The 60,948-nt window shown below is 40.5% G+C and overlaps 4 protein-coding genes across 4 annotated transcripts; 2 read left to right on the plus strand and 2 right to left on the minus strand.

Annotated features, from left to right (window-relative positions):
* The first annotated feature begins 7,698 nt into the window (after positions 1-7,698).
* On the plus strand, positions 7,699-16,980 carry pif1 (PIF1 5'-to-3' DNA helicase homolog (S. cerevisiae)). The gene is made up of 13 exons (XM_040022145.1): positions 7,699-7,780; positions 8,008-8,569; positions 8,736-8,859; positions 9,026-9,151; positions 9,958-10,111; positions 10,718-10,832; positions 11,992-12,098; positions 12,305-12,444; positions 13,026-13,132; positions 13,247-13,334; positions 13,478-13,623; positions 16,208-16,399; positions 16,731-16,980. The coding sequence occupies exons 2-13, from the start codon at positions 8,018-8,020 to the stop codon at positions 16,776-16,778; spliced, it is 1,899 nt and encodes a 632-aa protein (XP_039878079.1). The 5' UTR covers positions 7,699-7,780; positions 8,008-8,017; the 3' UTR covers positions 16,779-16,980.
* A 476-nt stretch (positions 16,981-17,456) lies between these two features.
* LOC120727701 (cytochrome b-c1 complex subunit 6, mitochondrial-like) lies at positions 17,457-39,373 on the minus strand. Its single transcript, XM_040022148.1, has 6 exons — positions 39,362-39,373; positions 22,172-22,177; positions 20,099-20,231; positions 19,666-19,722; positions 17,905-18,066; positions 17,457-17,829 (listed from the first exon to the last, which is right to left on the minus strand). The coding sequence occupies exons 3-6, from the start codon at positions 20,144-20,146 to the stop codon at positions 17,797-17,799; spliced, it is 300 nt and encodes a 99-aa protein (XP_039878082.1). The 5' UTR covers positions 20,147-20,231; positions 22,172-22,177; positions 39,362-39,373; the 3' UTR covers positions 17,457-17,796.
* On the plus strand, positions 20,351-25,903 carry nsun4 (NOP2/Sun RNA methyltransferase 4). The gene is made up of 8 exons (XM_040022146.1): positions 20,351-20,523; positions 21,647-21,866; positions 22,123-22,270; positions 22,358-22,512; positions 22,639-22,799; positions 22,921-23,045; positions 23,201-23,333; positions 23,469-25,903. The coding sequence occupies exons 1-8, from the start codon at positions 20,431-20,433 to the stop codon at positions 23,610-23,612; spliced, it is 1,179 nt and encodes a 392-aa protein (XP_039878080.1). The 5' UTR covers positions 20,351-20,430; the 3' UTR covers positions 23,613-25,903.
* Positions 29,149-36,867, minus strand: dmbx1a (diencephalon/mesencephalon homeobox 1a). Its single transcript, XM_040022147.1, has 5 exons — positions 36,578-36,867; positions 33,216-33,385; positions 32,486-32,664; positions 31,506-31,908; positions 29,149-31,392 (listed from the first exon to the last, which is right to left on the minus strand). The coding sequence occupies exons 2-5, from the start codon at positions 33,367-33,369 to the stop codon at positions 30,953-30,955; spliced, it is 1,176 nt and encodes a 391-aa protein (XP_039878081.1). The 5' UTR covers positions 33,370-33,385; positions 36,578-36,867; the 3' UTR covers positions 29,149-30,952.
* Positions 39,374-60,948: the final 21,575 nt, after the last annotated feature.

A 60,948-nucleotide genomic window follows, 5' to 3' on the forward strand; every position in this document is an offset into this window, starting at 1 on the left:
ATAGCTGTGATGTGACCCTTGAGTTGAAGCCTCGTCCAACTGCAAACTCAAAGGGTATCAACATGTCACTCACAAGGTAGGCCATCCCTGAAGCATACCCTTCTTTATCATCCTTTTTGACTGTAATGAGGACCACTCCCCAGAAACGAAAAGAAGTTTATGCATACACCATTTATGCTGCATATCAACTAACTTTCCAACAAGGAAATTAGAAGAAGCGTGACTCTTATATAATAAGTGAGATGTTAGGATGAAAGGCCAGCTGGCTCAAGCACAGATATCATGACAGACTTTTTAGAAAAGTGGTGCAACAAGACTTTACTTTCTGATTTCAACACTGACTGACAGCAGTAGGATATTTTAATATTTCTGCTTCAGTTGCTTTTCATGTGGTGGGATTTCTCTGTTTATCTCTTTCACACAAAAAATTATTTTTGAATTGTTTTCCGATTTTTGGTGCCCTAGTGTTCGTGAGAAATATTAATTCCATTACTGGCATAACTCACAATGGTCTCCAGACTTCTCTCCAAAAAGAAACTCCATTTATCATATTTACATTTAACAATAATTTGTTATCACTTTAGTTTAGTTTGTACCAACCCCCCTTTTGCCAAATTCAAATAAATGCAGCATAAAACCTGCTACTTTTCTTTTCTTAAATAAACCAGAGGAAATCGGTACCTGTCACTCTCACCGCGACCACGTCTATACAACCCAAGTTATCAAGGCACCCATTATTATTATACCAGATTCAGTGTCACAGTCTGCATTTATATACTCACGTATACCAGGCTGCATAATAACCTGTCCTTTCCAGCTCTGAAATAATGAACCACTATGAGAAGACCTTATCCTCCGATAGGCATTAATGGGATGTAGGACTTTATTGCTCTCATTACACTTCTCCCGGGAGAAATTGCACAGTCCTATGCAGCGACATTAAATACCATAACCAACTGTGGGTTTGGATTCATCTTTAATTTAAGGAAACATCTGCACCATTTAAACACCAAACAGGCTACACACCAAACGTTCATTCCTTTGTATTATTGTAGCGTCGTGACCTTACAATATAAAGCACGTCAAGGAACCTCCATTGTTAAATAAAACAGCGCTACATAAATACAACTCAATTGAACTGAATCTTCTCCATTAGCTTTATGCACTTTCAAAAAGCAGTAAACTGTGTGTACAAAAGATACAGAGATAATCTGTTTTCCTTTCAGTATACTCTCCTCGGACACTTTCTCAGGTACAGCATGACAGGGATGACCACTAAAATCCCTTCTGTGAGACCCTCATTTGCCTTCAGAACTGCCTTAAAATTCAACAAGATGCTGGAAACATTCCTCAGATATTTACAAAGCAAATTTGATTGAGATTAGGAGACTGTGAAGGCCATTTGAGTGCAGTGAACTTATGGCCATGTTCAAGAAACCAGTTTGAGATGATCTGAGCTTTGTGACATGGTGCGTTATCCTGCTGTAAGCAGCCATCGGGTACACCACGGTCACAAAGGCAGGGACATGATCAGCGGCAATACTCAGGAAGGCTGTGGTAAATAAAACGATGTTCAGTTGGTGCTAAGGGACCCAACGTGTGCCAAGAAAGTATTGCCCGTGTCATTACTCCACCACCACCAGCCTGAAGCGCTGATACAAGGCAGGATGGATCAATGCTTTTATGTTGTTTATACCAAATTCTGACCCCACACCACCTGAAAGTTGTAGAAAAAACTGAGACTCATCAAACCAGACTATATTTATCTAGTCTTCTATTTTGGTGAGTCTGTGTGAAATTATAGTTTCCTGTTCTTCAGCTGACAGGAGTGGGACCTATTGTGGTCCTCTGCCTCTGCAGCCTGTCTGCTTCGAGGTTTGATATGCACATTCAGAGATGCTCGTCTGCGTAACTTAGTTGTAACAAGTGGTTATTTGGTGGTCATTCTCCTTTAAACTCTGACATTTTAGCGCAGACCATTTTCTGTAAACCCAAGAGATAGCTGTGCGGTAAAATCCCAGCAGATGAGCAATCTCCAAAATCCAAAGACCAGCCTGTCACAGCACTGGATCTGTGACCCAGTGTTTTGTGGTTGTGGATTAATTGATATTCCTTGATTATTGTTATTCATGGTTTTGATTCTCATTATTGTTTTCTGTTTATGTTATATTCTCAGTTCTAGTCCTTAGGTTTTGTTACCTTACCTTTCCAGTGTTCCACGTTTCATGTTAAGTTACTCTTGTCTCTGTGCGTAATGTTCACTGTCTCTACGTTCGTGTGTTTCCTGTTTCACTTTGATATTTCTGAGTCCTTTGTTAAAGTTTTCAGTTTTGCTTCCCTTTGGTCTCGTCTTGTCTGATCAGTTACAGCTGTGTTCCCCACCTGTTGGCTGTTTCCTCATTATCCTCTGTGTATATATAGTGTGTGCTCTCCTTTGCCCCCCGTCAGATTGTCTGTTCATTGTTGCCTCCTTGGTGTTTATGTCTCAAGCGCCTCACTCCTCCTGCTGCTCAGGGGTTTTTTGGGTAATGTTTTCTACATTCCTCATGTTGTTTTGTTAGTTTAAGTCCCTACCATGATCCGCTTTTGTTTGCATTTTGTCTTTCACTATAAATAAAACTCACTCACAGCTACTCACTACCTGCACTTGGGTCTGCTCTCTCTTCGCTCCACACGGTCCGCCATGTCAGACTGACACAGCCAGTCTGGCACCAACAACCATATCACAGTCACCTAAGTTACCTTTCTTCCCCCATTCTGATGCTCAGTGTAAACTTCAGAAGGCGATCTAGACCACGCCTAAATACAATGAGTTGCTTTCATGTGATTGGCTGATTATATATTTGTGTTAATGATGAAGGTGTACCTAATAAAGCACTAAACAAACTTGCCTAAATGTTTTTAGTAATTGGTTATTTTCTCTCACTGGAGCCTTTTGACATTCTCTGTCTGTGGAAGTGAAAACAAACAGATAACGTGGAGAGCTTCGCTCACTGTGTGTCACAGTTGGTGTACAGGTTGTTTTTAATATTCTGTCTCTTAACAAAAGAGCCACATAAAAAATACATACAACAATGGTGAGAAACTACACATTATTTATATGTGATTAGTGTGGGATTGTGAAAAGGCGCAATCAAGTGTCATCAGGCATATGTTTGGGTGGATGGGCTCTTTATTTTAACAGCGTACAAGTAAGGTTTATTTCTGCCTGCTCTCTACTACTGTGGTGAAATGCCACAAAGGCAAAAAGGAAGAAGGGAAGAAACCTAGAAAGAAATAGCCTAAATATTATGTAAAAATTATGTCAAGTGTAATGCAGGCATCCACAAGTCAGTGCAAAATCTCTCATTTATCTATACTTATTTGCAGGACGATCACTCTGCAAAGTCCTAGGCCGGCTGGGCGTGGCTGGGGCAGCCAAGAAGAGGGCCATCCAGGCTGTGAGTGAAGCGGCAGAGAAAGCCACAAGGTGGCTGTGGATCAAGAGGGCTGATCCGTGGGTAGCTACTGGTACGCAAGTCGGGGCCTGATCACCCCCGGCTGGGTCGCCTGGGTGAGGGTGTATGATGTTGTGAGACCCGAAACACCTGATGACCCTAGGATACATCACTGAAGATGCGTACCAGTGCATCCAGGAGATGTGTCTTTATAGTATCAATCACTTTTATTTGGTTTATAATCTGATACAAACACATTTCCCACAGGTCGCCACCAGTAAATTAATTATGGGATTGTGGGAGATGTAAGCCACCTACAGTTACCATTTGCCCACCTAATGGCGAAAGTTAAAGGTCAGATGAAAATTGCATATAATGTCCTGGGGTTCCATCGCTTTATATAAAAGCAGACCGATCCCAGACCGTCACCTTTAATGAAAATGTGTTCTAATGCATCAACTGCTGAGGGAAAATGGGTCGAAATGCATTTAAATGATCGCATGTGCACTTAAGCTTTTAAACAGCCTCTTCTGAAATGCATATTTCCATCTCCTCATAATGCTGGGAAACCAGTATTAATGCTGCCGGCTTTCTGTTTGTCTAGAATACAAAGTCTTAAAACTTGTTTTTTCAACAGGGCCATGTGATGTGTTATGGTCACCATAGTATCTGCAGAAACATCAGAAGCCAGTGTTTACTATAAATGTACCACCGGTGCAGATGGTGGAGCCCATTGTCCGAAGGGAATGCAACACCTTTGATTACATTTTAAATGTTAAGCAGCTGAACTGTAAGAGAGCGCAGCCTGATGTACAACGTGCTGTTTTTCATAACAGGAACACTCTCACCCAAAAGAATGAGCTCTACAGTAAAACACGTTCAGAGCTTTAAATGTGGTTTGCTTTTGCTTGCAGAGCATCTAAAATTCCTCTGACGTTATACAGCTTAAGGTTGAAACTCTGGCTGACTATCATTTTGCCTGCAGCAAGGTCAGCACAGTTGCAATTTCAATGGACATAATCCCAGCAGTGCTAAAATCAAAAGAACGTGTTCTGGTCGGGACCAGAAGCTTTACTTTTTTTTCTCCACTCTGGAACAACATTAAATTTGGATTTTTATTATTACGGCACAAAAAGTTTGAAACAAAATGGGTGAAATGGAATTGACGGACAGATTAAATGTTAAGGGCAAATAGTGACCCCAGAAAAAAGGCTGCATTATTAGTTTTTTGTGAAATGAGTATTTATATATTAAAAAAACAACATTAAAGATGTTCCAGACAGGGATTCAATGTAAGATGAATATATGGTACCTGTCTGCAGAGTAATTAAATAATACATTAATCATATATTTAAATACATGTCAAGGTTGAGTGTCTGACTTCTTAAAGCGATCAGACGCCCTGATATTGCCTTAAAAGCACACAGTGTTCCCTGACAGAAAGATCAGGGCATTCTGTTTGAAATTCATTGAGTCTGAACTGAGTTATCAGAGTTTTATGGGAGTGTGCAGACACACTGCATCTTTAAATCAAGTCTTGAATATCATCATTCGGCTAAGCCCTTCTCGTCCTTCTTTGCACTGTAATTTCATTCTCTAATTGTGTTTGAGCTCTTTTAATAAACTTGCATTGGTCTTCAGGGTTTTGAGTTTGAGTCCATTTATTCATGCAAATATGACACTGAGATACTTCATAAAATCTTTGATATGTTAACTAACATTGAAGACATGACAATGAAAGTTAGATGTCACATAAAGCAATGTGAAAAAAAAAAAGATAATTTGCAACATAATCACATCATGATGATCACAGCTAAGTGTAAGTGAATTGTTTAGTAAGGTATTTTTTATTCACTAAAGTAAGCCTTTAAAAGTCAGAAGCAAAGGAAAAATGGGAAAAATGTGCAGTGATTTATTGAAAGACGTGCAAACACACATGGAAACACAGTAGTAGCGGCAAAGAATGGGTTTTACGATTCTTCAACACAGCCTGAACTTGCTTGGGCAGCTTTATTGTAATTTCTCTGAGTAGTCTTCAGGAATAGTTCTGCAGGGTTCTCAAAGGACATTCAAAGCTCATCTTTGGATGTTGGCTGCCTTCGTTCCATTTACCGTCAAGATGATCCCACACTGCTTCATTAACATTGAGGTCCTGGCTCTGGGGAGGCAGGTCATTTTATGAATCACAAGTGGACTGCATCCTGCTATCCCGCTTTGACTTTTCATTTTCACTCACATTTCTTAAAAGGCCGTTTCCAAAGGAAGCGACTCAGATGCACAGAGAACGAGACTGGCAGCAAAAAGATTGAAGAGTAAAACTGAGATTTAAACACACAAAGGGAATATCTTCATTCTCTGCCAAGGACTCATTACTCCACATTTATTCTATATGCACAGCTGTATATAGTTTTTTTTTTTTTTTTATCTTTCATATAAGTTAATAATCCTCACTGTGTTAACATTCCACATGCATGCAAACTGGTGCTCTTACTATAGTAAAGTGAGAAAGTGATATTACTATAACTAGTGTGATATGATTAAATATGTGATTAATACATGAGAAAAGAAATCTGCCTCCACAATAGTCACAATGTGAACAATAACCATATGACTGTCCCCGCCACTAACACATGACCCTACGCTGTGTCACTGCATCATTCCATGTTTGGCACTGATCACCACCTGCACTCATGTATATATCTTTCTACGTAGCACTCTTAATTCTTATTCTCATGTATATATCTCATGTATATCTCATGCACATATCTTTCTATGTAGCACTTTTAAATTCTTATTCCTACTTTTATTTTTTCATGTCTATTTAAGTGCTATTTATGACACTATGTTTGCACTGAAGCACCGCAGCAATTTCCTAATGTTGTAAACCTGCTCAACATTTGGCAATAAACCCCTTTCTGATTCTGATTCTGATTCTGAATGTCAAGAGAAATACGATTAATGACTACCGGTAAAAGAAATCAAAAGAAGAGAAGGACATTTCTTTTTCCAGATTCAAGTACTGGTTTGTTTCATTTATTTTCCTTTTTTTAGAATTACTTTACCAAAAAAAAAGAAGTCTGATTATTAAAAGAATTTAATGTAATGAGTTACCAACTGGCTTTGTAGAAACAGTGTTGCCTCTACACATTACAGACAACTGAGTTAAAAAAAACAACAACACAGTTTTAAATTGTTTCTTTAAACACTTTGTTGCTTGTGCAGTGTGTTGAGGAGAACTGAGGAAACAAATCACCATCAGTATGGACAGAGGAGGTCAGGAGAGTGTCTACATCCATCTTTAAAAGAAACTGGAGGCTTTGTCATCGTTTGGGGCTGCATTTCAGCCAGCAGTGTTAATGATCTTGTCAAAATCAATGGAATAGTAAACGCAAAAAGTATGGCCATATTTTAATCCACTGTGTAATATCATCTGGAAAGTGTGTGATTAGCAAGAGTTACATTTTTCAGCACGACCGTGATCCCAAACACACTGCCAACGATTCATCGATGAAAAGAAAAACACACCTTTGACACTATCCGTCATGGCTCGGCATCCCCAGACCTCAAGATTACTGAAGCAATACAGGATTAACAGAGCAGAACAAAAGGCAGCCAATGTCCACATACTGTATTTCCACGTGTCTTTCACTCAGTCATTAATCTCTGCACCTAGTTCCCATTTCCTAGTAACATATAAAATATAAAAATATTTAAAAAACGACGTGTGATTCAGGACTTTTGCACAGTACTTTGTCTTTGTGGTTTCTTGCTAACTGTAGCGTGTCTTATCACAAAAATATTTACGAATTTATACACTGAAGATGATATTCAATCAGAATACATTAATAAGTCCTAAGGGTATTATGTGACAAACACTCCATGACTTACTTTGTCAAAGTGAAGGACAAAGAAATAAGTAAGAAAAAAGTTGAAGAGAAAAAGCAGGAACAACTGGTTGACGCATGCGCACTTAAAGGTATATAAGGTAGACTACAAATGCTTCCGAATGACTCAAAAACAATCAGTTAAATGTATTTTCTGTTGAATTTGAAGTGAGAATAGCTGTTTTGTTGAGATCTCACCGGACTGATTTGCCTGCCTTCATAGTAATTTCCGGATAGCCATGTGTATTTCACTCAAAAGTCAACGTCACGACAACGGGCTCACTGATTGGTCGCAGGAAGCAAGGGGGCGTCATTTGTCATCTCCCATTGGTTGCAATGTTAAATCTCCTCTCTCTGATTGGCCGGGAGCATCGCTTTGCTATTGGCTGATCTCACGCACCGACAATTTGAAAATCGGTGTTTTGCGTTCAGAAGTGCAGGAGCAGCCGACACACAAAGGTTAGCACAAATGTATTTAAAAACAGCGGTAAGGGGTTGATTTAAACCCGGATCGCATATTCAGCTTTGTTGTTTGTCTAGGTTGAGTAGTACAAGCACGGCTGATTTTGAATTCAGGCTTTCTTAAACCATAGTAGCGTTTCCTCTTTGTAAGATTCATGCACTCTGGCAGCTACAGTGTTATTAGTTTTACTGTTAATTCATGTTAAGTATGTTTTTGTGCTCAGAGTCGCTGTGATGTTATCGGGAGAGGACGGCGCACAGCTTCAGTGCACTGCGACGGTGGAGCAGCTCAACAGCTCCGGACAGGCCACCCGGAGGAAGGTCATCCGCAAAGCCTCAGTAATTCTGGGCCGGAATGAGTACCAGGAGATCATCCTGCGAGTCCACGACGGCAAAGTGCCCCAAAGCTACCATCTGAAAGAGTTCAAACTTTTCACCAAGTTTGCCAGAGATGGGAAGTGCACCGTGAAACTGGTCCCTGAAAACATCCAGGTCCTCATGTCAAACTGTCCAACTGACCAGCTTAGCCTCTTTCTCAAAACCCTGAGCATCAAACACCAGGCCTGGCAGAGCAGCAAGCCTCTGAGCAACCGAGAGAAGCTCAAGGCCGGCCTGCCCCGCAGCTTCGAGGCCATCAGCCCCCTGCAGCAAAAAGACATCCAGAAAGTCAATGAGCTGAGAAGTAAAGTGGCTCCTAACGGACTGACGGACCGCAGTAATAGGATGACAGCTGCAGGTACAGGACAGCAGGTCAAACGCTCCAGGAGTGACTGTAACTTCAGCCCAGTGAGTTGTACACACAGCACTCTCTCCCATTTACATTCAGGTTGCCTCACAGCAAACTGCAGGGCTGTTTCCCACAGGAGGCACTGGTGTCCTGAACACATTCTCTCTGTTCACACTGTGGGTTACACTTAAACAACGATGACAGCAGATATTGTCATTGTTCCAGGTAAAAGCCAACCCGAGTAAGAAGCCAATCCTCTCCTTACCATCACGCAAGCTTAACAAAGAGCAGGCTGCTGTTCTCAGTGCAGTGCTGAGTGGCAAGAATGTCTTTTTCACCGGAAGTGCAGGTAAAAAGTGCACAAAGATAAAGCTTCACAGTGATGACACTGAGAAACTGCTTGTTTTGCCTGACTGTTCTGCTAAATTACAGGCTGCATCTTGCTTATAAAATCCGTCTTGTGACATTTTCATCAACACAGCTTGGTGTAAATATTGCTCAGGTTGTGTTTTCAGGTACAGGGAAGTCCTTCTTGCTCAAGAGAATCATGGGATCTCTTCCACCAAAGAGCACTTTTGCCACAGCCAGCACGGGAGTGGCTGCGTGTCACATCGGAGGAACAACGTTACACAACTTTGCTGGTCAGTCAATTATCTGAAGTGTGTTGATATAATCTATTAATAATAATTAATATAATCACTGGGACTATCTGGAGCTCAATTTATTTCCCACAGCATCAACAAGATGACACAAATAATTGGTCAATTTACAGGTATCATTTTTTTAAAGCTTGTTCTTAAACTGAAATAGGAAAATTGGTTATAAGCACAAACATAATTATTCTGCTGATCCTTTTCTTGGAGTCAACTGTTAGAGCAGCTCCTTTTCTAATCAGAAGGTCTGAAGATCCTTGGCTCCCCAGCCTGCATGTATTAAATTGTGAATACATCAAGATGCTGAACCCTGATTTGCTTCCATTGGAGTGTGAGGTTAAGTGCTTAGCCTTAAGCAAACAAAAAGTACACTCAGATTAATGTTCGTGTGGCAAGAACACACTTTGAATGCTCAAATTGGATAGAAAATGTAGAAAAACTTTATATAAGTACAGACTGCTTAAAATTACAGGTTTTAGTGGATATAGCTGATAAATATGGATAATAGTTTTAGCTGTCCTTATAATTGGCCCCTTCTTTGTTTCTTTACTCAATTAATTAAAACCACATCCTTGGACTCATTTCAATGTCTGCTTGATGCCCCGTTTCACTTTATGAATCTTTAAATCTTTGAGGCGGGCTCCTCGGATATCTTTTCACTTTTTAACAGACCTTTTTAATTAAATCTTAATATACAGTAGGATGTGAGCTGAGTATTTGCAAGGGTGTTAATCATTTTTGTTCTTCCTGGCTATCTTCTTTCTTTCCATTCTCTGAATCGTTGCTCTTTCCAGGTATTGGCTCAGGCTCTGCCCCAGTGGAGCAGTGCATCGAGCTGGCTCAGAGGCCCGGGGTGCTCCAGCACTGGACTAGCTGTCGACACCTTATCATTGATGAGATTTCCATGGTGGAGGCTCAGTTCTTTGACAAGCTCGAGGCAGTAGCTAGGTGAGGATGGTGATTCAAAGATGGGCACCTGGACTGAGATCGAAAATGACTTTGTAATGTTAATTTATTCCAAAGTGTAAATGTACATACTAGCATAGTCCATAGCAAGTGTTTGCTTAAAGTTTGGTTTTGTTAGAGCTGAAGTCAAGAAGATCTTTTATTTTGTTAAATATTATTTTACTTCTTTATTTTGATGGCAGTAACAAGTCAGTTTAAATTAGATCTGCAATATTGTAAAAATTGCCTTAAAACAACGCACACATGTGGACCAAGAATTAAATACACTAAGAAAATCTCTGAAAAGAGAAATTTAAAGCAGTTCTATCTAAACAAACCACAAGGCTTGTGAAACAATGTTCTTTGGACAGATGAGCCTAAAGTGGAGATGTTTGCTCATAACACACAGCACCACACAAACACAGCATGTCAGCACAAACACATCATAAAAACTGCTGGTGTGCTGATTTGAGCTTGGTTTGGAGCCACAGGACGTGGACACTCTGGTGTCACTGATTCTACCACAAACTCCTCTCTGAGTCGAAGTATTCTAGAGTCAAATTTGTCCGACAGACAAATGCTTGGCTAAAACTCTTTGAAATCTTGCAGGTCGGTGAGGAGGTCTACCGAGCCATTTGGAGGGATCCAGCTGATCGTTTGTGGTGACTTTCTTCAGCTGCCTCCAGTTTCTAAGGGAAAAGAAAAAGCCAGCTTCTGTTTTCAGGTCAGATCATAGTGGAGCCTCTTAGAAGTTGAGGTAACGCTTTATAATACAGCTTGTAACTAAGGGTCTAACTCCCCCCTTTATTTTATTTTAAATGACAATGTAAAAATATTTACCTATAAATAAAACAAAGACGTAGGTACATTAGAATACGGCGGTAACAAGTCAGGAAAAAGCATTATTAATTATGATGCAAGTAAATTTAAGTGTGCGTAAATAATTGGACGTAATGTGAAAGTACTTTTGAAGTGTTGCATAACTTTGGGTGTTTTATAGAAAAGGAAACCCATATTACTCTGTTATTCATTTTAAGTACTGCATAAGTCATTTTAAATAGTGCCTAACTTCCAGGTATTTTACAGGATAAGAGACGGTCTTTTCCTGTACACTCGTTTTGAAAGTTTTGTTTGAACAGTGACTGAACGGAAAAAAACTGAGTTCACATACGCTTGCAAATTTTGATGGTATTTACTTTTTTTTCTTGTAAGTCGCTAATGGAAAATGGCCCATATTGCATTTAATTTGCTAAAATAAAAGGACATTTCAATAATAGAACATCCATTATGCACATCCACATATGTGATGTAAAAAGGTGAGACTGATCCACTCCATGCTACGCCCGTGTCCTGAAAAGTACAGCGTATTTGTGATGCAGTATAAGGAAATATTGTTGTTGTTTTTTTTTCTGCAAAATTATCATAAAATTGCCATAACTTAAATTTTCTTAGAGTACAGGTTGCTGTAAAAGTCTAACCCCCTTACGCGCTTATTCTAGTATTTGTATGTAAATAAACTTGCTTTGTAATTTCAAATAAAATAGTGAAAATCCATTTAATTACAGAGTGATTAGGCCCTTAGTTCCAGGCCTATTATTTAAAGTAAAAGAAGTTTGGAAAGAAACTGGCTTACTTTGAAAGGCAATTTTTAAAAGATGACAATATCATATTTAATGCATTTATTTGTGTAAACTAGATGTTAAAGCTGTGATTTCTATGCATTGTTAAGAATTTACTTTTCTGGTGCTGAGAGACTGCACTGAGTCGTTGCATTTTTCAACACGTCTATTCTGTTCACGAGCCAGATTCTGTTCTGCGTATTTCCTCGAGAGCATTAATGCATTTTTGGGGAAGATGAACTTTTCCACTTTCTGACCCTTCAGGCCAGGAGTTGGCGTAAGGTGATCCAGATCAATATGGAGTTAACGGAAGTGCGGAGGCAAACAGACCAGAGCTTCATCTCCCTCCTGCAGGCAGTGAGGGTGGGGAGGTAACCCTGTTTCATTATCACATTTTGTTTTGTTCAACTAATGCAATCTCACCTGAAATTGTATTATACCATGTTGTTTCCACTTATGTACATATGTTATAAATGTCCTTGAGGCTGTTAAGGTTTTTGAATTGGTCTGATTGGGCAGGAAAAGTTTTAAAGGAAGGTTGTGGTTTGTTTGTTTTTTGTCAATTAACACAATTCAGGGTGACGGAGGAAGTCACAGCCAAGCTGATCAAAAGTGCCAACCATCAGATTGAAAGGGACGGTATCCTAGCGACCAGGCTGTGCACACACAAAGATGACGTGGATCTCACCAACGAGAACAAACTCCAGCAATTACCAGGTCTGAATTCTTCTGATTGCCCCGCCCACAAAAAAAAGAAACTTGTGTTACTTTGTTTGGCTTGGATCCAATTGAAAATGGACAACACATATGGCAACCTTGTTATAATCCATTTCCTCTCAAGAGTGTGGTCTGTCCTGCCTGGCAATTTGAGAAATGTTTTATTTATTTATTTTCCAAACTGTTTCATTAACTGGCATAGACATTTCTGATCGTCTGAACAAAAAACCATAACTTTGTGAAAAGCTCAAACTCTGCTGTTTCTATACATGCAAGTTGTGTTTATATGTTTCTGCCTCCCCAAAATGCCCAGTTTCACCCAAGATAAACCCCAAACAGGTGCTTTCAGTCTCAACAAGGTGCTGATTTTTGTCATTTCCTGTAGTGGTGTACCAGTATTTTCATGGACACAACTATTCAGGAAACTTTGGAGTGTATTTGGCCGACAGTAGCAACAGATTTTTATATGTATGTTTAAGGTCTTCCCTTTCATTTCCCCCATCACATTTACTGTCTGTTACCACATTCCTTTAAGCAGTACCACTAGTTTTCAGTTGAATTAATCTCTCACTGCTCCTTAGGGTCAGCGCGTCTGTTTGAGGCACTAGACAGCGACCCAGTGCTGGTCAAGACTATAGATGCTCACAGTCCTGTCGGCAGGCTGATCCAACTCAAAGTGGGAGCTCAGGTGTGTGTGTGTGTGTGTGCACGTACGTGTGTGTGTGTGTGTTCCCAGAGAAACCATTTTATTTTACACAAACCCTTTTTAACACCTGCTTTACTACTTGCTTGTATTTTTAAGGTCATGCTGACAAAGAACTTGGATGTTGCTCGAGGTCTGGTGAATGGAGCACGAGGTGTCGTGGTTGATTTTGAGTCTGGAAAACATGGTCCGTACCTAATTGTGAAAATATATTTGTTAAAAATCCTACGGAAGCAATGGCAAGAGAGGATTGCATATTAATTTGACTTTTTTAGGAAACACACTTGTCTACATCCTTGGCATCTTGTCCAATGCTGTTTGTTTCCGCAGGACTCCCACGTGTGCGTTTCCTGTGCGGCGTCACAGAGGTGCTGAAGCCAGAGCGCTGGGTGTTTAAGTCCGGTGGTGGGATCCACCTGAGCCGACAGCAGCTGCCACTCAAATTGGCCTGGGCCATCTCCATCCACAAGAGCCAGGTCAGTAAACATTCGGTGCTCACTTCCCGATGATGACCTTATATTTTCTTTGTAGAGCACGTTGTTTGGTGTTGTCATGGGACACCAGTGTTTTATGTGGGTTTGTCTTTGATAAACTGTTTACATGATTATTTAAAAAGTTCAATTTAAAAAATTAAAAATTAGTTCAAAACTGTGAAGCACGGTGGTGCACTGTTGCCTCACAGCAACAAAACAAACAACAAAAAAATGCCATGATTAGGTCTAATTCCAGCATCATATTATTCACTTTGCCTCCTGGTTAACATGAGAGTGAGAGGAAGACAGAAGGCCATTTCAGAGGTGCAGATGGTGCCCATTTTTGTATTTTTCTTTTTAAAAAGAAAGTTTGAGTATGTTTATATTTGGATTGTCTTGCATGCCAAATTATGTTCAACGGTCCACCGCCTTGCAACAGCTATAAAATGGATTGTATTGAAATGTTGTACAAGGGATTCAAGCAGAGCCTGTTAGTTGCCTTAAACTCTTTGGACATGTTTGCACTTGTTACTGGAAACATATTTCTCTCCTTTTGAAACTATAAAAATATTATTTTAAACTTGATCTAGTCACATGGTTTGCAGATGGTGAACATTATACCTGCTAAACATCTTTTTCTCTCTGTCACCAACTTTGAAAAGCTGCACTTTGTCAGTGTTCAGTGTAATAAATTAAAAATGTGGGATAAAAAATTAGAAAAAGGAATATATGGAATATAATGAATATTTAATTTACTCTATGTTCCACTACATGGAAATATTTGCCATCCAATATCTTTATTGCTTTTATCTTTATTAGTTTGGACCAGTTACAAAAATGGAACAGTGGTGGCTATGCAGTAAAAACTACATAACCTAATCACTACAATTGCTGACTTTATTTTAAAAAAAATAAAATAAAATAAAATTATTCACATTGTGATAAATTTAAAAATCAGTTAATCGCAGATTCCTGTTTGTCACTATGAGCGAAGTACAAAGTTCTTCTGTTTAACATGTTCTGAATGTTCAGCTTGGTTTCAAAGGCTTTTTATTGTCTATAGCTGACATTAGCAAACATATTGTAAAAGTAACAAGTTGTTTTGGCTTGTTGGACACACCACTAATTTAGTTTTCTTTTCACATCTTAAAATATACCAGAATAATATCTTTATAAATGTAAGATTTTTTTTATTATTTTTTTATTTATTTATTTTTAATTATCTCTTCATTTTCTGAGATTTTAACACAAATTTACTTGACTGGCTCTCTGTTAAAGAGTTGGCCAGACCAGGGTCTGTCCTCCTCTCTTGTTTTCTCCCTTCCTCACTGTTCTAATGCCACCTAGAAAGCACAAAAACAACAATATCACATAGAAAGTCCCACTGGCCATTTTAAATCTTATAATGAACGTATAACAGGCAGAGAAAACTAAGTGCAACAATTCAATTTGAAGGAAAATTGCTATAGAGGCCCAATCTAACCACAAGCTGTAACTCAACAATTGCCAATCTTCCGCTCTGCTGCACCAACACACTCAATATCCTAACCTCCATCTGAGAATCTAGCTAAAGGTAAAAGGGTCATCTCTGGATAATTGGGTTAATTGGTAATGACCAATGAGTGCAAAGGGTGATCTACAGCAGACATGTCAGGGCACAAGGATATAAAAAATTAGATTCCATACAATGTCCTCATAGTGTGACCTGAATAAATTATAATTTCAGGTTGGAGGTGTATACGCTGGTCGGGTGAATCTGAAAGTTGATGCTCCTGGCCTGTCACAAATCTTATACTGTAGACTAAACAATTACCCTTTGTTTGTTTCCCTCCAGCTAACAAAAAGCTGGGATCTTGTAAAATTTAAAAATGCAATGATTTTATTCACAACAAAACAAAAATACACATCAGATGTTTAAACTGAGACATTTTACCATGTCCTGAAAAATATTAGCTTGTGATGAATTTGATGGGGGCGGCAAATGTCTCAAAAAATGGGGGCGACAAAGGCTGGAAAAGTGGTACTAAAAAGAAACCGCTGGATGAACATCAGGTCAGAGACATTATTGGGTTTAAAAAAAACATAATAATAATAATAATAATAATAATAATACTTTTCTCTCTCCAAAGTCCAGCAGCTGGTTTTCTCAGTGTTTAGATGTTTATGGACTGTTGCTAAAAGAAGAGTGGACGCTACACCGTGGCAAACACGGCCCTGTCCCAACTTTTTTGTTTTAAGAGCTGTTGCTGCCATTAGATTCAAAATGAGCGAATGTTTTCTTTAAATGGTACATTGTGTTTTTATTTGCATTTTAAGCAGCAACATAACAATTTTCTAATTGGGGTTTGTAGTTGAATCCTAGAATCGAGTAGTAGTAGTAGTAGTAATAATAATAATAATAATGGATTGGATTTATATAGCGCTTTTCAAGGCACCCAAAGCGCTTTACAATACCACTATTCATTCACTCTCACATTCACACACTGGTGGTAGTCAGCTTTTTGGGTTTTTCAAACACTGGACTTCCATCAGTTTTTATGTAACAATGATGGTTATCATGTTATGGTTTTATGCTTTTGTTTTGAAGGGAATGACGCTGGACTGTGTGGAAATATCTTTGGCTCGTGTGTTTGAGAGTGGCCAGGCTTACGTGGCCCTGTCTCGGGCTCGGAGCCTCGAGGGTCTAAGGGTCATGGACTTTGACCCCCGCGTGGTCCGGGCAGACCCAGAAGTCCTCCTCTTCTACAGAAAACTGAGGAAGGAAAGGTTGCTCATGCAGGTGAGGGCAAATATTACCTCAGCCTGTAGAAAATGTTTATTCGTATCTCACATTTTCATTTTTTTTTTTCAGTTTCTCATTTTCATTTATATATATATAGTAAAAGTAGCTGCCTGGCACTGGTTTAATGTTAAGCTCTGCAGTTTCACTTCAATGTTATGTTTATGTTAAGCAGAACAAAATGAGACCAAATCTCTCAGGTAATATTTTGGAAAGCTCCTTTTTCCCTAGAGTTGGTGAGATGGATCAAACTACACTGGAGTGCTGTGGATGAAAAACTTCATTCACCAGCTGTACTTATGATCTTCTTTGTCCTCATTTTTCTCTGCAGGCCTACATGGATGATTTTGTTAGCAACAATAAAGAAAATGCATGGTGAGGCTGGCTCTACATCCACTCTAATGATGTGCACTATGTGCATGAGCTATTGAGCTATTTCACCATTTAACCTTATTTTCTTGAGACTTCAATCTCTACTTGGAGTCACACTGCCACCATCTGCTCATCACTATACTTTTTTTTTTTTTTCAGAGGTTATTTTTTTAAATTATTTTTTTACATGTATTCAAATAAAATTTTAGCCAAATTATTTGTGTGAAGTTTTTTTTTTTTTTTTTTTATCAGTCATTAATATTTAAGGGAGGAAAAACACTCAAACAATGACGCTCCTTGGCTTTAGAGGTCTCCAGGAGAAAATAAAATCTATAGCTGCCTTTAGTCACCGAGTGGCAGCATCCACTCCTAACATTCTCCCACCCGTTTGGGATGATGTAAGGGAATTAACCGTGTCTGTGTTAAAGCTGTGGGGAGAGGGAAAAAATGCTCTGATCTAATTAACTTTTACCTCAACTGCTTTTCAAAAATTGCAAACGTGGAACAAGTGTTCCAGTGCATGCGCCATTAAATAGAAATGGCGTCAACCAGAGACCAATTTTGTGTCATCGTAAACATCAGTGAGACCATTTAGCGTTGGTGGCTGGATAAAACTAATTAAACCATCAGTCATGGAGCCCTCCCGAGAACGCGGATGCTCTGAAAAGAAGCAGCTCAGACTAAGTGGAATCCAAAGACAACCTTTATTTTCTGGTCAGCAGAGTGAAGTCATGACCAAACCTGAGCCGGTTTCCATTACTGTAGCAGCATATTTGCTCCAACATTCCACCTCATCACATTTTCATTACAGCCAATCCCTTCTTGACACAAATTTTTAGAGTGTATGCTCCAATATGTTATTAGTGACTCTTGATGTCGATACTGCTATCAGCTATATTAGTATGCACTGCATACAAACGGGTGTCAGGAACGTAGTCAAAGGGAATTCAGGAGAACAACAACAGGCTTCATTTGTAGATTATTTTACATTATCAGAAATTATATTGGGTCTACTGGACGGGTTGTCATTTCACATTGTGGAACAGCTTGTGTGCAACCTGTAGAGACAGAAAGTGGCACAATGAGCATCTTCACTAGGAGAATAATCTTTCCTTTGTCTAGCACACACTTACACAATGGTCCCGCGCATGCAGGAAGTCAAAGAGTTCTTCTGTACACTCCTCATCAGTGTTGGACCTTGAACTGACCCGGGTTTCACAGAGCTCCAGACGCTCCTTGTAGTGCACACAGTGTTCAGTCTCCTCACACTTGGCTCTTATTGCTTCTAGAGGGTCCTAAAAAGAAAGGAAGCCATGCTATTCATCAGGAAAATGATGGCAAAAACTCTGGTAAGAAAACCACAACTCTCAAACCATGAAGGTGATTTTATAATGAAGTTAGAGGTTTAATAAGCCAGGCTTTCTGTGTGCTCAAATAAAATGGGGCGTTTTATTCAATTCAATTCTACTTATATAGCGCCAAATCACAACAACAGTTGCTTCAAGGCGCTTCATATTGTAAGGTAGACCTACAATAAACACATACAGAGAAAAACCCAACAATCATATGACCCCCTATGAGCAAGCACTTTAGCAACAGTGGAAATGAAAAATTCCCTTTTAACAGGAAGAAACCTCAGGCAGAACCAGGGTCAGGAAGAGGCGGCCATCTGCTGCGACCGGTTGGGGTGAGAGAAGGAAGACAGGACAAAAGACATGCTGTGGAAGCATCATATTACTCAAAATGATCCCCATGAGTGTTCCCCTACATCAGAAGCATGATTAAAATCTATAAAAATTCAATGGAAAGCTGTTTATTATTTCTGTAGAAAAATGTTAATCAAGTGATTTACTCTACCGAGCAATAAAACAAACCTTTTAAGCTAATTATTTTAACACTTGGGTGCTCTCAGTGCTGCCGTTTATCTCTAACATCATGGCTGCGCTCAGAAATTTTAAACTGGATCCATTTAAACATTGAAGGTTACTGTCCCACAGCCTAATGTGGAAACTGCATTATTATTTTAGCAGATCAAAGTGAAATTAATTTGAATGATTGAACAGGTATTCTGCTGTCCGTTCTGTTTTCTAGAAGGTGCAATACTAGCAGTACAAAAGAGACTTAATAGCAGATTAAAACAAAATATAAAACATTTATACATGTTTTGCATCACCAAATGAATACACGCACATGAGTCAGTGAAAATACTTCCAACTGATTTTAACTCACAACTCTGAAGATCACCTCCAGACTAGGTTATATGTTTTCAGCGTAAGTTACCAGGTACACAGAGAGCTGATTTCCTAAAATATAAAACTCTGATGTTAAGCTTGAGATCCCTCACTAAGCCACTAAACTTACCTTGTTGTGCACCACTATGCTCATTCCTAGCTCTTCCAGTAAATATTTTAAGACCTATACTATATCTAGTGATGTAAAAATCTGGTATTTTGATACATTTCTTTTCCTTTCAAACACAGAAAACAAACTGATTTCTCCAATATCCATTACTGGCATTTTGTTTTCTTTAATCAACTTATTTACACTGTTCAGATCAGCTGGTTATTGGGTTTGTTGTGCATCAAACAAGTTTTGCAAGCAGGGAAGCTGCAGAGTGCCCTCTGGCGGACAAAATATTCATCAACACTTATACCATAGAAGAAGGGTGTTTCTTTTGTTTGTCTTTTTTAAATATATAATTCGTTATATAGAAATGCTGATACCAATACACAGACACATAGGTAATATCGGCTGATAATACTGGCCCGCCGATAAATCAGTCAGACTTTAACCCATCCGGTATGAGGGTTTTTTCAACCTTTCGTCCTACATAAAAAGCTGTTTGTGACCAGAATACATGTTTTTATAATAAGTATTAATAAATAAACAATTACCACCAACTCTTCCTCCTCTTCTTCCTCCTCCTCCTCCTCAGCAGGGGCATCTTCCTCCTATTCAAAGACATTTATATCAATGTTTTAAAATCCAGTTACAACCCAGCACAGCTTACAGATTTATAGGGCTTTTTTAAGTTTTGTGTACATTTTTATTAATTACGTTAAAGAATGTCCAGATATTGTAATCACCTAATAAAACTGTGCCGTATGAAACGCACTGAATCAGTCACAGTTAAAATAAGCAGTCTCTCAGGGTAACACCGTCAGCTGCCAGCCTCGTTTAATGGCGATAATTATATTAAAGGGTCTTAAAAGGAGCTGACAGTAAACTCGCAGGGTACACCGCTAAACTGAGCAGCAGATTTGGGTAACTTCGTCAAACACACACACAGACCAGTCTATAAAGACGCAATACGATATTTTTCGGTACCTCATCGTCGGGGTCCCCGTGTGTGAGCATTTTTTTCTCGAAAACCATGGTTATGTCTGACAATTTTACAAAATAAAACTCAGAAAGCTGAAACTCCTCGGTTTAACTACTTCTGTTCGAGGACGCGAGGTCGGTCACACGCCGGAAACTACTAGAAGGATCACCGGATAACGTTTCCTATTGGTTGACTGAAATTATTGATGTCCATGTGAACCAATAACAGATCTCCATTTTGTATAAGGCCCTACCCGATTCAAATATTCAATGAGTGCGGAACCATTGTTTAACTGTCAGCGCAAAGTCGGACGAAAAAAAAGCTGGGGCACGGCAAGATGGCGCTGCTCTGGGACACCAGCCTGCTGTTAAGAAAAGTTAAAGATTTAAGATGTTTGACACCCAGACGACACCGAGTGAAAGAGAAATGGGTACGTGCTCAACGTTAATAATGCCAGACAGTATTTGCATTTAGATCTCGTGTGGCTGCTAAACACAGTGGAAAAGAAAAAAAAAAGGTAAACTCTGTAACATATTGTATTATTTAAATAGTTTCGTCTGTTACTGTTACTGTCTTGGAGCAACTGTAGCCCACATCATTTCCTTAGGGATTATTGAAGCTTATTCAAGCTTATTGTCATTTCTTTAAGTAATCTTCAGAAATAGTTATTCGGGCTTCTTGAAGGACATTCAGAGCTCATCTTTGGATGTTTGCTCCCTTTTGTTTTGTTATCTGTCAAGATGACCCCACACTGTTTCAGTAACGTCGAAATCCGGGCTCTGGGGAGGCCCAATCCATGACTGATAGTGTTTCACTTTGTGTTTTTGTATCCAGATTTACTTTTATTATCCTGTTGCCAGTCAGACACTTCCTAGATGTGTTTCAAAGTGGATTGAAATTTGACCATACATTTCTGTGTTTATAGTTTCATCCATTTTGACGAGATCCCCAACACCCAACATGACTTTCAGATACTGTTCATATTGTAGATAGTTTGGGGGGTTTTAGCCCCTTTTTTTCTCGATTTGCCTGGTTTCTTTGGTCAAATCAGTCCAAAAATGATGTTTTTTGTCTATCAAACTGTTTTATCTTTGGCATTTTTTTACATTCATTTTACATTTAATTAAAGAAATTGGAAGAGATGATGTGTTTTGTGACAGCCTGGTAGTAACAAAGTGCTACCAGGCTTAAATTTAAGTTTTAAATTTAAATTTAAGTTTTAATTTAAGTTTTAAATTTAAAGATACAATTTAAAACTGGTTCTTTGTTAAGTTGTTAAGACACAACCCTGGTTCATCATCATTTGTTCTGAAATGATTCATAGGTCAGTGTTGTGTGGCTTTACAAAAAGAAAACTTGCCTCTGAAAATGGTCAGGTACATATATTTGTACACAGATGTACATTATAGGTCTACTCTAATTTTACATGTATTAAAGCCAGCTTTCCACTCTCCTGGGCATTTACATTTTATATTGAAATTAGCACAGAGAGAGCATGGATAAAAATGAATTAACATTTATATCAAATGTCCTCCTCCTTTGCTCTCTGACAGGCTGCTACACGTCCCAAGCTCCCACCCACCAGATTGGCCGTGCATCACTTTGACGCCACCTATAGCACTCAGCTGGGGCAGCTGTGGCCCTCAGTGCGACTCGCCATGCTGTCAGAGAGAAAATATGGAGCCCTGCTCAATAATTTCTCCCATAACGCTGCTCTGACAGAGCTCAAAGCTCAGGGATGCGTAGATTTCATCAGTGAAAGAGAGAAAGACAGTAAGTGCGCTAGCCTCAGTCACAGTTATGGTTATTGCTTATTACTGATGCAGGAAATGCTGTGCTGTGGCAATCTCTGATGCTCTGAAGAGTTCAGAAAATTTTATGAAGCTAGCGCTGGAGTGTGAATGATTTGATTTAAATTCATTCAATAGACTATTTACTAAAACATTTCACTGGGAAAAGTCAATATCTTAGTAATTAACACTATTAAAAACTCACTTATATCATCAATTGACTGGCATATAATTTGCAGTTCCTTCTTGCTTGGAGGAAAAATCAGAGGAACCTAGTGATGTTTCCATGAAGAGCTCTGACGTTGATGGTGAGCAGCTATCTCTAAGCCCAAACATCAAGTGTTTAGTGTTTCCGAGAGGCGACGTGACACGATTCAAGCCTGCAAGGTGAGCAATATTTCCTATCCTGCTACTAACAACAGCATCTTCTAGCAGCGTGCAGTCTGATCCTCAGTTCTCTTTTCTCCTCTTCAGGCCAGACAAGAACGGCCTGTTGGGTTACTACCTGATGGACGCAGCATCTCTGCTGCCCTGTCTTGCACTGGATGTTCAAGAAGGTCACAGCGTGCTTGACCTCTGTGCTGCTCCAGGAGGCAAGACCCTGGCTTTGCTTCAGACCCAGGCCATCAGTAAGTCAAAGTACTTTTACCCTTTTCCAGTTTGTTTTTTGAATAGCCGGGCCAAAAGTCTTTATCACCTATTCTCTATTTGCTGTTCTGCTGTTAACCGTCCACCTGTTTGTGTTTACCTCAAAGGGTTTTTGTGCATAAATGACAGCTCAGTGTCTCGAACACTACGACTGAGGAAGGTCCTCCACAGCTATGTTCCTAAGCATTTTTTGACAAATGAGAACCTGCGCATCACCTCTTTCGATGGCACCAAATGGGGGGAAATTGAAAGCAACACTTTTGACAGAGTAAGCCAGTGCCACATTGTCACAGTCATCCTTTTCACATGTTTTGCTCTTTGTCGTTATGTTTTTATTCAAAAACTCTCAGTTTTGTTCAGCCTTTCCTTTTTTTCCCCTCTAAATTCAGGTCCTTGTTGACGTTCCCTGCACCACAGACAGACATTCACTCATGGAGGACGACAACAACATATTCAGTAAGAGTCGGACTGGGGAGAGACGCAGGCTCCCGCAGCTACAGCTGGAGCTGCTGCTGTAAGTTTGGAGGAAATGTGAACAAAATGGGCTTTGAGGCTGTTAAAGTTTGCATGGTTTCATATAAATATGCGCACAATTAAGCAAAATAAGAGCTGGTAGTGAGAACTTTTATTTAGATGTTATGTAAATCAAACCCTCTCTGTTTCCTGCAGAGCGGGAATCCAGGCCGCTTGTCCTGGTGGGGAGATCCTCTACTCCACCTGCACGCTCTCACAGAACCAGAACCTCAGTGTGGTTGAACAGGCTATCTACCAAGCTCGAGAGAAAGATGGCATCCATCTACAGGTTAGTGAGAGACTTTTTTGTATCAATAAGAAACACGTCAAAGTTGTGGGAGATATAAAACGCACAGAAACTGAAATCAGACCTCAAATAACTGCCCATTTTTCTTTTATTTCCTCATATCTCGATCACATTCAGGTTGTGGATCTGAAGCCCCTGATGCGCATGTTCGGGAACACCTTTCACTTCGCTCCGGACCTCCACCTGGGCGAGATGGTCATCCCGCACCTAGCAGCTAACTTTGGACCCATTTATATGTGCAAGCTAAAGAGGCTGACGTAGGACGTGGACTCTTGCACAAGTTCGCCTGAGACTTTCAAATACTGAGCAACTCTGCTGCCAGATTTGGAGTCAGCTGGATTTGCAAACTGCTTCTGGTGGACCCGGGCTTTCATCATAACTGTTTTCCAGAGCTTTTTGAAGCCTTCTAAGCCAACCATGACTCTCAGAGACGTTTCTCCTTTTTCCTCTGTTTTCTCAGTCCTATATGATTACTAAGCCTTAACACTGGGTCACCTTTGCAGGCTACACAGCACATGTAAATAATATCAGTTTTAGATTGTGCAGGTAAAGCATGAGACAAACAGGAAAGAGATTTTTCCTCAGTGCAGAATTGGATCAGTCAATTCACCAGACACGAGGACAGGTGACTCTGAGCGCACAATATCCCATCCAAATCCTAACACTTTTTTTTTTTTTGCAGCTTTCTAGTAGGGTCCTTATGCTTTAAAACTAGCTGCACGAGCTGATGAATGACCTCTTTTTAGTTTCAAAGGGATGTGAGGAGTACTTCCTAAAGTCTGGCCCGCACTGACCCGTCCCTTCAGTGTCCTCATCATTCATGCTGGTCATCATGATTGATGCACTAAACTGCTGTTAAACGAATAATTAAACTGAACTTATTGACGATGTGGATGTTTAGGTTTTTATCAGTAAACCATTCAAATTAATGTAACTTAAAGTTACATTATCACTAGAAATCACCCGAGGGCACACTGTGCACCAGAGTGTTCTTTGCACAGATCTTTTCTACTGTGACATATTAAAGAGATGTGACACACAACCAGGATATGCATATGGCCGTGTGAGAAGAAGTCAAATAGTCATTCAATAAGTTGTTAGTCAGCACTGTACATTTGTACGTTCTTATCACATTTTGAGTGTGATTAAATGTTAATATTTAAGTGGTGCTCGTCTGATAGTGATCGTAAGTTACAGGCGATAGCTACAAGAAAACAATGGACAGAGGATTAAGATTACAATTAGGAAGGATGTGTCATTTTCTTTAAAGGTCTCCTCCACTCATATGTAGCTATTTATGAGTTGCTGTTTAATTTTTGCCCTCTAGGTGTCAACAGTAGATCAAGATTACAAGTGTCCTGTATCTTCCTTGTCCACTAGAGGACACTGAGCGTTTATATGTGGAAATGCTACTGTAATTCCACTATGTGTGTTTGTCTTGCTGTACTTTGTCAGCTGCACAGGGATGATGTTTGTGGTTTGGGGGAAAAAAACACAAATTTCCATCAGAATTACCTGCTCTCTTTAGCTCGGCAATGAAAATGGGCTTGTCTTGTTCTTTGCTTATTCATCAGGTTTGATGGCTTTGCCTAATAATGCGATATATGGCTGTGTGAGAGGAGGGCGTAATGAAAAGGCAGGTAATGACTTCTTTGACCATTTGGCTTCTCACATCTGAATCTGCACAGCTTTCATTACTATAGCTGGATTGAGTCCGTTTTTGCATCGGCATCACTCAGAGGTGAAATGTTTCCTCTTATCACAGCCTAATGTGAGCGCAGAGGTGCCTCTTTTTCTTTTTTTTCCATCACACCGCCGATGACCCTTTATGTTGTCCTGGCCCAGGCAATGTAGCATGAAAAAAGGTGTGTGTCTCTGTGTGTGCGTGTTTCTTAACGAGTCCACCATCCACATCCCACTGTCATTAAGCTGCTCCGGAGCTGACTCCCATCCCCGTGCCGGGATGGACGTCAGCCATGCGGCTCCCAGATGAACATTAAAGAGGCAGCAGAGAGCTAAAATGGGACGACTCGCCCTGTTTTGCCCCTCCGCTTTTTTTTTTATTCCACAGATGAGTGCAGATAATTTTCTGTGCGATTGTGAGTGATTACTGTATTACTGCGGTAAAAGGGGGATGTATCGGGGAATGCAGGGGGAATTAATGACACATAAAAACTATTTTTGTATTGACTGCGTTCGTCCCCAGGGCCTCGAATGCCTCCTCGCATATCTTGTGATTACCTAAACGTATTGTAAATATGTGTTTCCTATGGGCTCCTACATAAATTTACATGTTTTAACACTCAGGAGACGGCAGACTGTTAGAGATGAGTTACTCTCTATTCTGCCTGTCTATAGACTCGACTGGCTGCCTGCTTTATTATTGAATTAGCCAATGAAGCGCTGTGCGTTTGTGTCCCTATGTGTAAGCCTGTGTTAGGGAGACATGCTGTGTATTAGAAAGATGAATATTATGGATTTAACTACACACCCACATGCTTCCGCTGTGTTTTCTAGTACAATTTTTGTTAATAAACCTGCAAAAACACTAATGGTTTGATGTTTTCACCTTGTGCCTCGCGAGCTCGGAATGAATGTTAAAACTGAGCATCTACAGCAGGTTGTTTTAATAGTTAAATCGGTGTTTGTGCCGTCAGTGGTTCAAAGTGAACTTTAAGGTGTCTGTTTGGTAAAGACACACATGGAGGAATGTTGCAGGTTGTAGTAGTTAAGCTGCTCTTCCTGCTGTGGAGATTCCAGCCCAGAGGTGAAGTTCAGACTCGTGTCCCAGCTAGCAGCGGGGCAGAAGATCTCAGCAGTGGGGGTCTTTGTTGCAGATACATTAATGTAGACTTGAGCCCAGCAGGATGTGCTCTCTGCTGTTCTCAACCACAGAGTGCACAGAAATGCTATAGAGTGTGTGTGTGTGCGCGTTTTTTGTTTTCATTTTCAGAGTGCAGCTGTTCGTCTCTTTACTGTTCAGCTCCACAGCTCACTCATATTTACAGGCATCCAGTCGTCTATTTACATTTTATCAAAAGATCATTTTCACGTTGTGTTTTCTGATGCTTGTGTGGAAATGTTAGAAACTTGAGAGAGGTGGAGACGGACTGAGAGCAGTTGGCCTGCCTTTTTCTTTAATTTTCAGACTTTTCCACTTTGAATAATTTATAATTACTCAACGGTTACACTGGAACAGTAGATCTACGGCCACAGCAGGGAAGCAAACCTCACCAATAGACACAAGGTTTTATACACACTGAATGTACTTGTTTTATTTGTTTTCAATGTGGTAAATAAAGATACTTTTTAAAATAAATAATAAAAAGAATTTGTGATGGATTTTCTACACACGTACAGGGGTCTGTTTTCAGTGACTATAACTACTGTGTTATCTGTTGAGTTTATCATGCAAAGGTTTTATCCATATCACGAGCCACTAATCTGTGGCTTAAATATTTCACATGGACCTTACAGTTTGATCCAACAGGCCCATACCAACACCGTACCATTTAACGGTTTTCATAAAATGAGGTTCATATACTAGACGTGTTTTCACTGTGTAATCTAAGCATCCGTCGACAGACTCGATGCTCCGTGAAGTGGCTGGGAGAGCTCCCGTTTGGTTTAGTGACGCCCACATTGGAAATGCACCCCAAGGTTTAGACTGCAGCCAGATTAAGAAGAGAGAGAATTGGGGTTTTCTTCTCTTTAAGAAGATTACCCGGGAAGGGGCGAGATGGCAGTCAGAGTGTTTAAGAGAAAAAGGACAAGAAGAAAATGGAAGATGAAGTGGAACTAAAGGAGGGTGGCCCTGGATACACAGTTTAGCCACCTGTTGTCGGCCTCTTGATATCACTCTCTTCTTTGTTTCTCTGTCCACGTAACCCGTTTCCCTCTGTTTATGTCTGTGAAAGGTGTTAGGGAAAGTGGCAACGATTGTTTCCACTTTTCGGCAGAAAATATGAGTTAAATGACGAAGCCTTTTTTTTTTTTTTCCTGGGCAGCTGTGAGTCTGATTGTACTTGTGCTTCCCTCTCCCTTAAGTTCGTGCTGGTGGTTTCCAGGAGAGCTTTGATGTGTATCTGGGCAATGCACTATTAGAGGGATTTCCCCGGGTCTGACAGCTCAGAGAATATGCTGCGAAATGGCAATGCCACTGGGCTAAAAGAATGCTGGAAACAGGATTAGGATCATATTCTGGCAGACCCTGTCACCTACTCAATGGGCCGAGATTTCCAACACTGGCAGTTTTCATTCTCGCCATGGTTTAAACCTTTGAGAGAACCATGGAGAGGAGGGAGAAAAAGCACTGATTGAATGGTACACTGTGATTTTTGTGTGGGGGTCTTGCTCCGAGGGGCTCTGTGTGTGTGTGTGTGTGTGTGTGTGTGTGTGTGTGTGTGTGTGTGTGTGTGTGTGTGTGTGTGAAACAGAAGCATATTTTCATGCTTTTTACAAACTAAAAGTTTGCAAGACTGGATGGATTTTTTTACAGATACACACACAGGACACACATCGCCATCACTTGCTTTAAGGAAAGTAAATGAGCATCTCTAACTGCCTACAAATAAGTGGCTATGGCCTCAGTGAAGCCCTGAGTGTTAGAGATGGAAGCGCCTGATCCAGCATCAAGGGCTCAACACACTTGACCCTGAAGCAGTACAATCAAGCAATCCCTGTTCAGCCCCCAGGGTGTGTGTGTGTTGGGGGAGGAATGGGTGTTAAGGGGGGGGAAAGTGAACATTTGGAACAAGACTATTGTTATGTTCTCTGGTCCAAAGCCCCATGGGAGGAAATCCTGCCATGTACCTGGACAGATTCCTCCTCTGGATAACAAGGACATTCACTTTGGATGCAGACATATCAGTCACACATCAGCGTGCCCTTGGCCGAGGACACGCGCGTGTATGTGGTGTAATAAAACACAACAAGGTTTAGGGTGAGGTGTTACACCCACATTAACGCTGCTAATCTGGTGAGATCATTATCCCCGTCTGTCCAAATTTTGGGAAGCGGTCGTTCATAACTGCAGCCGAGGTGCATTAGTTATTTACACACACGTATACACACACACACTGAGAGGGACATATGTATATATACATATTCAAGGCCAATTCATTTAAGAGCAGAACAATGTCACATACAATACATGTAAAGTTTACTGTGAGAGGAGCAAGGGCGTGCTTTAGAGGATGTGGCAGAGATGCCCAGTTGCCCTGAGTGTGTGTGTGTGTGTGTGTGTGTGTGTGTGTGTGTGTGTGTGTGTGTGTGTGTGTGTGTGTGTGTGCGTGTGTGTGTGTGTGTGTGAGAGAGAGAGAGTACGGTTGGGTGGGGGTCTGCATTTTGACAAACCATGCTGTTAAAGATATAATAGCAGCATAATCACCGCCCCAGGCTGTCATTCTTCAGGATAATGGCCTGCTTATTCACTGGGGATGCCGTATGTCCCCACGCTGCTTTTTATTTCTCAGATATTTCAGATTACGTGTTTCTTTCGTTGCTCCTGTACCCTTTGTCTTGTTACAAATTCTCATGTATTTGTGTTTGTATTTTTAGTGTTCTTTAAATTTGACCTTCCCTCCGCTCTTTCATCGTCCCCGTGCCTTTTCTTTGCTTTGCTCGTTCTCTCTTCTCATCATCCATGTCTTCAGACTAAACTGATATATTAAATATGTACTTGCTTATATTAATTGCAGGACTTTAAGGTCCTTCACTCAGTCAGTAGGTTTTATGTTTTGCTTATCTGAAAAATGGTGTAACAATATTACAAATATAAAGCTTGATCATATGCTCGTCATATCTTTAACTTCGTGCTGTTTAATGACTTTTTTTCAAGGTTTGTCCGTGAACACCGTTTAAATCTTCAGCAAAAATCAAGAAGTCTTCATTGTAAAGATCTTCAGGCAATGTTTTTATTTGAAGTTATTTTACAACAACACAAGTTCAAGTCTACATTATTGAGAGGAGCAAAGAAAACAACACTGCTGATGGTCCGGTCGCTCTCCTCCACCTTTACATATCTATTTAGCACCAGACCAAGTAGTTTGACAGAAACAGTCGGGGAACAGCATTAGAAACAACAACAGAACTCAAATAGAGTTGAGACAGCAGAACACAGAGGACTCAGGTCGATTATTCACTGAGATGTCTTCTCCTTCTTTTGCTTTTACACCTGGATTGATTGAAAAACACGGAGGGTGGTAGTTCTCCAGAAAATTTAAATGTGCTCAGGTTCTTCTTTTAAATTAATTCTCGAAGAAGGGAAAAAAACTTAAAATTTTAAATATCAGTTCAATCCAGGAGTGTTAAACAGACAACCAAGACAGGAGGGGGTGGACAGGGCTGTCGGTGAGCTCAGTAAATACAATCTTACAATCTGACAAGGAATTTTATCTGAGACAGAGTCCATTATTATTAATTATACAACATAATAGGAACTTTACAATTACTTTACCAGTAAACATTAATAGATAGACTTTTTTTGTATTTTACATATTAAAATAATGTGCTTTTTTTTTAATTTGAAGACATTATCTTCCAAAACACATTAACGGAAAACATCAGAGACGTGTGTGATTCTCATCAAGTGCTGACGGTGTGGCTTTCAATGAAAAGCTGCATGTTTCCTCGAGAGACTATTAAGGCGGGAATAATACAAGTCAAGACGATATTTAACCGAGTCCTAATATGTTTACCATCGTTCTGTATTCACAGAAGATGAACAAGTCATTGCAAAGTCGTGCGTCTGCCTCAGTCAACAGTTTTGGCATATGGACTCTTTGAATCTAAAAATGCTGCATTAAGCGTTACGCGTGTTTGTAATTGCGCTCGCCCCGGCTCCCTCAGCCCAGGGCAAAATGTAATTAAAACCTCTGAGAATTTAGTCACTGAAATCATTTGCTCATTATCAAGCCAGCCTCTGTACAAAGTGGCATATTAGTGGCTATTAAACTGGTGAATTAGTCACTTATAATTATGGTGTTGAGGACAACATGACTCGGGTTTATTTTTATTTATGTGCTGTTGTGTTTTACGTGGTATGTACATAACCACACGGCTTCACTGAAATGTCTCTTTGCTGCACGAGTGATTCCTTCCAAAGTGCCTCATTTATTCACATTGTTCTTGTAAACATTATTTGCATTGTTATTTTTCTTGTTTTGCTTTGTTTAAGTGAGCGCATCCAGCCGTTCACACCATTTTTCATGATTCTTTTTCATTTATTTACGAAGGTCCAGCATTGCATGACTGTTGGAAGTATTTTCATTTTATGGAGTGTTGCATCTTACAGCAGTGCTGTCCATTATCTTGGGGGTTTTCTTTTTCCAACGATACGCTGAGCTGCAACAGAAGCTATGAGAAGTCGGGCAGGTGGTCGACATGTGGTGCGTTTTGAAGAGATGTTAAATGGAGATCTGTAGGTCCAAAGCATTCTGGCGTGTTTTATTTACGAACATCTCTGTATGTTCTGTGCCCATCTGCTAGAGGAGTCCTTGTATGCTTCCTAAAGAGCTATCACAGCCACACGGACACGCAGTAGGGTATGGTAACGTGCAGGCTCTGGCCTAGTTTACGCCATCTTTCACCCCTTCTGATTCTCAGTTAGACATTGTGTCCAGTCCCAGCGAGGCGGCGTGCTGCTTGGCCCTCAGACGCAGGTTCTCAATGCTGGTGGTCTTGCTGTTGTGGCTGGTGAGGCCGCCTGCAGTTGATGCCTGCAGCAGCGGGCTGTTCCACACCTGCTGTGCGTGATGGGACAGGGACTGATAGTAGGACTGGCAGGGCAGAGAGCCCAGTGGCGCAGGGGGCATGTTAACATTCATTCCCAGGTAGGGAAGTGAAGACGGGGCAGCGAGGTCAAAAGCGGGGTAGTGCACCAGGTTGTTGGTGGCGGCCATGTGTTGGCGGAACTGCTCCTGCAGACGAAACAGACTGAGGGGGGACGAAGAGTAAGAGTGGCTCTGAGAGAGAGGACCGGTGCTGGCCAGGCTGCTGCTGGAGGACGAAGGTGTCACTGACGGAGAGACCAGGGGGGAATCTGTACAGGGACAAGGAGGGTTAAGAAAGTTTTATATATATGCTTTAGTAGTCAGCTGATTTAATGCATTAAGTTTGCCAAGGATAAAAAGGACTTGCACTTAGTATTCTTACCTGGTTTAGGGCTGAGTCTTTTACAAGCTGGAGAGTCGTCCCCAGGTGTCACCGCCCTTTCACACTTCATTTCCTCTTTCTGGGATTTGCTCTCGTCCTCCTTATCGGTGGCATTATCCTCTGTTGCCGACTCGCTGCCTGAATGTTCTGCTGACGTGACGTTCAGCTCCATGTCCAGCGGAACAGGACGAACCACAGGACCCTCTGTCTCCGGGGAGGAGGAGGAGGAGGAGGAGGAGGATGAAGGTGGAAGCTGGGTATCAGAAAGGATAGTGGTGGAGGGAGGCATGTCCTCCTTCTCGCTTCCTCCTTCCCCGGACACCTCCTTCTGCTTCTGAAGCTGCTCCTTCTGGAGGCTGCGCTGCTTCTTACGAAACTTTGCTCTGCGGTTTTTGAACCAAACCTGGAGGATAAAGATTATTATAGACCGTTAATAGGAAACTGGGGTAGAGACTTTAGTGCATTGCGATAAGTGATCCTCTATGTTCCAGAAGTTTTTTGTTTTTATTAATTTGTTGTGTTCTTTATTTTGATCTTGTTGGGGGGTGGGGGGGTTAAATCGAAAAATAAAAGATAATATGCTCAAGTGCCCAAGCTTTAAATTCACAATCAAGCTTCAAAAATTGTATACTTATTAGCTGGCAGTTTTTTACAACTTTTTTTAGGTTGTTTTTTTTTAGGTTGTTCAGATGAACAATCTTTTGTGGATGATAATGCAAAACTTCACAATCTACAAAAGCCATAACACTGCTTATAAATATCGTTTAGATACTGTTTTTATCACTGCTAATCACGTTTTTATTGAAGTGTTTCAAGCTGTGATTTTGTGAAATGAAGACAGAAGTTTTGTTTGTTTTACTTAAAACTGTCTCCCATCTTTTATAAAATCTCTATCTCTAACGTCATAAAGCCAACACTAATATAAAATAATATATTTTTATATTATATTTTTATTCTTCTTCTTCTTCGGACGTGCCTACCTGCACGCGGGCCTCGGGCAAATTGGTGCACATGGCAAGTCGCTCCCTCATCACCACATCCGGGTAATGGGTCTTCTGGAAAGTCTTCTCCAGCGCTTCCAGCTGCTGCGCAGTGAAGGCCGTGCGGCTCCGGCGCTGTTTGCGGTGCTGAGAGCCGTAGCGAGCCTCCAGGATGATGTCTTGAAATGTGCAGCCGTTGGAAGAGAAAACACACGGCAAGTTTTATTTCACTGAACAGGGTGGGTTTGTGTGGCACTTTCATACTTGGGGCAGCTTATTTGTTAATTTAATTAATTTACTTATTGCTTTAAAAAAAAAAAAAGCTTGAGGGCTTAGACACGTTTTAATATTATCCACTCTCTTCTTTTGCTTTTCCAAAAAAGAAAAAAACAGATTTTTGTGATGGCTAATTATAAAAAATAAAAGTCTAATACGTCACTAAATGTCTTTGTGGCCTACCACAGCACATATTTCACTTGTTTATTTAGTCTGATCCCAGCTATATCCCTTCACGGTGTAAGATGATTAATCGTGAAAGCGAATATTGACACCTAATTAAAAATATTCTAGAAACAACACGCCAACATGAGAACAATCACAGACACGAATTTTGGCTCTATGTATACTCTTTTTTTTCTTTTTTCTTTTTACAAAAAACAAACAAACAAATTCAAGCTCGTTTCTATAAACACTGTCTCCTGCTTGTGTGTGTGAGCGTGCACTCAATTACCAGCTAGTCTCTCAGCCAACGTAAGCGCGTGCACGGACGGCCGGTAGTCGGGCGCGTGCTGCGCCTGTTGTGCGGCCTGCTGGTGCAGGTTGTACATGGCGCTGAGGGAGTTCATGGCGTGCAGAGAGTAGCCGTTCACCCCGTAGTGCTGCATGGTGAGAGGTCGCTACCTGCGGAAGGGAAGAGAAGGATGGGCATCTGGCGTTAGGGGAGGGCGCGTGACTGCTGATTGGCAGGCAACATTGTTGAACACGTGATCTAAAACCTTTTTTTATTAGAAGAACAAATGGTTTGGAGACATCCAGTTCAGATGAACTGTGACACACACACACAGCGTATTTATTAGTAAGTGACAGTAGGCCCACGCACTCAGGGGCCAATAGATTTTAATGTTCTCACTCAGACTAAAGTGTTATCCATTAACATCCAATTACCGCTCTATTCAATCCATTAATTATACAAAAGACTTTTAATTGGGGTAATTATCACTCTTCGCCATAATGAACCGTGACGGATGCCTTATTCATGAATTTATTCCCGGCGTTTGTGTGTTCAAGAGAACCTAAATCCCCACTGAAAACGTTGCTTTGACAGATCAACGCGCTCATGAAATGTGTTAGGACATGATACAAGCTGATTGTTAAGAGTGTCGGTGGTAAAAGGTGCAGCCAGATAGCAGGATTATAATTAGTAGTAGTAGTAGTAGTATTAAGTCATGAATAATCCGGTCAAGTGATGTTAATTTTCAAGGCTATATTTTTCTTTTTTGTCCCCATATTTAACAGCAAAGGTATAGTCATTTGCTGGTAGTCTTCTGCTATTAATAATAAGTCTTACAGGCCTGAACACTTGCAGCTTTAAAGGCAGGAAACTCATCGAAGGGAAATCGTCCACCAGGCAGCAATTTCCAAAAACTCTATTTTGTAGTTCTCCTTCACGACCGAGATTTTCATAGATGAGACCGCTTGAGGACACGATTAGATATGTATTAGCACCAAGGAGTCTGACAGAAGGGGCTATCTCCGAGGCCCAAACAGTTATTATAACTATAACAGAGGGACCACAGGGAGAAGATATAAATCTTCCTGCTGGATGACAGCTTTGTAAGTGGCTGTAAGTTCTTGCGCTTAAACGGAGAACTCAAATAATATCATCAATTAAAACTTTAAGGGCGTGATTTAATTTCTTAACTACTTTGTTTAACTAGATGAATTTGACTTGTTCGTGTAACAAATCAGAATATGCAGTAATACTAAGGGGCCAGTAACTCAGTACATGTTAGTGTGAAGAGTTTAAATTGTTCAATGCTGTGATGGATAACAGTAATTTATGACTTTGTTGTTAATTTGATTGCGACTATGATAAACATGTGATTCATTTAATTTCAGTTAGGTAACTTCTGTTTCTCCTCATTATTATTATTATTGATAATAACATGTAAACAATTTAGGATGTTGAGCCAGTTTTAGCACACACGGGTTGCCGTCGTTGTAAAAGGCGTTTCTTTCTGTTCCTCTCTTGGCTTTTTAGTGCTGTGTGCGTGCGTGCGTGCGTGCGTGCGTGCTCTGGCGTGTGCGCGCGACGCCCGCAGTGCCCGTTCCCAGCCTATTAAGTGGCTCCGGCGGCTGATGAATGTGATCAGAGGGCAGTGGGGAATAGTTTAATTCGCGGGGACAGAAGGTGCTTCGCTAAACATTTACTTTACTCCCCCAAGTATTTGAGTTGAATGGGTACCCCCTCCCTCCCCTTCACACACACACACACACACCTCCCCTTCCCTTCTCTGGCGGCCTCTTATCCCATCGCCCCGGGGCAACGTTTTGGCTGAGATGTATGGCTGCTCCGCGGGTAAAAATATGCATGTTGATCCCCATTTGGCTCCCCGTCTAATGGAAGTGCAAATAGGTTTCGACTGCGAGGCCCTCCATTTATCATCACCGCTGACATGGACGGACGTACAGTGGGACCCAGCGCTTAGCTCTGCGGCGGAGCTCCCTCGTGTGCGCGTGCGTGCATTCGAGCGCGTTCAGGCAGACTTCGGTTCTCCTCAGCTACCTTTTTCTGCATTGCATCTTCTGAAATTAAATGAAATTAAGCCTCTAGTCGCAAAAGATTTAAGAAAAATAAATAAATAAAAAATGAATCACCATCCAGCGGAGTGAGAGCAGAAAGTACATGTTTGTATTTGTTTTAACCTGCATGCCTGCAGAGATAGAATAAAACCCATCTGTCATTGGTTTTAATCCACCAAAGCTGCAAATAAGCGTAGCGTGAGCTCGTCTGCATGCTTTCACTGTTTTCCCGTGTTTAGTGGGCAGGTAAACTTCTACTTTATACCCGACTTCCCGTTGTTTCCAGCTTTAAAATACTAGTTGTAGCCTGTATCTCCTGTCCCCATCAGATTCTGCACAATAGCCCGTCGCTGTGAGCCGTGTCCGCGGTGTTATTGTCATTCATAAGTCTCTCGTTGCTCCAGGCGCTGGGCCCTCCTGGCTGCCCTGCTCAGTGCTTCAATAATGAAACCGTCATTATGTAAATTGGCATGTACAGTGCAACTCTTTGATCCGACTAAATTAGGAAAAATGTTATTTGCTAACAGCCCTCCGGGGACCGAGTCGACCTGACAATCTGCTCTTTGCTGTGTCACTAGTGTAAAACTGTCAGAGGGCGAGGAACATCTGTAATTTTTCCCGGAGCTGCTGTTATGAATGATATTTGTTACGTTCAGACCAGATTTAAATTTAGGTGTTTCACTGTCTATATATATTTAATTGTCAGCATTTAATTAACATTTTAAGCCATTTTAATCACATTGAAATGAAACTTTTGTTATTTTGTTTTTTTAAGAAACTGTTTTTGAAAAATTACAGTGGAGTTCATAAAAGTAAAAGAAGACAATAAGTGAGACGCCGTCAAAAAATCAGGAGGCCTTTAATTTTGAGGTTATATTAATTTTGCGCACAAATAAATATGTACGCATATTTTTTTCTACGTTATCCTGTTAATTGTTTTCTTATGTGAATAGTATGGGGTGTATTTTCGTTCGCGTTCAGACGATTACAAAAAATAAATAACTAAAACAAAATAAAAAAAAATCACCCAAAGCACTGCTTTCATTTTCATCAAGTGCAAAAATAAACATGCAATTTGCAAATAGCTAATAGCACAACAGCATCTAATAACCTGCAGTTCGTTTCATACAAACTTTACAAACATTATAAACTTCATATGACTCGCTGCTGCTCTGTAGGAGTCTGCCGTTTTTCTTCATATATATATACACAGCTAAACAGACAGACACGACTAGACAAATAAGAGAAAGTTAAAGACTTTTTCTGTTTTGAGGTTTGTTTGTTTTTTACCTCCTGCGCCGGTAGTTTTCTTTGTTGTCACCTCCTCCACAAACAGAAAGAACCCAAGCTCCTTCGTTTCCTCTTCCTCTTCTTTTCGGATCTTTTAGCGGCTCTGTCGGGTGTGTTTTTGCCCTCTTTACCGTCCTTTTTGTCCGCCAGTGAGATGACAAGTCAGCTCAATGGAAAAAGTCCTCCCCGCGTGCTGCTTCGCTCAAAGCCCGTCCGCTCGCGCTCCTCTTGCTCTCTTGCTCTCTCGCTCTCTCTCTCTCTCTCTGCGTCTCGCGCACAAGTGGGAAGCCGCCATCTGCTGGAGCGCGAGATCCCCGAGCTGGGATTTTAAGTAGAGCCTCGCTGGGGTCGTACGAGCTTTCTATTGGCTCTCGGTGCTGCCAGTTAAGGGAGCGACACAGCTGAGGGTCTAGTGGCGTGTCGGTGCACTGACGTCTGGAGTTATTTTTCAAATATGATCAATTTAAGCACATTACGCCCGCTGAAATCCAACCGTGACCGTGGACACATTTTTTCCCCTCTTATTCTGGAGTTGATAAACAAACCTGAAACATGACAAGTGAAGGTTTATATTGGATACTTTACGGGAATGTAGGCTATGTTGTTTTACTATCGTGATGGAGTGAATTACATTACTCTGCGAATATATGAGGTGTAATTTAACACAGTAATTATTTTTTATTTTTTATTTTTATTTTATTAAGCTTAAACCTTGAATCGGTGAGTAAAGCTATTCTCCCACGACAATTGATAAGGCATACAGAAAACACAACTATGGAGAAAAAAAGAAATATATTTAGTATTTTTTTTTCCTCAAATCTGTCTTCAGACAGATTGTCTGCACTTCGTTCACGAATCCGATTGTCTTTCGTTAGTTTTAGAGAGCACAAGCATCCGACCCATAGTTTGTTTGCTTTTCGGCTTTTTCTCCATGCCGTGGAGGAGAGAGAGACTTTAGAGAGATGGCTAATAGATGCCAGGGTGCTGCCTTTAGCCTCTCTCCCGGCCTGGAAGGATTTGGGATGGGATAGGAAAGACAAGACGCCATCTCAGCCTCCAAGAACCCCTGTCTTAAAATGACTGCGGGTAAGAGGATTAGGGCAATAATGCCCTTCTCTTCTTGAAGGGTTTTCAGAGAAGATTTCTTCTCCCGGAGCAAAACCGTTTAGGTAGCGAATTAAGGGCAGCGCAAAGTATCCTTTTAATGTAAAGCTTGCATATTTTGTTGGGAGATTCTTTGGGAAAGTGCTTGGCCTATAACGCTTTTATTTCTTCCTTTTTAAAAAAAAAATCTCTGATCATGTTTTTCACTCTAACAAATCTGAACGGTAGACAAAAGATTTCACGGAATAAAGAATATTAATGTTAACGCGTGCTGGCACGTAGAAAACACATCTGCCTCTGAGCGCGTCACTCACAGGAGCAACCAGCGGTGTGCGCGCCTGTATCAGAAAAAGTTTGCGTGGGTCATCTGAAAGTTAAACGTGTGTGTGTGTGTGTGTGTGTGTGTGTGTGTGAGAGAGAGAGAGAGAGAGAGAGAAGGCGAGAGAGAGAGAGAGATTAAGGTAAAGGTGAGGGTCCACACGTATTTTTATTTATTTATTTGAAAGCAAAAATGGCGTTAGATGTGTATAAACAAAGCCTAACAATAAAGAAATAGTGGTATGTTTCAGAAGTTATAAAATTAATAATTGTAAGGCTGTCAAATAATAAAATTATGTTATTATTATTATTATTATTATTATTATTATTGTTTTTATTATTATTATTATGTCATCTTTCTTTTTCAGTCTTTTTTTATAACAACCTAAAACCTTTTTTGTGTTCTTCAAAGTCTTTTTTTTTTCTTTCCCCTTGCCTGAAAAAAATAATAAATAAAAAATAAATACTCGTGTGCCTCTCTGGTTGTGTCTCCTTGGTAGGCTCCTATCACTCCGGTTTTCTCCGAGGTCTGAGAAAGAAAGAGGATTAACTTGTGAACCAATGGAAATAAGAACTTAAACGGGAGGTAAATCTGGCCACTGTCTCTTTGTGAGGACCGTCTCTAAAGCAATTAAAGCGAGAAAGAGTTTCTTCTCAGCGCCTCTCCACCTAAAGCTCCTTAGAGCGGCTAGAGCTGTCCAGCGCATCTGAGGGGCTTAAACGCCATAAAACAGCTCCCCTTACCCCTGCATCCAGCCATGCACCGCTGAAAGCGAGGTGGGCGAACAATGACCTCCACACGATGAGCAACGCCAAATTTGAAAATGTTCATTTTATATGGAGAAAAAAAACGAAAGAAAACTCAGGAGGGCTCAGGATGAGTTATTGATTTTCTTTTCGGGTTTTACCCTCCACCTTTATCACATAATATTTAGCCTATTTGCATAACTAACAAATCGAGCTTTTTATTTGACAAAGAACAAAACTATCTTTAATGCGCTCACTTCTGCCAGCTAATTAATACTCTTAATGATGTTTCTGCAACTTCATGAATACATTAGGTGTGCAATCCAGCAAGCCTCAGCCTCTCCTGCACCATTCAAGGGTATTTCAGCATCTGTTCATCCCAGAGCAATTAATCATTTTGATGTGTAGTTTAAAACCGACTTCTTGCGGGAGACCTTTTTTTGACAAGAATAACAAAGCAATTTGCCAGGAGGAGCCACCTCTTACACACAATATTATAGGAGCACTTCCACAGTAAGAGCTGCTTTCCATATATATATAAATATATATCTTTTAAAAAAAATTGATATATGAATTTAAAGAGACAGCAACAATTTTGCGGTTTATTGTCAGCACCACACCTCTGAATCCTCCTGAAATCCCTTTTATTTGTGACAAGATCTCAGGATCTCCTCGGCAAATCCCTCCTCTAAAAGTTTTCAACCTGTCAGTTTCCTCTAAAAGCTGGATAATTCCCCCTCTTTTTTCCTCTGTCCATCCCCATCTCTCTTTCTTATTGCCCTCTTTTCCTCCCTTGTCTCAATCCCTCTGTCTCATTTATTTTCCTTGCCTTCTCTGCTCTCTCCCTCTCTCTGTCTCTCTCTGGCTCGGATCCCTCTGCACAAGGGGCCCCATTGTATAGTCCTAATCCAGAGGCAACACAGCTTTAGGGACATGCAGGGATAAAAGGCCCATCAAGCCCACAACTTTATGGGGGCAAATCTCTCCCTAATCCTTTGCTTTATCTAAACAAAAGCCCCTCTGCCTTAATCCACCTATGTGTTGAAAAGAAAGAGAGGAAGAAACTGGAGAGTGGCAGAGAATGGGAGAGGGGGAGAAAAAAAGAGAGAAAACAAGAGATGTTGGAGAGAGAGAGAGAGAAAAATCTCACGCGCTCTCGGGTTGAACAGGAGATCACACGGAGGAGGTAGAAGTTTTCAGGAAGAGGTAAGTCATACTGACAAGCTCTCACCTGCGGGTAAGCTTCAAGTGTTAAGTGCTGCCAAACTGTAGCGCATCTCTCACTTAAAGACCCCAGCTCGTGTTTTGCAGTCGAAATGAACGAGGCTGGTGTGTTCATTAAGCAGGACGTCATTTTAAGAGATGCGTTTGTCAAGAAAACATGAGGATCTCTTTATGCTGACAAGTGAAGATAACACCAAAGTGGACGTGGGCACAAATGTGTTAATGCTGTGTCCAATTTGGCCATGACTGAAAATAAAAGTGTGTCGATCAATGTAAACTCGTGAGGAGAAAACGTTGTTTAACAGGGTTGGGCGATGTTCTAAAAAAGCCTTTCAGTCAGTCTGATTAATATGTGGCTTGATTTTGAGGCTAAAACCTGCAGCATCGGCTCACACTTAACATTAAATGTGTATTCATTAATGCAAGCACCGCTGACTGTGCAGTTTAAGAGTCCCAACAGTGTTTATGGGTTAGTATTATTTGTTTACTGAGAAGCTGCCTGCATACTGTGGTTTGGTATTGTCTTGCTGAAATAAGCAAAGATGTCTGGATGGCAGCGCATTCTGGTGAAAAAGCCTTTGCATATTATTAATATTACTATTCAGCAGTCCTGCCGTGTACATTAGTGCCCACTGTCAGCCTCACCCCCACCAGGGGGTTATTACAAGCTGGACAGTCCCTCTCCTCTTTAGCCTCGAGGACATGGCATCTAACATTTACAAAAAGGAATTTCTGATTGAATTCTTTAGACTAAATAATGATTTTCCACTTCGCCCAGAGAAGTCTTAGATTTTCATATTTTTTCATTACATGGCAGCGTTTTGGCTGTTTGTTTTTTTTTTTTGTTGCTTGCTTTTTGTCTTTTTGGGTGCAGTTTGCAAATCCATGAACATTTCCATAGAATCATGTTGCTTTTAATGCAGTGGTTCAAATATCCCAGTGATTCAGTGTTGGTTTTCAGCCTCACTTTCTGAATATTTTAATGATTTCCATGTGCCAAAGAAACCCAGAATTCTTTGCAATTTTATGTTTAAAACAGTTCTTCTTAAATTGTTTCTAAATCACTGCCCATCTTGTTACCCCTGTTTCAGCTGTTCTGCTTTGGGTTATATTCTCTAACTAGCCACCTGTTATTTTACAGGCTAAAGAAGATCATTTTTTAATTCTCGGTTTTTCTCAGGTGTGGCTCCTTATGACACCACCTGCTTTGCCCCAGGTTGTTCTTGCAGTAAAAGAAATGTGTCCACCTGTACAGCTATGACTTATCTAAAGCCTCTCGTGCAGCCTGAATCCCTTCACTTCCTCTCAAACATCTGTCTTTACCAAAGAAAATCTCACTGTATCGGCTCCACTTTGGACAATCAAGCTTTAATCTGGAGCTGGATTTATCTGACTGAGTGCTCACAGAGTTTAAGTCATAGCTCTGAGGGACAGGTGGTGGGAGAAGCGAGATATCGGCAGCATTTTATGGAGCAAATTGCTGTTAAAATAATGAATTTTTGCTTAGTTAAATTTGTTTAACTATCTTCCTTTTTTTTTTTTTTAGCTGAATCTCAACTATTTACTCTTTAAATATGTATTTAATTCAAGACCCTTTCAGAATAAAATGCCCCACCACTCTGTCAAAGTTGTCAAAAGCATCTCCGCTTGTCTCCCCACTTCTTTTACTTTTAGGCACATTCAGCATGGCACTCATATTACATTCATTAACACCCTCAATTACCTTCTCCTCTTCGGCTTCATTCCTTCCTAATAGAGCTAGCATACGGCTAATGAAGCAAATAGTTGGGACAATTTAGTCATTAGAGACAATTAAGACAATCCATTGCAATCCATCTCAGACCAGGAGACACGGAGAGAAATCAGGGAGAGATCCAGCGAGCAGCCACCCAAACCAAACATCGCTCTGTGCAAGCAGTCAGCCAGTGTAGAGAAAATGCTTTAGACTGGATTGAAGTAATTTTCCCTCCGGTGGCATCGCTCGTAATACTTGAACCATTATAAGTTGGCTGAAGGCATCTTGCTTTCCTTCATGCAGGGATTACACCTGGCCTCAGGAGGAGGAAAATGGTTCCCAAAGAGGCAGGCAGACGCAGAAGGAGGCAGAAAGCAGCCTTGATGCATTCCACCACAATAAAGTATAAATCCTCTTCTTCACAGCGTATTACAGGAATGAACATAAGGGATTGTGTCATTGTTGGCCTATAATCTGGCTTTAAACTCCTTGTTTTACAAATGGTCTTCTTTAAAAAGCTCTTTCTTTTTGCCGGGCGCTTCTTTTTTTTTTTCAATCTTTTCATCCCGTATTAACCTGCCGTTCCCTCATCAGCACTTTTTAATTTTTTTTGTTCCCTTGCCTGTCACGTTTGTGGATCGTCTATTATAAGAGTCTATATTTACACAATTCCCTTCTTTGATGCATACATGTAACGTGCAAATGAGCTGTCTAATTAGACGCAAGGAATGTGCATACATAATGCTCACATTGCAAAGCAAGAGTGCACTTTCCGCTTGTTACCTAGTTGTAATCGTAAGTGTCACCAAAACAGATAAAGCACACGCAGGAATGTGTGAATTTCCCAATGCTTTTCTATGTGTCCTTGCCCTCCGAGGCTAAGGGTAATGTCCTATCCTGCTTTGGATGTGGAGATGGTGGCGGCGGGGTTTTTTTTTCTGCCTGCTGAACAGGCAGTCTGCATGAAATAACTCCTGATAGAAATGTTCAAGTTGTCACCCTCTCCTTTGTCTCCAGTGCTGTCTTTACTGAGCATGACGATTGCACGTGTTACACCTGAAAAATTCAAGAAATGACACGAATCAGGTGTCGATCATTGTGAAGCACATAAAACATAACAAATGTGTATAAAGCAGAATTCAATTTATGGTTGAATTTTGGTTGTTAAAGTGATTTACTAATGCAGTAAATGAAATACAAGTTATCAGTCAACATTGTTGCATTTAGCACTTATTGAGTCTATTCTGCACTGTTATAATTTATTTTTTAACAGATTATTTAAAATAAATGCACAGATAAATCATTCAGTAATAATATCTCTTTCAGTCACAACTCATGCATGCTTACTAATTTAGCTTTTTGGTTACACTTTAGGACACAAATTAAGATGCGGGATATTTAAAAGGTTTTAGTTAAAATGCACTCTTTCTCAACATTAAGCCAAGAGCTAATAGCTCCTCGGGGTTTCCAGGTAGACAAGTTTAGCCCCAACACCAGACCACATTTTACTAATTTATTCACAGGATCACAAGAGGTTGCAGAAGGGCAGTCTCTCTTATAGCTGCCACCTGAGACAGCTAACACAGTAATGTCACGTGGCCTTGATGAGATTCAGTCATATTTCCCATACAAACACATTTTTAAAGTGTAGGTTTACACGAGCTTTTTCCATGTAACAGAGCATCCTGTTTGTCTTGACTAACAGGGAGTATTCATGCTTCTTTTTTTTAAACAGAGAAGGACATTATTGGGTTTTTATTAACGTGAATTAGCTGCGTTGATTGAGTTTTCACAGACAGATAGATTAGAGATACAATCAGCTGAGTCTGATGGGGGATGTGGATTGAAGTGATTTATGGAATATCAATATTTTGGCAAATTCAAATATCTGAGCAGAAAATTACTTCTTTTTTTCCAGACACCCAGTCAGATTTAGCAGTTTTTTTAGCATAGCAATAAATAAGTTCATGACTAATAAGTTCATCACTAATGAAACATTTGATTGGTCTTCGTCTCTTCTGAGAGACGTGATCTCTCGCTCTTAGAAAGTCGCAGACAGGTTAGGGTGAGACGAGGCAGCACATCTGGCTCCAGCCTTCTGTCCTCTGGCAGCGTCTCCTGTTTCCTCCTTCCTTCCTTATTTGCTCCTTATTTGAGTCTCACAGGCCCTGTCACCCCCCCCTCCTCCTCCTCCCCCTCCTCTGCTCTCTCCATTGCCTCTGAAAGGAACCTTGCTGGGCCCAACTGCCTGTGTAACGAGCTGGGCTGGGCAGTCACAGTGGGGTATGCTATTGTGAGTGTCTATGTGTTTACATTTGTGTATATGTGTTTGCAAGGGATCACCTTGTACTTTTTTTCAGGGAGCCTCCCCCATGAAAACACACTTGAAGCGGTACTGGCTGCGTCACCCTTACTTCTACTCATCTCGTGTGCAAACACACAGACGCACACCATCGTCACTCTTCTCAGTGATCCTCCAGCTCCCTTCCACAGCAGGGAGCAGAGAGAGGAGGTGGAGCAGGAGGCTAATGGATATGTTTGTTTACCTATTTGTCCTTGACATGATCAATTGATCAGCAGGCTAATTCACTGCCACCATGGACTCATTACATTTCCATTTAAATTGCTAATGGATTTCTTCGAGGCTTCATCTTTGCTTCCCATTTGCACTGCACGTGCAGAGCGTGGAGGTACGGTAGAGGTGCGCGTCTGCGGAAGAAAGCACTCACCTGCATAAATCTGTTTGTAAGCATCAAGCAAAAGTTTCACTCCAGAAGGGAAAATCCAACACGAGTCACACTTTGTATCATTTGCGTCTCAGTAACAAGTGAAGTACGACAGGGATAATTACCTGTATCGTGGAGCTTGTTTCGGTCATTGTTAAATAGATGTCATCAAGTCACACCCTCTCACATAATATACACACACAATCCCCTGGGAGAGATGTGAGCTAATTCCTGGGTGTTGAAAGCCTCTGATTATGAGTGGCTGGGAAGATTGCTGTTAACAGCTACTGATGTGGAATTAAATAAAGCAACAGCAGGACATCCTAAGCTAAGCACTTATTAACAATATGCTCTGATAACGTGGGGTCTTCTTTAGTTTGAATACATTTTAACAGCACATCTGGATATCTGAAGACTATGAAGTGTTTTTTTTTTTTTTTTCACATGGGTGCCAGTTCAAAAGATTAGCTTGGGAAGCATTTCCTGCATTTCTTTAATAGGAAACAAAAAGAGAAACACTGCAAAATTTTAATTTCGTTCTGAACAGATGGAAAAATTTGAATCTTTATTCCATACAATCACAAAAGTGTATAAAGTTTATGACATGGGAATTTAGCAGAATCATCAGGGTGTCTCCTGTTTGTTCCAGTCTTTAAAATAACCCATAGATGGTTTGTTTTTGTAAAACATTGGCTTTTAGTTTTTGACCTGCTTGTGAGGGAGAAATAGATGCAAGTAATGTGCGTTTCAATCACATGATTCATACTGTAGATACATGTATCCTATTAACCATTTATTGTTAGCTTCTCACTTAGCTTGTTTTTTGCATTTTTGCTGCATTTTTTCTGTTTGCGTTGTTTCCATTGTCTTTTATTCCACTTTTGTTGTGTTTCTTTTTCTATTTCTGTTTTGTTTTGTGTGCTTTTATAATACTTTTTATTTGATAGTGTTTTGTTTTTCTTTTTTTTTTCTTTTTTTTACCTGTCCAGTCAAACAGTTGTGACAAGCAGAATCATGGTCTCAAGGCTTTGTTGTTTGTTGTGCTTAGTGCATTTAACCTCTCAGGACCTGCGTGCCCAGAATGGTGCACAGAGTTTTTAGTAACAAGGTTTAGTAACACCTTAAATCATAGCCTCTTTGTAAGTTCATTAGCTCCAAATGACACCACAATTTAGTAAAATAACTTGGTGTTCTATTAAATAAGGCTTTAAACTAGCAATTAAGACCACAAACTCTTCAATATAGTGTTTACTGTGATAATAAATTAAGTGAGACGTAGGGTTATTTTCTCAATGAGGGGTGGCCCTCTGATGATCATGAATGCAGAGGTCGGGGATGTAAGTTCTCCATCTCATTTGTGGATTCAGGAATCCAGTTACATACAAATGCAATGTCCACTGTCTGCATGCACATCCTCAGCCGTTTGAATAAGCTTTTAAAGAAAGGTACACCTCAGTGACATTATTTGCATCATTAGTTATGTTATATATAGTTATATTAGATATGTTTTTTCTACTGAGTTCAGGCTGTCTGGACAAATGGACAGATGAACAGACGGACATGTGACTGACAGGTGCTTCAGTGGGACCTCTCATGGGATTCATTTGTTTCATTGGCTATAATGAGCTTTATATGATGACTCCTCACCCCTGTCAGATTCCACCACGATCAAAAAAACACACATTCATCACCATCCAATTGCACACACATACACGCGCGCGCACACACGTGCACAGCTTCAATCAATGGTCATAAATTTGATCTTTGACAAGCCTGACATTTGCGCCCACGAGGGCTTTGGTCACTCTGTTTCTCTTGACCACTCCTTATGTAACACACACTCACACACGTACAGATATTTTCTCTCTCTCTCTCTTTCTCTCTCACTGCTTCCTTCCCCTGACACAGTTGTCAAGGACCTCTTTGACCTCTGACCCCGTCCCACTTGGCACCGTTATTGATTTTTCCTCCGACCCTCTCAATCTGGGATGAAGAAGGGTGAGAACGGGGGAATTAGTCACCATAGTCAGGTATAGCGGAGGGGACGCTGAGGATGAAGGAGAGCGATCAATGTGTGCTGATGGCTGAGCTTGCATTAGCAGAAACAACAGTCAGCCATGGAGAAAATCAAGAGGGCTTGAGGCAAGATGTGTGAGCAACACTGATGCGGGTGTGAGAGCGGATGGAGGAGGTTGGAGGAAAGGGAGGAGAGGTCTTGTTATGTTTCAGATGCTTGAGAATTTGCCAGAACCACAAAGCCAGGTGATATGTGAGAAACAGATCTATACCAACTCGCTACAAAATCAGAATCAGGATGCTTTATTAATCCCAGAGGAAATGATAAATCATCATCCCTCAAGTTAACTGAACATCTACAACCTACATCAGTTAACGGATGACATTTTTATGTTCCCACACCAATAATCTGGTAGTGACTCTTTCTCACTTCCGTCTTAAATTTCCATTAGCTGCACATCTCTGCTTACGGTACAGATTGCCCCAACTTACGGTACTGTGCAAGTCTTGACCCACCCTTCATTTCTTTACATTTTGCTTCTGAGGACAGTGTGAAATTATGCATGCTGGTTCATGATGCTTTGTTTATGCTTGAAATTGCTGCATACCTTTAAAGGTGGCCTGGTGTATAGGTTATGTGTACAGGACTATTTTAAATGTGCAAATAATTTAAAATAGTGTGACTCCAAGCACCAAGTGCACATAAGAGATTGTCTAAATATGCTTCATAAATTTTGAATAGGTAATTGTTAAAACTCATGAATAGGAATATTAGCTATAGAGAGAACAACTGTAAATATGCCGGTTTCTGCTGTTAAGTTGGCAGCTGTGACAGGAGAGTGTCGAGGAACAGACTCACCAAAAGCTCTTGGCTTCATTTTTCAAATGCTGCTGCGGTCATACCTAAGCTATTGAACCTCCAGATGTGCTGCATGTAATGTTGCTTCCTATTTTCCAAAGTTCATCCATTTAAAACTCCCCTTGGGTTTTCCCACAAAGCATATATTACATCTGTGGGCCTACACCTTTCCTAGAGGATCTATAAATGGAGTATGTTTGTGTTTATCAGATAAAGTCTGATTTTCAATAAGATGAAACTCCCCTCACGTTATCGCCCTTTGTCTGTGCTTGTTTTTCCCAGTTTCTGTCACGCCCACTGTTCTCTCAGTGGTGAGTAAAAAGCATTTAAAGCAATCATACCCCCCCCCTCCCCTTTTTTTTTTTTTTTTTAAACACAGCTTGCAATAATCCGTTCTCGCTCCTCCACTCTTCATGGATCAGGTTAGAGATTTCACAGCAGTGTTTGGAGGTGACACACTTATACATAATCTTTTTTTTTTCTTATTTAATTTCTCACCATCCTCTCAGCTGATTCTCCCCCTGTCACTTTAGACGCAGCTGAGAGACTGATTTGGCTTCCATAATCTTTTCTTGCGTCGCCCCCTTCCTCTACTTGAGGAAACCTCGAAATATCATAAGGAGATTATTTCATTCGTAATTGATTGAGTGGCTCCTCACCACAGACCAAGATACTTCAAAGTGTATGAATTAAGACTTGGGATGGGGTGACTGAGGCGGGGAAGGGTGCGAGGAGGCAACGTGGCTCCATTAGGCTACTGCCGGGGGTCGAGCAGCTGAGCCTCTTTGGCTGGCAAATAAGAGTTGAGTCTGATCCTGCGATGGCAGCTAATTGGCTAAAGGGAAGACCTATTGGTCAGGGGAACATTTAGATGAGGGTCTTTGGCCGCACTGGATGACTGGTTGTTCAGCTCCGACTTGGTTTACAAAGGCAGATGGAGAAGAAGTTTGTAAACTTCACCTTTAGCTACTTTCTGGTGCACAAGTTTCGATGCAGTTCTTGGTCTGTTGGCACACATTTTCTGAGCCTTTTGCTGTCATTCAAGTTATTGGCAAGAATTAGATGATAGACACAACTGCCACTCTCCTGTGAATCTAGAGCCTGGAGATGTTACCTTAGTCTAGTATAAAGACTTGAAACAGGGAGAACAACCTGGCTGTTGTAGCTTAATAAGGCTGAATTCTACTTCCCAGCACAAGATGCAATGTGGCGTTTGTTTAATCTGTGCAGAAATGAAAATGTAAAACTTGCAATGACTCTGCCATTTTGTTTTTACATTTTGACAGTACTGGCTTCATGTTTAGCTCCCCTGGTTGAGCAAATGTAATCTGGCAACACAATGCTATAAAGGCACAATGTGACAGCCCAGGTTTGAGTCTTCCCTCACTCTCTTTCCCTGCTCTCCTGTCTGGTTTTCACTGTTTTGTCAAATAAAGGCAAAACAAAAGCCCCAAAAACATTAACTGACAACACCAAGCTCGTGTTTCCTCATGTAGTCATTATAATCAGTGCTAATTCTGACAGCTAATTGAATTTAGTGATGGTATTTTGACTAAAACGTTGTTTAGTTTTAATCATAATTTAGGCATTTGCATTCTTTTAGTTTTAGATGAAAGCAGACTAAATCTAAAGTTGATTTAGATAACTAAAATGTAAAATGTAAAAGTTTGACATGTTTTTACCAGTGAGAGTTGCTCCACACAGTTTGCAAAGTGCCAATTTTCCTTGATGTCAAATGCAAAATGTGTCCAAACGTCTACTCTTCTCTTCCACGCAAACACTGACATTTTGTCACGTTTTCATAAGGCTGCATGGGAACTGGCTGAATGCCCCGTTTGTCGAGACAGGTCAAATTGTGCATGTCTAACCTTACTGCACAAGGAGATAACTTGGACTTCTAACTTGGACTTCACACTCATTTTTATTATTATTATTAGTCCTTTATTTATCCAGGTAAAAAAAAATCTCATTGAGATTAAAAATCTCATTTCCAAGAGAGACATGGCATCATGGCAACAAAAGTCAAAATACACATACCACATGAGTATATAACATTTAAAACAAATACAATATCCCATACCAACATGTGAAAAATATACAATAACAGATCAAATGAAGAGTGCATTAAAAACAATCACACTGAGTAAAAGAGTTATTCTCTCGTTCCTTTAAGACAGACTTAAACTCTCCCAAAGTAACAATTCTGATAGTTTCAGTTCCTTCTGCAGATTATTCCAGGAAGCAGGGGCAGCGTATTTAAAAGCCTTTTTCCCCAATTCTGTTCTGATTTTTGGGACAATCAATTGTATGATATTGTGAGAACGAAGGCTGTATTGGTTGTGGTTTTTACACATATAAACACATAAATAAGATGGAACCAGCCCAAGGAGAAATTTATAGATAAAGATCAACCAATGGGAGAGTCTGCGAATATGAAAGATGGACATTTAGCAGCAGCATACAAAGAACAATGATGTACACGATTTCCATAGCCAGTAATAAAACGTAAAGCACAATGGTACACAGTATCCAACCTCTTTAGGTAGTGGGCAGGTGCATTCATAAAAAGCAGGTCACCATAATCCAATAAAGGTAAAAAAGTTGCATGAATGAAGTGTTTTCTCACTTGGAGGGAGAAACAGGATTGATTTCTAAAAAAGTAACTTAGTTTTAGTTTTAACTTCGACACAAGCCTTTGAATGTGAGTTTTAAATGACAAATTCTGATCTATAATGATCCCTAGATACTTGTAAGATGTGACCATTTCAATTTCAGTTCCTTGAATTGTTTTAATCTTAGGAGATGTAGCTAACAACTCTTTGCCATTTGAGAATAACATGAACTTGGATTTCTCTGGATTTAACACCAACTTAAGTTGAATTAAATGGGACTGAACTACATCACAGGCAGACTGCAGAAATTGCAGGGTTTGTGCTACTGACGGAGATGAACAATAAATAATTGTATCATCTCCATAAAGATGAAATGCTGCATTTGACAAATTATCACAAAGGTTGTTTATGTAAAGAGAAAATAGCAATGGCCCTAATATGGAGCCCTGCGGAACTCCTTTGGATGCTGGGAGAAAAGAGGAAGAAGACCCAGCAGCATGGACACACTGTTTTCTTGCTGACAAGTAATTTGACGTCTATAAAAGCTATCCTGCAGCTCCACTCTGAAACGTGCCGGTCTCCACATGCCTTCCTGCTAAGATCCAAGCTCGTCACTTGGCCGCAGAGCTACTTTCGGCCCCTGGTTGTCTCCAAAGCCAGTTCAGGTATCCGGTTTTGCATTATCCTGCTGCTCCCTGTCAGGGGCACACATAGATCTCATATGATCACGTATGAAACTGAAGCAAGTCTTTGGGCTGTGAAAGAGAGCGGATGACAAGAAGAGTTTCTCCATCCTCCATTTCACATCTTTTCACTCCAAATTGTCCACTTCTGTCCATTTCCACTTTCCCTTCTTTCAGCTCCCTTCTTTCCCCTTTTCCTTTCTTTTCCAATCATCCTTTTGTCCTCCAATCAGCCCATACTTCCCTATCAGTCCTGACTCAATGCCAATCTTAATCCTCTTACCTCACGGCTCCATTACCCACTTCAGCCATTTTTGCATTTACACCAAAGAAAGAGGGGCTCCTCTCTTCTTCCTCAAACCCCCCCAAAAAGCTCAGACCTCCAATCCCACCAAATATAGATCCCTCCACAGACTATCTCTCCATGCATATGATTTCATTTTCAATCAATGTGAAATTTCTAAATCTGAATGCGAGAGGGGGCAATGAGGCTTTGGAGGGAAGGTGGTAAAATACCGGACCTCTTTGGAAGCCTTCATCCAAAATGAAAATAGCGTAAGTCCCCAGTTCCCAGGCGGGTGTGTCCGAGCTGCAGGATTATCTCCTGTTTTGTGTTGATTTTTAATCCCTAAATGCCACTTCTGCTCCCTTCAGCGCTGGTAATGAAATGCTAATGTAGCGCTGCACTGCTCATTTTCTTTAAGTGTATTTGTCACATCGTAATTGATAATATAAGCGAAGAAGAAGTCCTCCACAGGCAGTTCCTTTTATTTATGTGAAACAGGGTTTTTCATGCTTACTAAATTATCGTGCCAGCCGTTTCCTGTTTAACAAGTCCATTTATGATCTCTTCTTTTCCTCCCCTTTCTTTCCTTTCTAATTTACTGCCACTCTCTCATGGGAGAGATTAACCCCTAATCCCCTCATGTCCCATGGTTAATTGATATGATTTAACTATTACGAGGCCCTGGGTGGTTCCACACTGCTACCTCAGAGAGAGCATTCCCTGCGCTTAAAACCATGACCCTCGTTCCCCCCATCCGACCCTCCTCTCACCTCCCCCTACAGTCTCCCTTTCTCTGTTTTTTTTTTGTCGTTTTTTTTCCTCTCGTACCTGTTTCATCTCCCATTTTGCTGCACTTTTCCTCGTGTTTTCCCTTGACACCACCCTCACTTGCTCCCAACGGTCACCACTCAGTAGCAGTTAGCAGTGCACTCTGGGATGTGGCCCTCGCCGTGAGACCATAAGTTCATCTGAAACACTGCCAGGACTTAGAGTCTTAAGTGGTTTGGGACGGATTGCATTATAGGCTGGACATGCTCTAAATTAAGCTTGGAAAAATGTTTAAAAAGACTTTAGAAACAGTTTTCCCTTCATCTTCTTTTTTTGTTTGTTTTTTGTTTTGCTCACTACTGCGCAGAAGATGATGTGGAAAGCTCAAAAAACATTAAAAAGAATTATCTGTACAATGTTAAATGTGTGCATAGACTAATAAGCAATTAAGTGATTGCAACATGCCTGGAAAATAACTCTTTTTCCACCCTCTATTTAAAAACCCTAAGCATAAAGGCGTTGAGGGTACCATAGTTTTATTTTGTGAGTTTTGTGAGGATAGCTGTAGATCTTTCACTGAGAGTATTGCCCCATATTGTCAAAACACTTGTAAAGGCAAGAGGTCATAAAGGCAAAATGTTGAACCACTATGTACCACTGTGTATAGTGGATTTAAAACTAAACCACAGTGGAAAATCCTGGGCTTTTCAGGCATTTACTACCACAAATCCAGCGATTAGTCTGCATCTCTGTTGCTCATAATCTCCAAATCTTGTTTGTGCAGGAGCACGATGCCAGCGAAATCCCATTTTAAAAAGACATTACAGTTTTTAATGTTTAATACTGTTTGTTTTAAATAAATAATGTAATTGTCTGCTTCCTTATGACACTGTTCATGTGCCATGTGTCACCATTTTGGCCTTAAGCACTAATCATCCAAGGCCTCCCACAATATTGCTTGAAGAGTTCATCACTGGTGAGAATTGCAAGAAGAATTTTGGTTCACCAGTGGGCTCATATTCAGGTAATTTTTCTTTTAGTAGAACCCTTCCTAAAAAACATTCATTTAAAGTAGGTGTACATGAAAATACAAAACTCTTTTTTTGTAGTTTGGACCTGAATAATGACTAATACCACTGCTGTTTATATTAAATATTAGGCCACAAACCAACAAAGCTAGCTTAGCATAATGAATGGAAACCTACTAATTAATAAACATTTGTTAATTAATTACTAATTAACTAATTAACATAACACTACACTCTCCTTGTTTCCCTTCTCTTTCCATTGTTGTCTCTTTCCCCTCATCCTGGTTCTGCTGGAGCTCTCTTCCTGTTACAAAGGAGTTTTTCCTTCCCACTGTTGCCAAGTGCTTGCTCACACCTAATCATCAGATTATATTATTGTAGTCTTTACCTTACAATATAAAGCACCTTGAGGTCACTGAATTGAAAGTTATTGCTAATTGCTTAGCTTCTGTCCTAAAATATGAACTTTATAGCTTTAGTTCCCAAGTTTCCAGGGTTTATTAAACCTGTAGCATAATAGTTAACTTTCAGACATGCCAGATATGCAAAGTTGTATTTTCTGGTCACTCCAGGGATTAATGGTGTATTGTAGATTTTCTAGAAACTAGATGGTTTGTGACACAAACTACTGTTTCTAATTATTTGTGAATCATGCTTATGGGCAGTGAATAAAACTGAGGTTGTGGTTGAGTCTGTTAACTGACTAGGAAAACTATGCAAAAGTCAGTGTGTATTAGTCTGTGGGGTAAAAATATATATATTTGTCTTGCATTCCTCATATACATCATTCTAGCCCTAAACCTGCACAGAGCATGTTGACTCCATTATCAGTCCAGTGCTGAAATGTTACACCTCAGCTGCAACTTTCACCGCGTCTCTCCTTTTTCTCTCATCTCTTTTTTCCTTCTTCCTCTGTTCACGCCCATCTCCTTCCTTTTTCACTACGCACATGTGACTCATGCATATCCAACACACACACACGCACACTTTCCTGCCTACCTGCAATGAAACCTGAGAGCACGCCGGTGAAATCACTGTCATATTTCTCAGGCTGATGGAACATTCTGCCCGGGCCTGAAAACATAATAAATAGAGGGCCGCACTGTCTGCTCTCAGCTTTAGCATGTATTTGTAATGTGATCATTCTCAAAACCACAGCCTCCTCATGTGCTTTAATGCCGGGTTGAGATCACAACATCCTTCTCAAAGGGTTTAAAAGGGTTGTAATAATAATATGTGGCAAATGCATGGTCCTGTTACAATACCGCTGCATAATAAAAGAAAATAGGTTTCAAAGCTGCCTGCATTCCTAACAAAATCCATATTTTTTAGAGGGGGGGTTGTGTCTTGTTTTTAGATCTGCGTTGAACTTGTTTGTCACTCAGTAAGCTCTGCTGAGGGAATGTGTCATCAGAGGAATCGAGGTGTTTGGGGTTTGGAGTGTTAATGTGAGGACGGCTAACAGGGATCAGTGTGTCTGTGTCCATGTGTGTACTGAGGATTATGTGTGTGCACTGCCCTGCAGTTTACCTTTTGGCTCACCTAAATGTCTGCATCCACTCATCTTTCTTCTCCTCCCACTCATCCTACTGCCCTGCTCCCCATAGCCCCTCTAAGTCACTGAGGTATTTCCACAGCACTGTGTCAGGGTTAATATTTACTCTGATCTCATGGCCCAACCGGCCCGCATACACCTCCCATACCTCATTTGCCATGTTTACAACGCTGAATGCCAAAAAAATGAAACAAAATAACATTAAACTCCTGTGAATCATTGTTTTATTCTTATCACCAAAATTTCTGTCACAGAGGTCTTTACATTACATCCCCGAGACCCGGCGTTGTCATATGGCGAGATTACGTTTTAGCTTTTCAGCATGTTATACGATTTATATCAATCAAGTACAAATATAGCATAATGTTTTGCTGTAAGATAAAACCCGTCGTCCCCATATGAGGGCATACTTCTAAATATAAAGATGATGCTTAGTTTACGGCTAGAAAACATATGTTGGAGTTTCATGAGGTTAACTGCATTAGCTGTGGTGTAGTGACGTTGATGTTGTTCATGCATCGTCATAATATTAATAATAAAGGATCAGCATTGCTACTGACCAATCACGTTCTTCTTTGAACGCTCTTATGAAATAAATGGTAAGCGTTTCAAATATTTTCTTTATTAATTTATGCACTACACCAAATATATTGGAGGTGGGGTTAAGGTGGGTTGCAAAGCAGCTTGCAAACATGCAACAACTGTTGGTTAAACAGCTGCCGTCTATGAGATTTACTAATTGGCAGTATAAAAGAGTGTCGACTGAGCCATGAGTTGGTGTGGGCTTGACTTCATTGCTTTCCTAAACTAAGGTTTGTTTGTTTGTTTTTTGCCCAACTTTGCCAAGTCACCAATATGTTGATCTCTGAAATTAAATGCTATTAAATCCAAGATGATATCTGACTCAAAAATAAAATAAAATAAAATAGTGGAGTTTATGTTTAGCACAGTGAAGTTGAATTAGTGAAGGACATTGCAGTTTGGACTAGTCTTTCCACCTCTGTCTGAATAATTACTGTTATTTTTATGCACCCATCAAATGCAAAGCGATGGACTTGTGGACTTTGTAGCAGAAAGTTTTTTTGCCCGTGCTTCTTTATCATCTACTAAAATAGTGGCTGGTTAATGTAATGCACTGGGCAGCAAATGCTACACATTTCAGACAGAGTTTGAGGTCAGAGGCTCACAGAGGCTCACAGAGAACTAGCACATAAAGCAGGTTAAAAACGGATAAGACAGAAGTGTGAGGGTTTTAATTTATCTAAAAATTAATGCTTCTTTATTCTGAGGGAATTTTCTTGTGTCTTGTGAAGTGTTGAAAGACAGAAGACAGTGATGACATTTTTTATTGACCTATAAATGTATAAACTTCAGCAAAATATGACATCAGTTCCACACGAACGACTCAAACTCACATCGCAGAACATCATGCACGTGCATTTTTGTGTTCAGGCTCTCTGTCATGTGTACGTGTCGATGTGCATCCTTGTGAGGTGGTGTGTGTGATGTTAGAGTGTTTATCTTTTCAATGCGGCGTCTCCATGGTGCTGAGCTGTTTCGGTCAAACCTCTGGGTCATAGGGTCGTGAACCCTGGGTAAACTTAAAGCTGCTGCCTCCCAGCATGAGAGAAAGGCTCAGTCAGCCTGTTCTCCAGGTCAGCTGCAGATCAACAATAAGGATGTTCCCTGAACATTAGGGAACATATTAGAAAATGACTGCATCACTCAAAAAATGGGCTCTGCACTGCAGTAATAAGAGTGACATAGGCACAACTTACTGCTTTTGTTCCAGCTAAACCTTTATCGGAAATAGTTTAGAAGTCCTAAACTTTGATTGTTTTGTGTGTTTTTTCCAGATTCATCATTTTCTTTGCTATTACAACAGACTCTCCTATCAGACTCTTAATTTGCCCCTGGCAGCAATTTGACAGTCAATAGAGCAACGACCCTCATTAAACACCTATTTTACATCCATTTAGTATCAACAGATAGAGAAAAAAAAACAATCAGCACAGTCTGACTGTTGATTGAGAACAATGATGATTTAGTTAAACTGAAAATCCAATGTCTGCCTCCCTCAGCCCTGTGATCAGCAAAGAAAAACACCTTATCCAGTCGATCCTACGAGGGGGGAAAAAAGAAAAAGAAAAGCCGGCTCTTTTTCTTTATCCCCAAAGCAGGATAACAGCCTGCGTTAGGGGAATATCCACGCCTGCCAATTGCAGTAATGGCCCCTAATTCCAAATTAATTCAGTCTAAATGAACTGTCAGAGGGAGATTGATTTGTTGAAGCTGCTGTCTTGATGAGTGGTGTCGTGGGAGGGGGTGATTAGGTGCTGAGGCCTGCGTCACCCTCCCACAGCCTCGGGCCATGAGGCTTAATTTTTTTTCCTTTTTTTTAAGCAGACCTGGACCTGAGCTGGCAACGCCAGCTGTTTCTGGGATGACAGGTAGGGGGACATGTGGCCGCTTGGGGCCGACGTCCACTGAGTGAGTAGAAGTGGGGACCAGGGGATCAGGGGTAAATTTTCTATCTGAATTGGTTGGACAAGCTGACGCTTAGGGGGAGGTTGATGAGGTTTCTAGATAGTCCGCAATGCACCTTGGAAATACCACATCCATCCAGTCCATCTCATTTTTTATTATTTCCACACTTCTGTCTGGCGTATCGCTTTGTGTTTCAACCATAAATTGAATCCCAAACCAAAAAGTTCCTCCTGCATATAGTTCCGGGCTTTTTCCATGAAGACAACCTTATTAATGGGCTCTCTTCAAAGTTAATTAGCTGTGGAAACGAGGCCAGGGGCACTGGCGTTTCTACCCCAGAGGACTTTGCTATCCCTGCTGATTCCCGGGCTAGGCTAATTATTTCCCAATAACCTTACTTACTGGCCATGCTCCCTCCTCTGGGCCTGAGCCTAACAAGCGTCACCCTGTGAGTCGAGAGGCTGTTCTGCTTGGAAGTTTTTAGCCGCCTGCCTCCCTGCATGCCCGCCATCCGAGAGATGATTTTCTCCTCTTCCTCCTTCTGAGAGGAAGCGAGTTCAGACGCTCTGGAAGCCCCAAACATGTGGAGGCGAGAGGGTGGTGGCTTTCTAAAGGCGCTGCTGTTTGATGTCGAAAATTAAATTCCTTCAAATTCGCCATTAACGCTATTACTTAAAGTATTGGACACACTCCTAAGTATCCCAATGGCATTATGCTTGCTGTCATTAATTTCCCCCCTCCTGTAGCTCTCCCTGCAAATATCAATATATATATATAAAATAAAAAACCCAACAGCTAACCTTATTACTCTAGCTATTTAATTTGACTGTTTATTTACTTTCTTATTTATATTTTTATTTCTTCTTCCCGCAGCCAAAGCAGAATTGTGTGCCCTCATATATCGCACGTATGAATAAATATGGGCCACATACATATTCTGAGGGCTGAAAAGCTGTTTATCATGCAAAGAGGGAACATCAGAGGCTAAGAGGGGAGGTGGCTAAAATAGGGTGAGCTATCAGAATAGATATTAGAATATATTAGAATATTGGAAACTAAGTGTGAACTTATGATCCTTTGACATACTTGAAGATGAAAGGAGAGAGAAAGTAATGTTTTTAAGAGAACTGTTCGAGGTAGCGGTTGTAACCGTGTAAAATTGCATTTTTCCAGGTGAAAGTCATGATATTTATCTACTGTTTGCTATAGACTCCAATAAATCCTGACTTATATCATATCTGGTCATTTATACTATCGTTGTCTATTGATTAGTGCATGTTTTTGCTTCTGCAGGAAGTGTTTTTCTCATCTGATAGCGCTGCATTAATCCACCCCGCCCCAAAGCTGTCACATCCCAATCCTCACTAAGCACACGGCCTCATGGCACTGCTCTGCATGTACATGTTAATGGTCAGAGAAACATGTTTTTCTCCTTCAGCGATACTGATCATAACAGATTAGAGCTGAGGTTTCTTCATAATAACTGAAGGGTGCATGATACGTATCTTTGGTAAGTTGCTTGTTGTCAGACATAGAGCTTTAAGTGCTGCTAATTCCTCTAAGGATCCAGAACAACACAAGCTAAGAGATGTTTTGTGTGTGTGTTTTGATATGAAAAATATTTGATATGCTTTGGTGGTCCTTTAATCTCTGACTATCACGAATATCTTTGTCAGACCAAGCACAAAGTTCTCAAATATACACCAGATACTAGAACATACAGCAGATATTCAGAGAAAAACACATTGAAATGATGGTTATGTGTGTGAGCACAAGTAATCCTTTGAAGACCTGAAACTTTGAAGGAAGTGGACCTTATCCAGTGTTCATTTAAAAACATATTTAAACATACAAAGCATTTTATTTTAAATGGTAAATGGCCTGTATTTATATAGCGCTTTACTAGTCCCTAAGGACCCCAAAGCGCTTTACATATCCACTCATCCACCCATTCACACACTGGTGATGGCAAGCTACATTGTAGCCACAGCCACCCTGGGGCGCACTGACAGAGGCGAGGCTGCCGGACACTGGCGCCACCGGGCCCTCTGACCACCACCAGTAGGCAACGGGTGAAGTGTCTTGCCCAAGGACACAACGACCGAGACTGTCCAAGCCGGGGCTCGAACCGGCAACCTTCCGATTACAAGGCGAACTCCCAACTCTTGAGCCACAATCATTTTAGAGAAATTAATATCGCCTTAGACACAATCAGAGCAACAATAGTGTGTTTGCAGATAACCAGTGTTTTTGTTTAGCCTCTACAATCTGTCTTCATCAAATTTACGCAATTATTTTATTTTTAATTTAAAAAAAAAAAATCCATGTTAAATATACCTGTGTGACCCTGGTGATTAAAGGCTAATTAAATAATATGCATTGTGACCTCTGTATTAGATCGGTCTTTTTGGTTCTCTTCAGTGTTATGGTTCACGATCACAATATTAACTTACTGGATTTTTAACATTTTTTGGAAGGCTTTTTTTGGCTTTATTGTGATAGGACAGTAGGGAGAGGACAGGAAAGCTGGGAGACCACAGGTCAGCTTTTCAGCATATGGATCACCTGCCACCCTGTTTGTTTGACTTTGTGGATTTTGAGTTGCAGTCTCATGTCAAACCTGCTGTTAGCACACAGAATTTTACATTCGCTTGTCTTTATTGTTCAGAAACACTTGGCTTAAACTTTGCTTATTGTTGCACACAAAATGCTTTTTTTTAATATCATCTGATTGTTTGTAGATGTATTTAAATAAATGTTTTTTTCCTTTTCATGAATTAGAACAACTCTGTATATCACAAAAGGGGAGAAAAAAGGTTTATGGCATTAACATAGAACTTATCAGAGGGGTTTTTTTCTGAGCATCTATAAAAGTCTGATTAATGTAGGAGATGCAGCAGCAGGAAACACCGTCAGCTGCATTTAACCGCCAATAAATTAGATACATTTTTAAAACATCAAATGTTTCTTTTTAAAATATCTCGTTCTTTTATCAGACTGAAGCAAATAAAACTCTTGAGCAGATACAGCAGGACTCGTAATTGGTCCGTGCTCTTCCTTTAAAGCCAGAGGCGATCACAGTTCTGAGGTTATGACACCCAAACTTGGCCTATCGGGTCAGCTGAATCTGTAATTTGTGTTAAATGACTGACGAAAAAATTCTTATGAGCTGAATTTCCATTAATCTTAGTGTACATCTTTTTACCTGTATGGAAGTGTGTATGCTGGAATGAATGTGGGATCCTGTAGTTGACTGTGTGTCTGTATGTTGGAATATGTATGCTTATCTTTAATGTGTGGCGTCTTGATGCACGCTCAATCATCCAGGTAAGTAAATCTCCAAAAGTTGATTCTGTTCATCTGGACGTGAAACTTCTTCAGTGACTTCTTCAGTCTCAGCTGACTGCAGGTTTCCCCAATCTTATAAACAGTACATTTGCATAATGACTGATGACTTTAATGTGTGGCATTTATTTAAACTGTGAAGCACGTTACTATGCAAATAAATTTATTAATATTATTATTAATATTAGTGTTAAATGATCACAAGTACAGCTACAACTGTTTATCCATAGAAATACAGAAGAGACAAAAAAAAAAATCTCATCTTTCACGGATTGAAAATAAAACCCACACGTGAGTTCCCCTCTGCTCCTTTTCATTGTCTGTAATCTATTTCCACCAAAGTTTTCTTTTGTCCTCCCATAATGCACCTGGGGCCATAATAGAACCCAGTCTTCTCATTTCCCCTGATGGACCGCTGCTCTGCCTGACACCGCTGTCCACACACTCGTTAACAACTTTACTCCTCCTGCTGCCCCCGGCCATGCAGCGGATGGATAGACGGCCCCAGACGTCTCCTTGTCTAACTCTCACTCCATCTCTCTGCTCATCATCCCTCTTCCCGTACTTCCCGCACCACGAAAATCACCTTCTTTCCTCTCTGACTTATCACTCCACCCTGCCGTTGTTCTGCTTCCTTGAGGGTTTTTTTGTTTGTTTGTTTTTTCTTGTTGTTGTTGTTTTTTCTCCACCCTCCTGACTTGTTCACAAAGTCTGAGCTGTTCTGCTTTAAGCCCATTTTTCACCCACTCAATATAGAGTGGGAGCTCGCTGACTGCATACATCCTGCACCGTGGCAGCTTAGCCTATCAATACTATTTAAATTCTCCTCGTGGCCCCAAACAAGCCGCTGCATTATTTATCAGGCGTGTGGTCAATCG

The sequence above is a fragment of the Simochromis diagramma genome, unplaced genomic scaffold (assembly GCF_900408965.1).
Source record: "Simochromis diagramma unplaced genomic scaffold, fSimDia1.1 OVJJ01000205.1, whole genome shotgun sequence".
NCBI lineage: Eukaryota > Metazoa > Chordata > Actinopteri > Cichliformes > Cichlidae > Simochromis > Simochromis diagramma.

Bases quoted from the DNA above. Each gene is read 5' to 3' on its own strand.
- LOC120727701 (XM_040022148.1), bottom strand. From the start codon at position 20,146: ATGGTTTTCGAGAAAAAAATGCTCACACACGGGGACCCCGACGATGAG. The intron at 19,723-20,098 runs GTACCGAAAAAT...GTCTTTGAATAG, and splicing joins ACGGGGACCCCGACGATGAG to GAGGAAGATGCCCCTGCTGA. The intron at 18,067-19,665 runs GTAATTGTTTAT...CTTTCTTTTTAG, and splicing joins AAGAGGAGGAAGAGTTGGTG to GACCCTCTAGAAGCAATAAG.
- dmbx1a (XM_040022147.1), bottom strand. From the start codon at position 33,369: ATGCAGCACTACGGGGTGAACGGCTACTCTCTGCACGCCATGAACTCC. The intron at 31,909-32,485 runs GTAGGCACGTCC...TTTATCCTCCAG, and splicing joins TGCCCGAGGCCCGCGTGCAG to GTTTGGTTCAAAAACCGCAG. The intron at 31,393-31,505 runs GTAAGAATACTA...GTCCCTGTACAG, and splicing joins AAGACTCAGCCCTAAACCAG to ATTCCCCCCTGGTCTCTCCG.
- nsun4 (XM_040022146.1), top strand. From the start codon at position 20,431: ATGGCGCTGCTCTGGGACACCAGCCTGCTGTTAAGAAAAGTTAAAGAT. The intron at 20,524-21,646 runs GTACGTGCTCAA...GCTCTCTGACAG, and splicing joins ACCGAGTGAAAGAGAAATGG to GCTGCTACACGTCCCAAGCT. The intron at 23,334-23,468 runs GTTAGTGAGAGA...GATCACATTCAG, and splicing joins AAGATGGCATCCATCTACAG to GTTGTGGATCTGAAGCCCCT.
- pif1 (XM_040022145.1), top strand. From the start codon at position 8,018: ATGTTATCGGGAGAGGACGGCGCACAGCTTCAGTGCACTGCGACGGTG. The intron at 9,152-9,957 runs GTCAGTCAATTA...TGCTCTTTCCAG, and splicing joins AACGTTACACAACTTTGCTG to GTATTGGCTCAGGCTCTGCC. The intron at 12,099-12,304 runs GTAACCCTGTTT...AACACAATTCAG, and splicing joins CAGGCAGTGAGGGTGGGGAG to GGTGACGGAGGAAGTCACAG.